This window comes from Equus quagga, chromosome 8 (assembly GCF_021613505.1).
Source record: "Equus quagga isolate Etosha38 chromosome 8, UCLA_HA_Equagga_1.0, whole genome shotgun sequence".
Classification (NCBI taxonomy): domain Eukaryota; kingdom Metazoa; phylum Chordata; class Mammalia; order Perissodactyla; family Equidae; genus Equus; species Equus quagga.
In genome coordinates this window covers 77,906,204-77,978,292 of record NC_060274.1, presented here as the reverse complement: position 1 = coordinate 77,978,292, position 72,089 = coordinate 77,906,204, and positions in this window count along the sequence as shown.

Sequence of the window (72,089 nt, the reverse complement as noted above, 5' to 3'; positions counted from 1 at the left end):
GTGTGGCTCTGACCCTTGTGACAAATCAGAATGAAATGTGCACCTTAAGGAGAATCTGCTAGGCTGGAAACATATAGACCTGTGAGTGCTTGGAGGGGCGGATGAGGGCTGCAGCCTGGAGACTGCTCCCATAGCCACAGATGCTGATGCTTAAGGGTGTATTTCAACATTGTGAACGTCATTCCTATTATGTGACAAGATGACAAATACTATCCGATGAACCACAACACATAAAAGGGAAAAATCACATTTTTTCACCTTGGGAGGGCTTGAAAGGTCCATCTAGCTGCAGACACCAGCTTATATTATTTTGCCAAGAAGATTTCAACCTGGAGATGGGTTCAAAGAGCAGAATTTTAACTAAGAAGGAGGTTGAGATAAAATAAGGGCTTAGCAAGAAACCAGCCTGGGCAACACAAGATGGACTTTGATGAAATATTCTAAATCTAACTTTCTTAAGGGGGCTTCTGGTCTTCCTTATTTACATCTTTATTTGAATAGTTGAAAATGATTTCCACAATCAAAGCAGAATCTCTCAAAATACGAGAAAGTTAAGGTGTGCTCTACCAGACATAGACCTCCTCCTAGCTGGCTTTCAGTCCTAACCCTACCTGGGGGTCACTGACAAGCAGACAATTTTTTTTACTGTTTCTCCAGGCCATGACTAGATAAAAACTTATCATCTATATGAGCAATAGTCATTCTGTAAGTCAGCTCTACTTACGGATCCGGGCTCGCACAGCAAATCTGCTGTCAGTCAAATGAACTGTCCTCTTCGACATGCAGGCTTGACTGAGTGATTTAGTTTTTCACAGCCTGATCAAACAAATATCATCCAGTATGGCTATTTTCTCCCACTTTGGGTTGTTTGTTTAAGTTCAACAAGTGTCAGGGGAATATAATGGACCACGTGGTAGCAAAATCAGCTAAGTGAGTGATTCTTTCTTTGATGTCCCTGTTCTTACAAGGGGATACCACTGAGCATTTGTAGACTTCAGAATGAATTTTGAGGGACAGGGCTGGTCAAATGGTATTCTGGTAAAAACTTGTTACTATTTGTGATTTTAAATTAAACTACTTTGGCTCCTAGGCAACCTCCACTTCTGAAAATAATTCACAGCAGAACGATACTCATATTTGTGGAATGATTAGACCTTGGTTGCTTGGAGGAACAACGGTTGACCCTGAGCTCTGGAGGCCCCATTCTGTGATCCCATAGGTAAAAGGAAGTTCACATAAGAGGTGAGAGCAAAGGCTCACACATCAGAGTATCAAGTTTTGCCTATATAGTTGTAGAAAATTCACCTGTCTTCAGAACTTCCTCTATATATAGGTCATACACTGTTGGCTCTGTATTACCTCTTCATGACAGTTACTAAAACCTAAAAAATAGTTTGGAATTCCAAAGCTAAAAATAAAAGGCACAGAGAATACTAATTAAGTGCCCAGGGTCTGGACCACACTGTCAAGTTTATATCCTGCATCCACCCGTCATCTATTAGCCATTTGACCTTGGATGAGTTACTTAACCCCTCTGAACCTCAGCATTTGCAGCTGTAAAAAGGGGATAATACCAGCGATACCTCAGAGAACTGGCATGAGGATTAATTGAACTAATGCATGCACAGCTCTTAGCACAGTGCCTGTCACATCAAGATCACTCAATAAATGACACCCACCAATTTGAGATGTGAGTAAAGTAATCTTTGGGAACGTATCACTTGCTGAAGAGGTGCTTCATCCATGTGAATAAAGCAAAACAAACTGGATTAAGGGTCTGATTCCCCAGTTTCCACATTTTCCCTTCTTTGCTTTTCCTTTAATTTTCTATCAATTCATAGTTGCATAATTCTCCACACAACCCAGAGCAGGACAGTTCTGCGAGAGAAGAGGCTCAGCAGAGTGGGAAGACAGTGGGCTCCTCATAAAGATTAGTAGGGTGAAGAAATAAACAAAGAGAAACCTGTCATCTGGTTCAGGGTAGAATGCTTAGTAGGGAAATTGGCATAAGTTATCAGTTGAAGTACATTTTTGTATTATGTGATAATCATCAATTATCGTGATTTTCTTGGCCATAATTAGTATGGAGTATCAAGAGGTGAAGACAGGCATATGCGTGCATATGCCTAACCCTCCCAGCATGCACACACACACACATGTATTCGTGCACACACATGCAAAATTTCCTTCTGACATTAATCCCCTCACATTTACAATCAATTGTGCCCTCAATTCTGCATGACATTGCTGGCAAAAGGACACAGTTGTTAGATAAGTGTTTGAGGCACTGACAGCAGCCCCTGGACTCAAACATTCATTTGCTGGTGTTCTGCCATCTTCTATAAAGCAAAGATCATGTCCTCTGCATCAGTGATAGAGAAATCTTCAAAGAAGGTATTGGTTAAAAGTGAGCATTTTACTAAAGAATACTTGCTCTTCCTCTGTCACTGCCCAAGATAGGAAGATGTGAAGTCAATTTAGAGAGCGTCAATTGCAGCTGACGTTGAAGGGAATAATATACTCATGTCTCTTAGGGTGCATATAGAATAGGGAGCTCTCCTGGGGGCTGCGATTTTGCAGATTGCAACCTGATCAGACTTCCAAACAGAGTCTCCTCTTTAAAACAGAAAGAGGTACATCCCTAGATCTTAGAAGACCAGTGATTTAACGGCTTCCTGATTCATTTCTAAAACATATGTGGGAGGTTCTCCATTTTCATAATTTTCTTGTTGAGCTTGAACCAGGAAGAGGCGTGAAAAGGGCCAAGCATCACAGGTAAGCCAGGTGGGCAGCTGCCTTTGCGGTGAGATTTCAGAAGCGGAAGAAAGGCCTCTTGTCCCTTACATTGTAATCGCCACTCCTCGATGCCTAAAATGCCACCACAAACCCGCGTTCTCAAGTCATTTTCTTTGAAGTCACAAGTTTGGTAGGAGGAAGTAAGCAGCTGAGGTGGGGAGTAGCTGGGAAGAGACAGCGCGGACAAATGTCTTCCTCTTCACAGTGTGCGCAGCACTGGCCTCACAGGTAGTAGCAGTGTGTGACCTTCCGGGAATGAGACCGTAATGACCCACTGAGCGGGTCCAATTAAAATGAGCACACAATTGAAAAGGAGCAACATGGCTGAAAGTAAAGTTAGTTGGCTCTATTTTATGGGAGACCTTTGGAGAAACACCCACATGTGACCTGAGACCGTGACACTACCATATAATAATTTGTCCTTCTGAGGGGAAGCATAGACAATAAATAGACCATGAATATCTCAAGCAGGGGATCCTAAGGCCTCTTCCATGAAACGATTTATCTGTTTGCAAGAAGAGAGAATGCATAACATCATTCAACACCCTGGTAAAAGCCCCTCTTCTTCCTGAAATCACACACTCTTGCTTTGTATACATCTGTAAAGGAAAAGGCAGACACTCGTCCATCCGTGTTCTCAGTGAGGCATGAGAACATTGTGTTTGGCTGTCACTATGGTCTTTATTCCTGCCTTGAATTAGAAAAAAAGAGAGGTGGGAAAAATTTCCCCTCCTCTAGAATGATTATCCACCAGTGACAACAGGGGCTTGTCTGTGGGTCTTGAGCAAAATCTTTTGGGACTCAGCAACACGGTCAAGTGTCCTATGCAAGCTTGGATGCCCATGACTGTTCAGATGGTTGAAGAATCCCGCTTCCAGGGACAGGACAGGAGAAGGTGTCAGGAATACTCAGCTTGGCAATTGATAAGGAATGAAGAGCGAACGAAACCCTTGAACTTGTCTCAGTTTCTTGGTCTTGTTATGTCTGTTGAAAAGAAATCAAAACTTACTGTGAAGATTTACTGAGTGGCAGGGCTAATGGGTCTAGAAACCCCGTATACTGGGTGATTCTAGAAAGATACCATCATGGGAAGCTTGGACAGGATATCAGAGAATAGTTGGCAGGTAAAAAATGCATATAACCTAGACATGGGGGATCCACCTTCTTATCGTACATATGCCCCAACTGGAACACTATTGAATAACACAAATTTAAGACATCGTGCACATATACAGAAGAAATGGTTGAAATTTCCTACTGTGAACAGCCCACATGAGAGAGAACAGCTAGTAGTAGACCTCAAAAGAAGGATAGTGCTCGCCATGGTTGACCTCTGGTTTGTGGATGGCCACTGAGCTTCATTGCTTTCAAAGTTCTTCCATCTGTGTCTAGATGAGGGCACAGTCTCATGTCTCCTGGACTTGGAGGGGGAGGTTCTTGACACCTGAGAGCTTCGAAGAATTTTTAAAGTTTGTATTTCCAATTCAGTCATCCATATATTTATTCAATAAGTATTTATTTAGAGTATAACTATGTGCCAGCCACTGTCCAAGTGCAGGGGATTCCGTGATGAGAAAAAAACAAAACAAAAAATGGCTTCATCTCTGCCCTCATAGAACTTACATTCTAGAGGATGCAATAGTCATTAATAAAGTAATCATACTAATAAATGTAATATTCCATCTTTAGTTAGTGCTAGGAAGGAGGGGAATAGTGTGTTGTGAGAGGAGAAGCTGGGGTGGTTGACAGTCTGAAGGGTAAAGGAAGGTGATGCCGAAGAAACAAAGACCCAGATGGAATCTGAAGTCTGACTGGATCATTTAGGTAAAGAGGTGGGGAGGAAGAGAATTCCAGGCAAAGGGAACAGTATATGCAAATACCTTGAGGCAGGAAGGATCAGGCACATTTGAGTGACCGAAGGAGGCCTGGGGTGTGGAGAGTAAGAGAGCACGGGGCGGGGGTGGGGGGAATGTGGCTGGTGAGTAGGTCTGGATCACATAGGGCCTTGCCGCCATTTTAATTTTATTGTTTGCCCTTATATTAATGGGAAGCCTAGAAATATAATTGGCTTTTAAAAACTAGTAGTGCCATAAAAGGGACAGGACATTCTTGTATTTTTGTAATGCTCAAGACTCTACACAATGCTGAGTGTTTTCGGAAAATACGGTTAGTCTCAGGGCTGTCACATGAGGTCCCTGGGGTTGTGTGCTGCGTGTTCACACTGTACTCTCTTGTGACTGAATAGGCTTCCAGGAGCTGTGGGATGGGGCAGCCGTGGTTAGATGTTCTCTGATCAGTAGACAGGGTTGTTTTCTCTAAATAGAGAATCAAAAGACACACTTGAAATTGGAATTTGTGTGCAAAGAATCTAAATTGGTTAAATGTCAGATACATCCATGATTTATGTCTCCTTTACATCTCTCTGCTGACGAAGCTAATGCTCCTCTATTAGTTGGATTTGTGTGTGTGTGTGTGTGTGTGTCTATAGGAAAAAGAAATTCCAAGGCAAGGAGACTCGAGGTCCACTGCCTTATTTTTCTCGGCACAATAATAAAACCTGGGAAACATCTGACCTAGGAAAAATGCAAATTTCATGCCACGCACTGGTCAAACTCCCTATTAATTTCCTTTCTTTCTTTTTTTATTACACAAAAAATTATACTCATTGGAGAAAAAGTAAGAAATTTGTACAATCAAAAAGAAAATTGAAAACTCCCAATTCTGTTAACATTTTGGTATATATTCTGCCAGATACTACTTTTTCCTGTGAGTGTGTAAAATTTCTAATACACCCATGTTATTGAATGAGCCACATGTTCATTTTTAATAGAAAAACCAATTCCCATTCCCAATGGGAACTAATCTAGAAGCATCTGGAGATGGAAAAGTCATAATGTCCATTGTGAGATGAGTGTTTTCCTGTGAAACCTCAAATTCCACAACAAACAGTTCTGGCTTTCAATTTTCAACATAATTATTTCCTTTCAAGCTGTTAGTAGGTTTAGGTAATGATGCAGATAAATAAAAGGAGTATGAGGAAAGGTAACTCAATGTCTTTAGACTTTTGATAATCAAAAAGAATTTTCCAGATACCCACGTCAGGGGCCTGGGAAGTCCTGGCTCATGTTGACTTTTCTTATCCCAGAAAACAATGTGAAGTGTGTTTATTTTACAGATTTCCATATGCTGCATGTGTCCTTTCCTAGAGCTGCTATAACATATTGTCACAAACTGGATGGCTTAAAACGAAAGAAATTTATTTTCCTTTACTTCAGGAGGCCAGGAATCCAGCTTCTTTTTAGGCAGGATGTTCTAAAAGAAAGTGGTTTTTCTGAGACTTTGGGACATAGATTAATTGCTGTGAGCAAAATTCCAAGAAATTACAGTAAGACTTGTCTTAATCCATACTGAATTCCCATATGTTTTTTTCTACAATTTTTATATAAAATGGTTTTAGAAATTAATCCCTTTCTATAAAGTAGAGTTCTGCAAATTGAACATTTGCCCCCAGATTTACACTGTTTGACAGGGCATGTTGTATTATGATAACTGCCATCACGAAGGGGCGGGATGTAAGAGGAGGGGGGACCTGCACACTCTCTGTGGATCTCCTTAATGGCTTTACGTCTGCCGCCTCAATCCTGTGATGTATCACAAACCCTCCACTCTTTCCTTCCTGGCCTGGACCCCATGCCCATCGCAGCAGACTAAATCTGTCTGTTGTACCATTTCTGCAAAAACCTAATCACTTCTTTGAACCCAGACTCGTGGTGTCAAAAAGTGCTGCTAGGGGGAAAAAAAATCACACAAATATACGGCTCAACAAATTCATGGTTCCCACTCTCACCTGGGACTTCCATGTTGACCTAGGATGCCTCTGAACGATCCTGGCCAGGGTTCTCCCTCGTTCTACTCCTGCATCTAGTGGAGGCATCCATTTTCTGAAACAATTAGAATTTCAGAGGGATTCACCCTTGGGTTTAAGGATCCCTTCACTAATTTAGGTGATAGTAAATAGGCTGAAAGGCTTTAGAATCAACATTTAGTGATTTTCATCATGATAAAATACTCCATTTGGGGGGACCTCTAGTAACAATAGCAGAAGAAAATAGCTGGCAAATTCTGTCATCAATATAATACAGTAAAATGACAATTTTTTTCTTATTCTGCTGTTATGAATTGCATGCTAAAATGGACCTCAATAGAAAAACATTGAAATACTGAGCAGTAGCTTTTTTATTTTTTAAATAAAGTTGGAACTTCTCACTTTTATTTTTTTGGCAATGAAGATTGGCCCTGAGCTAACATCTGTTGCCAATCTTCCTCTTTTAGCTTGAGGAAGATGGTCCCTGAGATAACATCCATGCCAGTCTTCCTCTGCTTTGTATATGGGACACTGCCACAGCATGGCTTGATGAGCAGTGTGTAAGTCCACACCCAGGATCCGACACTGTGAACCTCAGGCAGCCAAAGTGGAGTGCATGAGCTTAACCATTACACCACCAGGCCAGCCCCTGAGCTGTAGCTTTAAGTATCTGTTTACTGATGTTTAAAGGTGGTCTATGGTTTAGACGTAAAGTTTGTTTGGGGGCCTTACTGTTGTTTGTCTTTATGAATGGGGCCGTATGTGAAAAGAGTGAATGCAACAGATCTGTTTAAACACGGGCACTTTGGGTTCCTTTCCTTGCACTGATGGACAACTGAGAAAATTACTTCTATTGCCAGCAGTTGAGGTTCCATGGTTACCCCCCCCATAAAGCATTAACAATTTTTTGTTAGATTGCATAATTTATAGGATCAGTTTTGAATGCATAATGTAATACTGTATCCTGAAGGGTGGTTAGTCTCTCTTCAAATAGGTTACCGAAAATGAAATAAATACCTAGATTAAATTTCCATACTAGGGAGAGAGAAATGAAATAATTTGCTGAGTTGCAAAAATATGTAATAGACATTGTGGAGATAATCTAAATTCTAAAAAAATTACCTCATTGTTCTAGGCATCTCAGATGGTTTCAGTCTAAAAGCAATTCCTAAGAAAAATGTTGCTGTAATAGCTGAGCAAAAATAAGTATTTTTTAAATAAAATGAGTTGAAAAATAATCTCTATCTAAATATTAATAAAATGAGACAAAGTTAGTTTAGAAAGTTATAGTGTAATATAAAAAAGTGATCATATTTATTTTAGTGTCTGATTTTGTGAATGAAGGGGTTACTGAACCTTTAAAATACAACATTATAAGCAAGAGCTGGAAAAAATTTGCTTTCTTTACGTTTGACCCTAAGCCTTATTCTAAGAAAAAAATTACTAGAGAATTACTTACACTTTTAGAAATTGTTGGTATTTCTAGAGATTTATTTGTAGATTTTCTGTGGTTGTAAGAAATACAATTCATGTTTCATATTAAGAGGTATCTACTAAAATGACTATAGATATTTTTTTCCAAATGACCATCTGCTGCTTTCCTGTGTCTACTACAAATCAATAATATTGTTTAGTCCTTCTCCTTTTGCTATTATTATTATCATATTTTTTATGGACCCAGACCCCTTATTTTACTAAGCTTTTGTCTTCCTGAGAAAGTATCAGACTTCAACTGTGGGATTGGTACTAGACCCTGTGGGAATCCCAAATAGAATTTTAATTTTCTCTGGGCATTGGGCACCATTTGTTGTTTATTCCTCTGAAATGGTATTATTTTCATCGCAATAATAGGGTTATGTTCATCAGGACATGTGTTATCTTCCTTGGTGTGATCTCACCTTTTCCCCTTTGGAAAGGAAGGAAGGCAGGAGTAAAGGCAAGGCATGGAAACATTAATTCAAGCATAGACAGTGGTGAAATTAAAGGCTAGGTTACTGACTCTTAGATGCTTTTAAAATAAGTATATGTCAGAACCACTAGGGAATCTGATGTTTAAAAGTAACATGTTTTGATGATGTATATAAGCAAATTGTTCCATAAAATTCTACTCTTTAGAGCCACATATGATCTTTTGAGGTTGTTTTCAATACACATAAGTTTTTACTTTTAAAATGTACTTTCCACATAATAAGTGTTTTAATACCTCCATTTAGTTAGTGGAAGCTCTTAAACATACAGAACAATTTTGCCCAGATTCTACATTTAATGTGACTTGTAAAAACTGTAAATCATAAATAATTTGGTAGTTTAACATTTTTCCCTATTCTGAAGTACTCTGTAAATAACACCCTCATCACCATAATAATTAATACCCTTTAAGATGGAACTCTAGGGAAAAAATTAAAGCCTGGATTTATCTAACTTTTTTACTCTCTTCCTAAATGTCAAGTTGATTTACAAAAGCTTAGTAATTTTGCTGATGTTTGTCCATGTCTATAAATTCACTACATTCCTAAATTTAGAAATTCTTTACTAACATGATTAAAATATTTCCTAATTTGTCGCCCTAATCCTGTTTGGTTTGCACACAAAATAAAGGGATTTACACACCTCAAGCTGAAGAAATCGTACATAATCTTGATAAGCTTCGTAATGCTGATGCTGTTTTGATAGAGAAAACCACAAGTAATGCAAATAGCAGTCTCTACTCTCCAGTACAGGTGTGTAATAAGCACATATAATTAAACCAAAGATACATAATGGTTTGTTGTTGGATACGCATTTACAACAGCTGACTACACTCTTAATGTGTGGTTCACGAGTTAGGTAATTTTCTTATGTCTCCACTCCTTGAACAGGATATTCCTCATGGACTAATATACAAAATGATTCTGCGCCTTTTACACAGTAGATTCCCAATGCTGCCTGTAATTTAGTGTCTTTGCCATATCAGCATTACCTAAAGATGATTAAAAAGAGCATGTAAATTCACAAACAAGTCATTTTATTCTTCAACTTAAATAATGTAGAAATGCCCCCCAAAAGGAAAGTTATCAAAATGTAAGCCTTTCGACATGGTTTCCATCTTAGTGAAATATATCAACCATGCATTTAATCACTGTTATGCATAAAATATGGTTTATGGCTCTGCTCTATATATCACATAAACTTCTTTGTATATTATGAATCTGAGTCCTTTAAAGGGCATAAAGCAAATATGAAAAACTAGTAAGAGTTTTTAAAAATCAGTACAGAAACAGGCAGCAGTGCATAAACTATTTTCAGTTATTTTTAATTCTATATTTCTGTTGGGCTTTTTTTAATAATGCAAAACACATACAGTCTTTCAGTTTTGAATTGGGCAAACCAAAGATAAGAATGAGTCTAGATAAAGAGTATGTGAATTTCTTTGTTTTAAACATTTTTAATCATTTTCCCCTTTCCATCATGACACTGTAAGAAATGTCATCATATATGCACAACCAAGATGATGCATAGTACCTCTTACCAGGAATGGTCAAAAGAGTCTGTCTACAAAGGTTGATAATGTAGAGAAAAAAAGATAATGTAAATTTTTTATTTTTAAAAAGGTGATATGTTCACATATATTGAACTATAGTGTGTGGTAAAAATGGTCATGATAATATCCGAGCTCAATAGCATTTCCCATAAATTACTGTGTAGGTACCATTAATCATTGTATTCCAGTGCTTTGCATTGGCTGTTTAATTCAGTTGGTTCTGATTTACACATCATTTCAAAGAATGCAAAGGGAACAAAAGTTAAGTTTTACTTTCCGCATTAGCAATACTCCTCATCCCCTTCTAGCCACCTCTCAGGACAGAAAATAAATAATCAACCTGATTCCTTTGGTTGACTTTTAAAGCCTTGTTTGCCACTAATTTTAGGCAAAAACTTTATTAATTGCATCTTTAGCATGGACTTTCGGAATGAAATTCAGTCCCAGTGTAGTCATAGTTACTCCTGCTGTTTTTGTTGTTATTTTGGTTCCTCATGAAATAAACTAGTCACTTTCCCCTCTTCTTCTTTTTACGACCTTGAGTATGTGTGGTTGCGTGTGCATGTGTTAAGGGGACGGTATGTCCTCAGCCTATGTATTTGGTTAATACAAAGTACTTTTAACTTTTTTTTTCCAAAACAAAAGTCACCAAAAGAGAACTCCCTCCCCTCGCTAACTCCTCTCTCTGTTTCCAGCCTCTCTTCTCCTCCTCCTTTCAAAGACCCTGGAGTTCAGAAGTGCCCTGGTACTCCTCTCTTCTCCTTTTTCAGAGACCTCACACCACTGGTTACCCTCAGAGTCTCATTATCTCTCTCCCCAAACCGTGTTTCAATCTTTCTCTTACTGCAGGACTCTTCCAATCGGCACCCCAATGTGTTCTCCTCCCGGTCAAATTAACTCAGAAGCTCTCTCCAGGTCTCACCTTGTATTTTCATTTTCCTCCTAATGTTTTCCTCACAAAGATATTCTACTTCTTCACGTGCCAATTACTTATTAGCTCACTCTGATCCAACTTCAGCCCCTACCATGCCGCCAAACTGCTCTTATAAAGAAGTTTCTTCTTCGTTCTACCAACTCTACTTGGCATGCAATTTTCCCCATTAATGTGGAAAATTCCAAGAATCTCTGAGCAAGATATATGATACCAGAAGTTTAAACTCTGACTTTATTTAAATCTAGGCTAAGAAAAGACCATGAAAGTTAGAGTGATATATGTCAGTGTCACCAAGAAACAAGAAGTTCACAGACACAGTTTCCTCTTTGGCAGAGGCCCATTCATTTTGTAATTCTTTCAGAAAGGGGGTGGGAGCTTTCTGAAAATTTCTAGCAGATGCCTGGAATATAAATTTTATTTTGGATTAAAATTAATAAACATTACTACTGATGTAAAGTGAAAGTTGATGGCAAAATAAAAATAACCTGTTTCTATTGCATGCTTATTGTATAAAGACCAGAAAATATAGATTAAAAAAAAAGAAAGTTAGGGGCTGGCCCCGTGGCCGAGTGGCTGGGTTCGTGTGCTCCGCTGCAGGCGGCCCAGTGTTTCGTTGGTTCAGATCCTGGGCGCAGACATGGCACTGCTCATCAAGCCACACTGAGGCAGCATCCCACATGCCACAACTAGAAGGACCCACAACGGAGAATATACAACTATGTGCCGGGGGGCTTTGGGGAGAAAAAGGAAAAAAATAAAATCTTTAAAAAAAAAAAAAAAAAAAGAAAGTTAAAGTGATCTGTCTTTCAACCATTCATCAATAACTTTGCTTAACTGTCTTTAACATAGTAAATTATGGTTATAAGCTTTAGTTATGGACAAATGCAAATATTAAAAAACTTTACATGGCATTATATGTTGCAAATGCTTTACAACTTGCTGGTTGAGTGGATAGCTAATATATTTGAAATACTTTTCCATGTTAAACACCCCTTTTTTATAACTTTTATTATAAAATTTTTATTTCGTTTTGTTTGGTGGGGAAGATTGGCCCTGAGCTAAATCTGTGCCAATCTTCCTCTGTTTTGTATGTGGGACGCTGCCACAGCATGGCTTGATGAGCAGTGTGTAGGTCCGTGTCCAGGATCTGAACATGTGAACCCCGGGCTGCTGAAACTGAGTGCAAGAACTTTACCACTATGCCACTGGGCCAGCCCCTATAAAATGTTTTAAATATATTTAAGCATAGAATAATATAGTCAGTAGAAAAATATCCATGACCTAGGTTGCACAATTCGTGACATTTTGTTATATTTCCTTCAGGTTGCTTTTTAAAAATAAGAATGAAATGTTACAGATAAGATTGAAAGCACTCATTTAATTTTCCCTGATTATTTTCACCTCCCTTCATTCCCTGAAGTGTAGATTTTCTATCCATATTCTTATTCTTTTACTATATATATATTTATATATATATATATCTCATAACAATATATAGTTTAGCTTTGTATATTTTTTAAATGTAGACAACTGATTTTAGATGTATATATATGTATACATATCTATACCTCTTGTTTTTCTTGTTAATCATGTTTTTGATATCTGTGTTAATATGTGTGAATCTCATTCATTTTACCCGACTTGTAGTATTTAACTGTATGAATAATATATGTTTCCACAACATCATTTTAATTGGCTTCAGAGGGCAATATATTTTAGTGTACCACACTTACTTAAACCATTCCACTATTGTTAGACATTTAGGTTTTATCCAAACTTGTGTAATACTACACAGCCCTTCTAGGAATACTCTTGAAGTTATACCTTTGGTTACATCTTTCATTGCTTTCCCAAGATGCATTCCTAAAATGGTTAGTAGCTGGGTCAAAGGTATATGTGTTTAAAAATTTTCTCTCTTGGGGCTGGCCTGGTGGTGCAGTGGTTAAGTTCGCACATTCTGCTTCGGTGGCCCAGGGTTCACTAGTTAGAATCCCAGGTGCAGACATGGCACCGCTTGGCAAGTCATATGGTCGGCGTCCCACATACAAAGTAGAGGAAGATGGGCACAGATATTAGCTCAGGGCCAGTCTTCCTCAGCAAAAAGAGGAGGATAGGTGGCAGATGTTAGCTCAGGGCTAATCTTCCTCAAGAAAAAAAAAAATTTCTCTGTGTTTCCAAATATATATAGAAAAATATGCAAATTTATGCTTCCACACTTTCACATCAATGCATAAGAATGTATTTTCTTTTCCAGGTAGATATATGAAAAATGGATTCTTATTACTTTAATTTGCATTTATTTGATTATTAGTAAGATGTGATTTGTAACTTATTAGTCATTTGCATTTCTTTTGTAACTTCTTTCTGTATCCCCTGTGTTTATTTTTCTACTGGTGTATTGATATGTTTTCCCCCATAGATTAAGCTAACACTTATAATCTCACTCTCTGGCTATTTAACTATTTACCATGAACAATTTAGAAATTTTATTCAGTTAAATCTATCAGTTTTTTCTTTATAGTTTCTGTCCTTAAAATCTTATTTTAAAAGCTGTTTCTCACACCTTCAAAACTCAATTTTTATACAAAATGTTCATCTCTTACCATAATGTCAACGTATAATAACCTTCAATTCACTACATCTGAGGCCATTATAACTCTACTGTTTTCTCAGCTTTGTACTTGGTGGGGTAGTACAGATAGAATCCAGGTCAAGGCTAACTATTAAGGAAGGAGGAGTGGCCACATAAGTTTTTCACAACTTACTAATTATTTGCATACACTCCTAAGACATAAAGCTACTATTTAACTTTCTATAAGGGGCGCAACTCTTGAGAGCCAAGGACACTTCAGCTACCAGGGGTCCTTGAGCCCATTTCTTCTTGACCCCTCTACTCTCATTTTGTACATGCTGCTGGGTTGAGAAATTTAAATAATAATCATTTCAATAATGTAATATTTTGACATAAATAGTTTTCCTGTTAGAGTAACAATTTCATGGGCTTTTTTTTCTGTCTCCCTGTCAGAGGGGTCCAGATATAAAGAAACGTTTCTCTTCTCTCTCAGCTCAATTACTGCACTATAATTTTTGTATCGGCCTTTGTGCTTATACACAAACCTGTCCATTGCTGAGGATTTTCCGTGTTCATAAAAATATAAGAAAGTCTTCAGAGGGAAAAGTGCCCTTCTGAACATCAATGGCCTCACTATTTGTTTGAAAAAAACAAAACATCAAAAAGTGATGAGGTTTGGGTTAAGTTAGTTGATCTTAAAAGTTTTATTTGAACTTACATTTCTTTTTTTTTTTTTTTTTATTAATGTTATGATGGATTACAAGCTTGTGAAATTTCAGTTGTACATTTTTGTTAGTCATGTTGTGGGTACACCACTTCCCCCTCCGTACCCTCCCCCCACCCCCCCTTTTCCCTGGTAACCACCGATCAGATCTCCTTCTCAATATACTAATTTCCACCTATGAGTGGAGTCATATAGAGTTCGTCTTTCTCTGACTGACTTATTTCGCTTAACATAATGCCCTCGAGGTCCATCCACATTGTTGTGAATGGGCCAATTTCGTCTTTTTTTATGGCTGAGTAGTATTCCATTGTGTATATATACCACATCTTCTTTATCCAATCATCAGTTTCTGGGCATGTAGGCTGGTTCCACGTCTTGGCTATTGTAAATAATGCTGCGATGAACATAGGGGTGCAACGGACTCTTGAGATATCTGATATCAGGTTCTTAGGATAGATACCCAGTAATGGGATGGCTGGGTCATAGGGTATTTCTATTTTTAACTTTTTGAGAAATCTCCATACTGTTTTCCATAGTGGCTGTACCAGTTTGCATTCCCACCAACAGTGTATGAGGGTTCCTCTTTCTCCACAACCTCTCCAACATTTGTCGTTCTTGGTTTTGGATGTTTTTGCCAATCTAACAGGGGTAAGGTGATATCTTAGTGTAGTTTTGCTTTGCATTTCCCTGATGATTAGCGATGATGAACATCTTTTCATGTGTCTATTGGCCATATTCATATCTTCTTTTGAGAAATGTCTGTTCATGTCCTCTGCCCATTTTTTGATCGGGTTGTTTGTTTTTTTGTTGTTAAGCAGTGTGAGTTCTTTGTATATTATGGAGATTAACCCTTTGTCGGATAAGTGGCTTGTAAATATTTTTTCCCAATTAGTGAGCTGTTTTTTTGTTTCAATTCTGTTTTCCCTTGCCTTGAAGAAGCTCTTTAGTCTGATGAAGTCCCATTTGTTTATTCTTTCTATTGTTTCCCTCAACTGAGGAGTTACAGTGTCCGAAAAGATTCTTTTGAAACTGATGTCAAAGAGGTTTGGGTTAAGTTAGTTGATCTTAAAAGTTTTATTTGAACTTACATTTCTTAAAAAAATACTAGAAAATTGTATGTGAAGGGTTATGCAAAGTGTTTTTCTCTTTTTTTTTTTCTGATATTTCTCTCTGTGTTTAAGTGCCACACGAGAAAGAAAATAGAATGTTACATAAAATACACACACAAAAATATCTACAGTATGTGTTCTGTGGTGATGTAGTTTATAACAATATGTAGATAAAAACTGTATTTTCAAAGAGAGGTAGTGGTTGGCCCTCATGCAAAGTTTAAGGCTTAAACAAAACAAATAAATGGATTTTGGATATCTGATATTACATATTATGTACACACATAAATACATTGAAATATGCAATAGTACTCACAGTTGCCCATGTATATTTTTAATTTATATTTTGTAGATGTGTCACACCTACCAATGGAGATAGTTAAGTGTGGTCACAATGTGACATTTAAGAAGCCTGTGTTTAAGGAACAAAAGTCAGAATGACTTCTACAATCACAACAAAACAAATAAAATATCTAGGAATAAATTTAACCAAGGAGGTGAAAGACTTGTCCAATGAAAATGGTGAGACATTACTGAAAGTAATCAATGATGACTTAAAGAAATGGAAAGATATTCCACACACATGGATTGGAAGAATAAACATAGTTAAAATGTCCATACTACCTAAAGCAATCTACAGATACAATGCAATCCCAATCAGAATCCCAATGACAATCTTTACAGAAATGGAACAAAGAATCCTAAAATTCATATGGGGCAACAAAAGACCCTGAATAGCTAAAGCAATTCTGAGAAAAAAAAACAAAGCTGGAGACATCATAATCCCTGACTTCAAAATGTACTACAAAGCTATAGTAATCAAAACAGCATGGTACTGGTACAAAAACAGGCACACAGATCAATGGAACAGAATTGAAAGCCCAGAAATAAAACCACACATCTATGGACAGCTAATCCTTGACAAAGAGCTAAGAACACACAATGAAGAAAGGAACATCTCTTCAATAAATGGTGATGGGAAAACTGGATGGCCACATGCAACAGAATGAAAGTAGACTATTATCTTTCACCATGCACAAAAATTAACCCAAAATGGACCAAAGACTTGAAGGTAAGACCTCAAACCATAAAACTCTTAGAAGAAAATATAGGTAGTACCTTCTTTGACATGGGTCTTAGAAAGATCTTTTTAAATACCGTGTCTACTTGGACAAGGGAAACAAAAAAAAAATTAAACAAGTGGGACTTCAGACTAAAGAGCTTCTGCAAGGCAAAGGAAACCAGGATCAAAATGAAAAGACAACCCATCAACTGGGAGAAAATATTTTCAAACCATATATCCAACAAGGGTTTAATCTCCATAATATATAAAGAACTCACACAGCTCAACAACAACAAAACAACCAATCAAAAAAAGGGCAGAGGATATAACAGACATCTTTCCAAAGAAGATATACATGGCCAATAGACACATGAAAAGATGTTTAACTCCACTAATCATCAGGGAAATGCAAATCAAAGCTACTCTAAGATATCACCTTACTCCCATTAGAATGGCTATAATCACTAAGACAAAAAATAAATGTTTGAGAGGGCGTGGAGAAAAGTGGACCCTCATACACTGCTGGTGGGAATGCAAACTTGTGCAGCCACTATGGAAAACAGTATGGAGATTTCTCAAAAAGCTAAAAATAGAAATACCATATGACCCAGCTATCCCACTGCTGGGTATTTATCCAAAAACTTGAAATCAACAATTCAAAGAGACTTATGCATCCTATGTTCATTGAAGCATTATTCACAATAGCCAAGATGTGGAAGCAACCCAAATGCCCATCAACTGATGATTGGATAAAGAAGATGTGGTATATATATACAATGGAATACTACTCAACCATAAAAAAGAAAAAAATCATCCCATTCGCAACAACATGGATGGACCTTGAGGGTATTATGTTAAGCGAAATAAGCTAGACAGAGAAAGACAAATACCACATGATTTCACTCATATGTGGAAGATAAACACATGGACAAAGAGAACAGATTAGTGGTTATGAGGCAGAAGGGGCTTAGGGGCTTGGTACAAGGGGTAAAGGGGTGCATTTATATGGTGACTGACAAATAATAAGGTACAACTGAAATTTCACAATGTTGTTAATTATTATGACCTCAGTAAAAAAAAAAAAAGTCAGAATGCCATCAGAGCGAAAGAATCTCAGTGGGTCATCTGGTCTACTTCTCAGTCTCTGGATATGCAAATCCTTGAATCCCTCAGGAGAGTTAATTTTCCTGTTCTTATAGACCTCTAGAGATGGAGATGTATGGACTGCTTTGGTAGACTAATGTGATACCTCTATCTGTTCCCATATGCTGAGGGTGTTCAGGAAGAGAAGCCTTGGAGACAGGACAGTTTTCTTCAAATACAGTTCTCTCCCTTTTTAAGTGAATTTAAAATAGCTCTCCTTATTCTCCAGAGGCAACTCTCTACAATTAAAAATTAATCAAGAATTGTATAAGTTCAAAGCTAGAGGGCTAGTGAATTGTACTTCCCTTATTGCCACATGGAAGCACCACTTGATCCAGTAAACAAGAATAATCACCATCCCTTATCAGAATTAGTCTCAGTTTTCATGAATTTTGAATGTGCAAGGTCCACAGGCATGTATTTCTCACACAAAAAATGGACTTTCCTTGGTCTGAAGTGCTGTCATGTGGAGGAATATTAAATCTCTCCAGCAACCAAGCTATGGGCAATGGAGATAAGTCATGAGAAGGATATTTAGATATATAGTGAAAGACTTACTAACAATTACAGCTATCCAAAACTTAAATGGGCTGTCTAAAAATCTACTGGCTTCTCAGTCTCTGGAATTGTCTAAGCAAAGATACAATGATCATGTACCCAGAGTGTTGTAAGAGTACTCGCTGGTTAAAAGGTTGGATGAGAGAGCAGTTAAGGTATCCTCCGCTTGGAGGTTTTATGACTGAATGACTCAATTGCTTTAATCTTTTCTGATGAAAGCTATCCATCTGGTATTTCTTCAATAATCTTGGTTGTCATTTACAAATTTTTCCAAATTATTTACATATGTAATATGAATTTTAAATATATATATGCCACTGATAAGCAACATTTATCTATCTATCTGTATCTAGGCATGTAATATGTATTTTAAATCAGAAACAAACTATTTGACAAAGGAGCCAAGAATACTCAATAGAGAAAAGATAGTCTCTTCAATAAACGGTGCTAGGAAAATTGGATATTCATATGTAAAAGGATGAAACTAGACTCCTATTTTACACCACTCACAAAAATTAACTCAAAATGGATTAAAGACCAGAAAGCATAAAACTCCTAGAAGAAAACATAAGAAAATCTCCTTGACATGAGTCTTGGTAATGAGTTTTTGGCTATGACACCTAAAGTACAAGCAACAAAATAAAAAATAAGAGGGACTACATCAAACTAAAATGCTTCTGCACAGCGCAGAAATTGATCAACAAAATGAAAAGATTGCCTACAGAATGGGAAAAAATATTTGCAAACCATATGTCTGTTAAGGGGTTAATATTCAAAATACATAAAGAACTCATACAACTCAATAGCAATAAAACAAATAATCTGATTTAAAAATGGGCAAAGGACCTGAATAGATATTTTCCTGAAAAAACGAATGGCCAACAGGTACATGAAAAGGTGCTCAACATCACTAATTATTAGGGAAATGCAAATCAAAACCACAATGAGAGCATCTCATGCCTGTCAGAATGTCTATCATCAAAAAGACAAGAGATTAATGCTGGCGAGGATGTGGAGAAACTGTGCGCTGCTGATGGGATTATGAATTGGTACAGCCACTAGGGGAAGGAGCAAGGAGTTTCCTCAAAAAGTTAAAAATAGAATTACCATATGATCCAGCAATTCCACCTCTGGAAATATATCCTAAGGAAATGAAGACACCCTGTTGAAGAGATAACTACACTCCCACATTCACTGCAACATTTTCTATAATAGCCACAACATGGAAACAACCTAAGTGTTACTGATGGATGAATGGGTAAAGAAGTTGTGCTATATATACATACACATATACACACGCATATATATTTTTATATACACACATAATAGAATTCAGCCATAAACAAGAATGAAATCCTGTTATTTGCGACAACATGGATGAATCTTGAGGGCACTATGCTAAGTGAAGTGAGTCAGACAGAGAAAGACAAATACTGTATGATCTCATACATGGAATCTAAAAACAAACAAAACAAACCCAAACTCCTAGAAAAAGAGATCAGATTTGTGGTTACCAGAGGCAGGGGGCCGGGGTGGGGGAACTGGATGAAGGTGGTGAAAGGTAAAACTTCCCGTTATAAGATACATAAGTAGTAGGGATGTAATGTACAACATGATGACTATAGTTAACGCTGTCCTCTGGTTTATTTGAAAGTTAAGAAAGTAAATCCTAAGAATTCTCATCACAAGAAAAAGAGCCTTTTCTTTTGTTCCTATATGAAATGATAGATGTTAACTAAACTTGTTTTGGTAATCATTTTACAATATACGTAAATCAAGTCTTTATGCTGTACACCTTGAACTTATACGATGCTATATGCCAATTATATCTCAGTAAAATTGGAAAATAAAATAAAATAACTGCAGGCCACTGGGAAAATATATACCGTTAGTGAAAGCAATTTAGGTGTGTCCACACAACCCCCAAAATCTACCTCAAAAATGAAAAGTTTAGACAAACAATTGGTGATTTTTTTCTGCATCGAGCTAAATAATGAATTATTCTTTTTCATTTTTCTTCCAGTTCCCAGGAACCTACATCATAAATCTTGACATCGCTTTTGATTTCTCTTTCTTCCTATTCCACAAGTGTTTGTAAAGTCCAATACATTTCTTCTTTTCCATTTGCATTTCTGCCTAACCTCTAATCCTTCCCTTAATATCGCTCACACAGACTCTGACAATTGTTCCCTCTCTGTTCTGCTCACATTCATTCATTCATTCATTCAACAAAAATGTAACAAGTGCCCACTATGTTCCACTTCAGGCTACGGCAGTGAACGGCAGCAGGACCCTTGTCCCCAAAGAGTCCATTCTGGTAGAGAGACAGACTAAACAATCTCTTCTCTCTCAATCCATCCTGCACACGAACATCATTTTCCTAAAAATGATGATGGTAATTACGTCACCATTGAAAAACCTTTGGTGAGTTTGTACTCTGAAATATAAGATGCTTCATGGACTTCATCTAAAATCCCTTTCTAGGCTAATATTCTCCAACTCCTCCATTTTTTCATGTGTTTGGGAAACTCTGACACATTCCCAGTTCACAAACATCCCTAATGCTTCCTGCCCACTCCCCTTTTACTCAAAAGCTGTTCTTTCTACACTGCAATGCCTAACGGTTCCCAGGGCTCTCACCTCCATGTATACACACCACGTAGGGTCGGCTCCCACCTCACAGAACCCATGAAAATCATGGGATGTCACTCCTGTGGTTAGGTTACTAATCAGTTGACTTTGAGTTAATCAAAAAGGAGATGACTTGGATAGGGCTGACCTAATCAGGTGAGTGCTTAACAGGGTCTGGACCCTTCTTAAAAATCAGAAAGATCAATCCCACTGATCTTGAAGGAGCAAATTCCTGTTGTGGAGGGAGCCACATGGCAGGGAGTGGCAACGAGCCTCTAGCAGCTGAGAATGACCCCCCACCCCCACCCCCGTTGACAGCCAGTGAGAGAGTGGAAAATTATTCCTACAACTGCAAGAAACTGAATTCTGCCAACAACCTGCATGAGCTTAGATGAGAAAACCAAGCCTCAGATGTGACTGCAGCTCTGGCTAACTCCTTGATTTCAGTGAGAGCCTGAGCAAAGGACAGACAACCCAGTTCCTGACCCACAAAAACTGTGAGCTGATAAATTGGTGATGCTGTAAGCAGCTAAATTTATGGTAATTTGTTAGGTAGCTATAGAAAACTAATACAGACGCTCTCCAATTTCACCTGGAAATATCCTACCATCCACCAAGACCCGGCTTAAACGCATTCATGTTTGCCCTGATTTCCCCACCCAAAAGTGATCTCTCTTTCTCTGTTTTTATAGGACTTTGTTTCCTTCTTATGGCACTAGCCACTTTTATTACAGCCTCTTGTGTACGTCTTAGTTCTCCTCCTGAGCTGTAATTTCCTTGAGAACAGAGTTGGCCTCGCAATCGCACGTATGCGTATGTTTTCTAGAATCATTGGGCCAAGTATTTACTTTTGCTGTCAAGTAAACATTTCTTGGGGATCTAAGAATTAAAGCTTCAGTCTTCAGCTTCTCAGTCATTTTCCTTGTGCTAGTGAGCAGCTTCACGTGTGGTAGCACAAGTATAGAATTTTGTGACCCGACCCTCCCTTAAACTATTGTCCAAAAGGCTAATTCTTTTGTCTAAGAGTAAACAATATGCAAGTTCAACATATTTAAAATCTGAAGTTGAAGCTCATTAAACACGGATTCATGAGTTAGGAAATTTTCAGATAAGCAAGGTAGCATTTAGAGCAACCAGGATGCTTGCTGTACAAATGCGAGGTTTTCGGCAGCGGTTGCCATCCATACGTGTCACTTCCATTTTCCTAACACCACAGTTTCCTGCACCTGTGTGTGCTCAGGTGGGTTAAATAAGAAATAATGAGGAACCCAGGCTCGGAAAAGAGCTTCCCCTGGCAGTGGAAGCATTACGGCCAGAGTTGGTTAATTGAAATCATGCATCGAACTAAGTTGCCACTCTGATGTGATCTGACAAAAATGATCATAGGATAAAATTGCCTCTTGCTGATCCCCACCTATCTTGCATTTCAACTTGCAGCAAGATTGAAGCAAACTGCTCCAATTTACTGCTCCCGACCTGCTGATAATGGACACTTTGCCGTGCACTCTCCCTTCATTACTGCTCAGGTCAGGGCTGTTAACAGGGACTCTTGCCACTTTTGACAGATAGTCACTACCAAGATGAATGGCGGTGGCCACATGACCACTTAGGACTAAGCCTTCCCTCTCCAGCACCTTCAAAATGCCTTTTTAAAAAAATAAATAAATAAATAAAAGGAACACTTCACTGTTTAACTCTTTATTAACTGGGAGAATCAATAGAAACTAGGCAACTGTGACCTCGTGATTCCTTTACTGTCGAGCTGCAACTATTTCAAAGAAACCATTTACAGCGTTTTAAAAAGAAACTTTCTAGCGAGGCTGCCTTCGCAGATCCTGTTCTATTGGGGAATGGAAACTGGGCTGTAAATTGAGTTCTTGCGGGAGAGAGGGAGTTATTAGCCCAAAGTCTCAACTGTGCTAAATCTTATGAAAAGTGGCTGCTTTTCTGAGTTAAAATGAGCTTATTTAAGAATGATATAAATTATTTATTAGAGAAAATATGCTATTTTTAATACCACTCAAATGAGTGGAATCTGAGAGCCTGGTACTCTGTCATTTCGATTGTTCATAAACAACTCTTTGTGAAGAACTTTTTAACACCAACCTTTCTAAGTTATTCTACCTGTATTTAGAAAGAAAAAAAAGATGAGAGGAGAGATGAATGCATGTGTTGTTCTGTGCTATTTTCTTTAACAAATACACCATAGTTTAGATAGTAAGTGCTTCATGAATAAGTTTTAAAAGCTAAAGGGGAAGCAAGTACATGTGTTTTGTCTTTCTTAAGGCTTCTAACTTAATTCTGTATATAAACTGTATATGCAGTTTGTATGGAATGCTTTAGTTTATATCTAATTCCTGATATGCTCATTCATTTTCTCATTTGACAAACAATTAAATGAGCTCTCACAACTCTTATTAGATTTACATTGCATTGTCTAATTCGCTTTGCCTCATGAAATGAGATGAACTATTAAATACCATAATCTGTTATCCATCATTAAAATTAATTGATTTTCGTGTCACTTTAGAACTAATGAATTATCTAGAGATAGTATCATAAACTACAAAGCATAGTGGGAGAGCCCATTTACTCCCCATCATTCTAGTAAGGTTGACTAGCCCTATGCCTTTGCTAGTTTTTCTCAGCAGAAATCTCAAAAACCTAGCTGTATTCAATAATTACACTTCATGGATAAGAGCCACATTTATAAAGAAGGTTTGGAACATAGGAGTGATGCTTAACAATGCCCTGGGAGAAGTTTGTCATATGGAAGGTTATTTCCAGATACAGTATGGTGTTGCCATCAGGATAATATAATTGGAATGGACATGCTATTGAACAGAAATAAAACCCTACCGAATAGTAAAGTCATAAAAGTAAATACATGGGTAGCATTTTATTGTGCTGCCTGAAAAAATCTTATTTGATATCTTGGTTCAAAATTACATAGCTCTGTTACAATAATAACAACTCATGGTATGGAAAATTTATTATGTGCCAGGCAATTTCAACACACCTTGTTTCATTTAATCCTCAAATGCTCCCATGACATGGGCTTTATTTTTATCCTCATCTCACAGGTGAGGAAACTGAGGCTTAGAGAGACTAAGTCACTTTTCCAGGTTCACATGATTAATAATGCAGGAGTTGGAATGTGAACCAAAGTACTCTTATTCCAAAGTCAAACTCCAGATTGTTATGTCTGCCGCCTCTTCCTTCCACAACATCACTACGTCACCTGGCATGGAGAGTATGAGGCGCCATTATTGTTCACAATTTTTACCCATTTAATGTTTATTTAAAATAATCCCTTCACTTATAAGTTGGTTCATTCAAGGAAAAAAATTTCTTGCTTTTTAAATCTATCTTCCAGTATTAATAAAATTGCTTCATGTAAATTTTAACAAACTAACAAAGCCCTGTGTTTAATGGCAGTTTTTTCCCCATGGATACATTAAAAGTGGGCAGGAGGTACACTGTATATCTGCGTGTACTGAAGACACCTTGAGAGGCAGGTTAAAAGAAGGACCCAAGACATCCCTGGCCGAGAGAGGGGACCCTGTGTTCTGTTTTGCCTGGGATTGTCCTGGTTTTTGCTAGTGGTCCTGACATATTAATAGCAGAACCCCCTTTTATTCTCAATATTGTCTCAGTTTGGATAATAAATTAGAGGGCTACCTTAATTTTAAGGGAGAAATTATTCTGCTTATTAGTAAGCTCAGCTGTAAACCAGCTCTACCAATCTCACGGAGTTGAAGAGGCTGCTACTTGAGTGAGCTTTAAATATTTCAAATATGCATTGTGGAGCATCAAGAGGAGGAGAAGGATGTGCTACACCTGACTCCTGACTCATCCTTTTCTATGATTTCCTCTTTTCACTTGGTCACTGTGATGGTCTTTTTGATGTGTCAGCTTGGCTAGGCTACAGCCCCCAGTTACTCAGACACTAATCTAGGTGTTGCTGTCAAGGTGTTTTGTAGGTGTGATTAAAGTCCATAATCAGTTGCCTTTCAGTAAGGCAGGTGATCCTAGAAAATCTGGGTGGGCCTGATTCAATCAGCTGAAATGTCTTGAGAGAAGAGCTGAGGCTTCTCTGAAGAAGAAATTCCACCTGTGAGCAGCAGCGTCAGCCTATGCCCAAGAATTCCAGCAGGACCACAAGCCCAGTGGATTTCATATTTGCCTAGCCATCTCCCACAATCGTGTAAGCCAAGTCCTTGCAATAAATCTCTTAATATACATTTCCTGTCGGTTCTGCGTCTCATTGAAACCTGACTGCTACAGTCCCTAATGCCTGTTGAGTCCTGCTTCAAATCCTTCGCATGGTCCTCCAGATCTTAACTTCATGTCTTGATAATGCCAATGGCTCTCTGCCACCTCTCTCTCCTTAGCCTGTTACTGAAACCAGATAAATGCTCCTAGAACGCTACTCTCATAATTTAGCATCTAATTCTCATGAAGGGCTTATTATGCTCCACACACCCTGCTAGATACCGAGGATACAAAAAGGAGCAAAGTAGAGTCTCTGTTTTCTAGGGTGTCACCACCGTGTCACGGCCCCAGCACAACACTTGCAAAGTCCACTCCAATGCCTGAAGAACAAGGGAAACTAGAACCTGCTGATTTTAATCTGCCTCAGAGGACTCAGATCCCACAGAAAGCATGAGCCTGGTTGCTCTCTTCATGGCCTTCAATGTGGCAGACTTATGTCAGTATTTCTTGCATCATCCTTTTAAAGTTAGTGTTTTGTTTCAGGCAGCAAAAAGTGGCAATTTAAAGCAGAATGGGATACAGCGAATTCATTACTTACTTGCTGGAAGGGCTGGAGACATGAACCATCAGCTGGTCCTTCAGGAACAGCTCTCAGAATCACACCTTCAAACTGTCCCATCGTGGAAGCTGCCTGCTCTGCCACAATCAGGAACGAGTCCACTGGATTTGTTGACTGGAACTTTTATCTCAGAGTCAGGAAGCTGTTGCTTGCCACGACTACCACATCTACCTCTCAGCTCCCATAAAGCTTAGTGGCTGGTCATTGAGAAATTGCTACAGAAAACCAAGATCTCCATGATGACACTTGCCATCGGAAAACTGGTGAAGCAGCAGGAAGATGGCCTTCCCTTTAAATCTGCCTTCCAAGTCTGGCATGAGTGCATCTAATTGGCATTCAGAACTCCAGCTGCAAGAGATTCTAGAAAACAAGGCGTTTAGCTTCCTAGCTGCTTGTAGTACAAGAAGGCTCAGTGGAAGGAGTTTAAAATGGATGCCGAGAGCCATCCCACATTTTCCATCACAGTTATTTTTTATCCAACCTGGAAAGTTTTTATGCCTATCTTACTCAGATAAGGATTATTTACATAATAAAAGGTCTTAGGGTCCTTAGCACTTAGGGTAGTTTTGTAGCACATAGAGGTGCTTCATATATATATGTTGAGTGAATGAATGAAACACAATTATAATTTATTCATTTATTGACAATCACAATTATAAATTATAGTTTGATTGTCATAAGTAAAACGTTTCCAACAAATTATATCCCATATAATGCCTAGTACAATACTTGCAAGTGGAAGGCACTCAAAAAACATATCTTGAATGGATGGATGGATGAATTCAGTGCTATCAGAAAATAGAGTTTTCTATGCATACCTCAAGGAGACCTGCATAACCAACATTAATGTTTCGCTAGGCCACTAAGTCATTAGACCGGAAGGTGATATTTAATTTTCCATATGATAGAAGCTGATAATATAAATATTGCCTCCATGTTTATATGTTTTGTCTCCCAGGAATTATTTTTATTGGTTGATTCCTCCTAAAATTGCAGCCTAGTGAGAACAAATTACGTCTATACAAACATGATATAATTTTCTGAACAAATAGTACATTTCATTTTAAAAGAGTAACGGTAAAGGAGATTTATATAATATCACGCTCCTGAACATTTATGTTTGCAGGGAGGAGAAAGGCATAAAACCTAAGTGAGAGAAGTCGGAGCATCATTTGATGTAATCATGTGGTATGGTCTGAATGTTTGTGTGCCCCCAAAATTCATATGTTGAAATCCTAATGCCCAGTGTGATCATATTAGGAGGTGGTGCCTTTGGGAGGTGCTTCAGTCATGAGGGTGGAGCCTCATGAACAGGATTAGTGTTCTTATAAAGGAGACCACACAGAGCTCCCTAGTCCCTTCCACCATGTGAGGACACAGCAAGAAGACTGAGACCCAGAAGAGGCCCTCATGCGACTGTGTTGGCACCCTGATTGCGGACTTCCAGCCTCCAGAGCTTTGAGAAAAAATTTCTGTTGTTTCTAAGCCACCCTGTCTGTGGTATTTTGTTGTAGCAGCCTGAATGGACTAAGATACATGGCAAATATAAAAAACTGCCTGAAAGAATGGAAAGATGGCCTTTGCATTGATGAGATGAAGTTCTACAAGAGAGAATTGTTGTTAGAATGCATTTCGTCCCTCTCAAGTCCATCCTCACACACGTGGAGAGCTTGTCATGCACACTGTGCCTCTTGAGCGACTTTCAATAAACTGAAAGAAGGATGCTGTGCAATTGCATAATTTGACATCTGTATTGTGGGCACTGTAAGAAGTCATGTGATGTGCGGACCACAGGAGAGCAAGTACTGCTTCCTACACACTGTGTGTACTTAAAAAATGCCTCAGATAACTATCTGTGGGCTGGTGAGTTGCTCCTGGAGAGGCTAGTTTACTTTGTTATTCTTCATATTAAATTAGGGATATAACTATGCTTTCAAGAAGTCTTCCAACCATTTCCTTAGAAACCTTCATTAATTAAAATTTAAATTAAATTATTTTAAAATTACATATTTCTTTTCTATTAAGCTGAATCTGCTATAATATTATACACATTTTTCCAAAGCGGTCCTGGTTGAGGAACTTTCCTTGCAATAACTCACTATGTTAACACTTTTTTGACAATGGTCTGGGCTCACTTTTGATGCTCTGTCTCAGGGCTTCTCAACCATGGCACTATCAGCATTCAAGACCAGATAATTCTTTGTTGTGGGGGCTGTTCTGTGCATTGTAGGATGTTTACCAGCATCCCTGACCTCTACTCACTCGTTGCCAGTAGAAAATCCCTTCTCCCTTCTCTGACACCCCCTCGCCCATTTGTGACAATCAGATTTATCCCTAGATATTTGTCCCCTAGTGGGAAAAACTGCCCCCTAGCTAAGAATCACTGCTGTAGCTCCTCAAGGTCAAAGCTTTTGGTGATCAAACAGCTCTTGCTAGAAATCAGAACAACCAAGTCTGGATCTTCATAGGATTAGAGAAAAACATGGTTTCTTGTGTGTGTGTGTGATATAAGACACAGCATGGTTATTAAATCAGTTTAAAGTGACTCAAAACACAAATTTTTCTGTTATTTTAGAAAGATAAATCTGAGAGGCTTGGCACCCATCCCCAAACCCTGTTTTTCTGCACTATACTATACTATATAACTATATAACTATACTATAGTTTACTATATAACTACTATATAGTATATTACTATATAACTATGGAGATCACAATATTTGGAATCTACATTTCAATACTTCTCCAAAGTTTTATTAAACTTTCTTCATTTTGACTCATTTAAAACTGAGCTAACTCAGTGTGGTGTCAGTTGATCTCTCGGGCTTACATGGAAAGAAACCACCACAAAGTCTGCAGGAGGCTGGACCTTATTTCACAATAGGAGAGAGATGTATTTAAGTTGCATTTTCACTGCCTTTGTTTCTCTAGCTCCTGAGATAGATTAAGGACTGGAGTGGGGCTCTGTCATACAGCCGTAACAAATGTCCAGTGGGCCAGACCATCTGACCAACCCTTGAAGGGATGGGACTGTTCAACTGAGGTTTTTCCCTGATGGCAGTGGGCAGACTCCACCTTGTTCATGGCTTTGTGATAATGTTCTTGGTGGCTCCAGCCAAGATCTTCTGGCTTGCCATCCTCTATCTTTAGCCCAATCCCAATCCCTTTGTATTCTAGGTTTCCTGTCACAAAGTAGACCTCACACACTGAATCTCTGTATCTTCCTTTCAGAGCACATGCCTCTCTGTTGTTTCAAGGATGTCCTTAAGCTTTTAAAAAATCCAGTCTTAACTATATGTCACATAAATACAAGGAACCTGTATTATTTTCAATCCTTCCCAAGCCAAACTGGGGCTCAGCAGCACGAACATTCTATAACTGCTATCCAAGAGCACAGTCACTGGGAAGGTACAGCCGAATCAGCCAGAAGTTACTGATGTTTCCTATGCTTGTTCTAGAAAACCATGCCATAACCCACTGACCACCAGGAACACACTTGAATGACCCAACTGCTTCTTTTGCAGCACCTACAGAAGCAAGAAGTCCTTTCTTGCTTATGCCCTGAGCTGGGCTGAAGCAGTCCATGACTTTGTGGATTCCCCAGGGCTTCCAGGTAGTGGTTAACATTCCAGTAAGTCCTTGATCTCCGCAATAATGCCCACATTCTCCAGGGCTGGGCTGGGTGGGGAGTGGCCTGTTCCACTGCGCTGAGCACAATGAACCCACTGCATGCAACTCTGCTCAACGTATACCCCAGGGAGTTCCTGAAGGAATCAGGTAACAGAGAAAGGCCTGAGGTTGGCTAAGTTAATAGGGAAGCACTTCTACCTGGCTCCACTATCAGCAAAGCCACTTGCGCTTCCTTCATGGGCCCCATATTATGGACTGTCCACATGGAAGAATGCTAGGAGGTGAGTTTGTTTTAACTGATCATGTTATCTAAAGGAGCTATGAAGCTAAGCATGGATCCGTAAGAAAATGAAGCTATACATTGATAAAATTATACACACACCTGCCACCTACTGCTCTGTGTCTTCAGGGCCTCAGCTAAAACGGATTCAGAAAAAGTCTCATGTTAACATACTGCTATATTTATACAATAAAGAACAAGTTGGTATAAAAATGTCTTTGGGAACTTCAGCATTCAAAGCCAAGAGATCTGTGATCCCCAATCGTCTTTAGCAACACAACAGTTTTACACTCTGATTGGCTACAGTGCATCGGAAACAAGGGCCCCTGAATCCTTTTCACCCCCTATGGCAAAGGGCTTCAAAGTGAGCCCCACGGCAGAGAAGAGTCCTGAGAGATGACCTTGTGGGTGAATGAGAACTTATCCAGTAGGAGATATATTGGAAGGAGGGAGGAGCTAATTTTTCTGTCCTGTAGTAAGGAAGGCAGAAAAGAGAGGTGGATTTTTGTGAGTTTCGGAATCATCAGTGTTGCTTTCTGGATGATTTTGAGAGTTACTACAGCAGAAGCAATATTGGGAGGTGAAACACCTCCAAATTCTTTTCAACTAAATCCTTTGAGGATGGCGCTCTTAAAAGGAACAGGTAGCCATGGAGACCCAAGGCTTCCTTATACTTGATATTTAGGAGAACTCCTCTCCCTGACTCCTTTACGGGAACAAGTTCTTAGGTTAACCTGATGAGGAATTCCTTCAGCAAATATTTATTGGCAGCTACTAGTTCTAAGTGTTAGAGATACAGTGGTGAACAAAACACACCAAGTCTACCCTCGGGGAGCTTACATTCTAATTAGAGGGCTAAGGAGATACAATGTTGTGAGATCTTACTATGTGCCAGGTATGGTTTTAAGCACATTGTCTCAATCCTTACCACAACCCTGCACTGTAAATACTATTGTTATTCCCTTTTTGCAAGAAACTGTAAAAAAAGAAACTTTTTTACAAAAACGGAGGCTCAGTGAGTTGAAAAACTTGCCCAGATGCCTTGACTCTAGAGCCAGCCATCTCAACCACTCTCTTATCTTTCAGATAAGAGGGTGGACTTAATGGGAGAAATTATGACGGAAAGCCAAGTTGTTCTTTATGAGTTTGAGACTTTGGTGCCCAATGTTGAAATGCCTAAATGCAGTCCTTCAATGTAACAGTAAAGATGGTCAACTTCTCATGCATGCTGCACCTGTATCCATGAGTCCACAATATAGAAAAATCTCTCTTGTTCTCTCTCTCTCTTATTTTTTAAAGGTATGCTTTTCTTTTCTTTTCTTTTTTTTTGGCAAGGAACATTGGCCCTGGGCTAACATCTGTTGCTAATCTTCCTTTTTTTTTTTCTCCTCCCCGAAGCCTCAGTACATAGTTGTATATCCAAGTTGTAAGTCATTCTAGTTCTTCTATGTGGGATGCAGCCACAGCGTGGCTTGATGAGTGGCATGTAGGTCCACACCCAGGATCCAAACCAGTGAGCCCTGTGCCACCAAAGCAGAGTGCACGAACTTAACCACTTGGCCAGGGGGCTGGCCTCTCTTGATCCAGGCCAGACTGCTTATGTAAGTTAGCTCCCGTGAAACTCTTCACCACGGAATCTAATCTGTTCATTCCATGTTCAGGGAGTCAAGCTTTTGTTCCTGAAGCCCAGTTGCTCAAGACTCCCTCCACCAGAGAAGCCGTTTGTCAGGAAGAAGTAGCATGGCAGCACAGAAGGTTTCAGGTCAGGCAGCTCACAGCAGAGAGAGAGCCGGAGCCCACGTTCCCTGGCTAAACAACGAAGAGCTGCAGCGACAAGATGATCAAAAGAGAATCACCTGTGCATAGACAAAGCCACCCAAACATATATACACACACTTACCCATTTCATACCCAATAATAACAACAAAAATTGCCACACACAGCCAGATGTATAAGTTTGCAGTGAGAACAAAGGCAGCTATAAATATTCCAGGGAGCCAATAAAAAGAAGATGAAGAAGAAGAAAACAGGAGTGGTTAGCTCTCCAGTGTAATGGGCTCCATAAAAGCTTTTATTGTTAAGAGAGTTAGCTTTCTTCATATAGCTCTTACTAAGAGCTATATGAAGAAAGCTGAATGAATGTGAAAAATTGCATGTAATAACCTGAGCCGAAAGATGCTTATCAACCTCTGAGTCCTGTATTTTGGAGCGAGTCAGTGCTGCTATTAGAAGATTGCCATTGTAGTTAAAGAAAAGCTTGTTTCGTACTTTTCTCCCCCTTCTGGGTAAACAGAAAGTCAATATAGGCTTCTCCTCTGTGCTCGCCCATTTATTTGACAATTATTTTAAAGATGTAATCCAATCTCACCGTCTCTCTGAAAATATAACTCCTGTGAACTTTTCCAGGAGAGTTCTGCACACACAACTTACTAAACCAAGAATTGAGTTATTTCCAGCCTGTATTCCCTCCCTCCCATCTGCCTTTCCCCGCCTACCCCATTCTCTAGCCTTCTGTTTGTTTTGTCATTGGCTATTGACAGGATAGAGGGTGACATTTAAGGGAGCTGACCCATCTGCATGTCGACCATTCAAAGGCTAGCCAACTAGAATCGTAAAAAAATGGAAAACAGGAACTTTTCTTTTGGACCTTATTCTCTTAGGCTATTAGTGTGGTTTTCCTGTATTCTCAGCCTGAAGGACATCGCTCTGCCCTTTTCTGGGTGGATGGAGGCAGTACAACCTTCTAAAAGGTTAGTGTTAGGGGGAAAAAAGTGGTAATTTGCTTAGGAGATAATATTATTGAGCAGATATTAATGGTTGATGCTTCTGAAATTCTATTTTATGCCATTAAGGTGTTCTGGGATAAAAATTGCTTTATTATTCCTTTGAGTTTACTCTGATGGGGAATTGTCAAAGTTCTAGTTACATTCGTAGGACATGTAACAAAATGGTGTAAACTCTTTGGAAGGTCCAAATAAAATCAGGACAAAACTCATTTGATTAGATATCAGGAAGATGGCTTGAGTATCTTTAAACAACTTTCCTAAATATTTTTAAAATATTTAGATATTTTTTTTCACAGGCCATATAATTAGCAAATTAAATTTCTGTAAGTGGCACCTTGACTTACCCTGGAAATGGCAACCTGGTTTTTCCTCCCCACTTAGAAAATTCTGGGGCTCCCAACCATTCTTAGTACTCACATGAGCCTGAGCAAGTGAAGGACCATGAGGCTTAAGGTTCTTTAGCTCTATGGGAAGTCCACCTTTGACTTGTTGTTTTGTGTTGAGTGAACTAGAATAATGGTCAAAATATAGAATCCATATACACCTTCCATGTGGTTGAAAGTATGTGGGAGGGAGAGACATTGATAAAGATGCCCCGTGCTGCTGATTTTGAAACAAGCACGTAAGAGGATATGTGAATGGGGTTTAAAATAAAGTGAAACATTGGGAGACAGGAGTTCAGTTTTGGCCATGTTTGATCTCCAGAGGGAGATATCAAGTAGGTGGCTGGACACACAAATCTGGAGTTCAGTGGGAGAGGTCAGGAAAAATTGTGGGCTAGTAAATGCTTAACAACTAGCTCTCTGGGAGAAAGAAAAAGAGGACCAACAAGTAGTGTTTGCCAATTTTGTTGGTGTAAATACTTCACCATGGCTGATTCTTGTTACTAATGTGAAGTCATCATCATTGAACACAGAATTGGGAAGAAATGTGCTCTTCTGAGCCCAGGCGGCTGGCTCAGGCCCATCACTGGGAAAAGAGACATACATTTGGGAGTTGTGAGCATGTAAATGGTATTTAAAGGCTGAATCATGGCACATATGGAGTGAGCACACATAAAGAGCAAATATTAAAAAACTGAGCTCAACTCCACTGTTGAGAGTTTGGAAGATGATGAGGAATCAAGAAAGAGGAGACCCAGAAGAAAACTAAGAAAATGTTTCAAGAAGGACGAAGTGGTCATCTGTCAAAAGCTACTGATGGGCCAAGTAAGATGAGGACTTAAAATAGGTCCCTGGGATTGGCTCAGCCACCTCAAGAGCAGCAGCTTCACTGGAGCGGAGGGAACAAAACCTAAGATGCCTGGCCTTCACCTTCTCAAAATAGCAGCACCTGGAGGTGGCGGTGGCTTTGGCAGCTGAACCCTGTACTAAAACCTTTAAAATGCACTTTGAGCCTTCGAATTAGAGTAGATTTCAAAATCACATGATGTCAGAACTGGAAAAAAATCTGATAGATCTCTTGGCTTAAAGTTATTGCCTCTTGTTTCAGGGGAATCTGTGAATAAAAATCAGGGCCTTCTATCCTGGTTCACCGACCACCTCATTTCTTTAACACAGAAGAGATTGTACAAATTGTCTCAGCATCTGAGCAGATATTTCCAGCTTCTGCTTTACTCTCTGTTAGTTTCTCTGTTAGTTCTCATTCTTCCACAATGTTCAGTACAACCGCCATGACGGATATCTGGGATACATATTATTCACAAATATTATCAGTGTTTCTCTATTTCTAGGCAAATCTACTATTTATGCAATCTTGCCTCAGGGGTAGAACTAATTTTCCTTGGCACAGCTCTTTGCTGTCTCTCACTTGATCGTTCATTCCTTCATTCAAAACAAGGTGACGAGGAGAGGAGTGGCTGTGGGGAGGATGGTGGAGAGGAAATGTTTTCCAGAGGGAGGATCAGCAGGTGCAAAGACAAGGAGGCATCAGAGAACGTGCCACATTCTAGAAACTAAATCATTAAGTAAGGCTGGAGCATGCAGGTGTGGGAGCGGTGAGCTGTGAGTAAAAAGGTAGGTAGACTGTGCTAGGTTCTAAGGACCGTATATGTGATGTGGAAAGGTTGGGTTTTTTTAAATAGAGAAATTATTTTTTAAAAATGAGATCCAGGGCCCTTACCAGTGGAATATTGGGGAAGCATTAATTCACCCTATCAGTTCATTGCTATCCACGTTTAACTGCATCCCCAAATTCTTTCATATAGTTTCATTTTAATTTTTCTTTAAAATTTTCTCCTTCCCTGCCCTTCTCTCCCCATCCTTCTTCCCCCAGAGCACCTATGTTGACCTCTGCCCTCAGGAACTATGAGCAATGAAAGTGGGCATGGAAAAATGCCGTATAGTAGAAGCAAAATCTAGTCCTTTCGGTCCCTTCTCTCTGTGCCAGACTCAGGAAGTTGGGTGATAAAAAGTATCTGTCTTTTGGGAGAGAATTTAGGTTACATAATCACATTATTTTAGGATAAGTTCTCCTTTTTCAAGAGAGAGGGATCCCCAGAACAGTGATTTTCAGGTTTAGACAGCTTACAAAGCACTTGGGGAGCTTGTTCTAAAGGCAGATGTCTGGCGCTGTCCCCAGAGGTTTTCGAGTCAGTGGGTCTCACCTCCCTGAAATGATCCTGACACAGGGACGCTTCTCAAACTGACTTTTGAAGCACACTGCCTCAGGGAGGAGCACAGCTCTAAAACCACTTTCTCCTCCATTAGATGAGTATCAACCCCCAGGTTTCGTAAGCAGGCTCAGCCCTTGCTCGGGGCGCATGTGTGCGTGTGCGTGTGCATGTGTTTTCTAGGGGGAAGTGGCAGGGAAGAGAAAGGAAAAGGAAAAAGAGAATCTGAACCTAGACTCAGTCCAAAGAGAGGAGGGGCAAAGGAATGTTGTCAACCGGGACTGCCCTGGCTTGGGAGACCCAGCATCTAACAACAGTTGAGACGGGATTTCACACATAAGCAGCTTCCCTGAGGTTTATGCTGATTGATATGCTTCATTGTGTTCTAAAGATTAAAGAAAGAAGAGAAATACAGCTTGATAATTAGCGAACAGTCAGGAAACCTTGAAAACGTATGACGGGTAAGTAGATTTATTAAAAGCAATCGTGACATGCCCATTTTTCAAAGTTCAGTGTTTCGCCAGCAGAATATAAAATAAAGATAAAAACCCAAGATTTATTTTCACATTTCACATGCTTGGTTTAAATGAGAATACTTCATAACCAAGCAGCTTCTGTGTCTCCTTGGCTGTGGGAAAGCGATCCCTGAAATTGCTATAGACCAGAATCTGTTTCATTTCTCCCCCTCTAAGATTTCCAAGCTCAGAGTCAACACAAATAGCCATGGCAATGTCCTGAAGCAAGAGATTCAAATGAGCAACAATCCCAGGTAAAACACGAGAATAGAAGAAATTTATTTTCTTATCCTCCTTAGTTTTTTCTTTGAACTTTCTCCTCCAACCCACATTAGATATCTAGAACCCTCTGCTTTCTTTTTTTCTTTATGAGAGGAGAAAAATAATGTACCCATTTATACTCAGGTGTAAATGACTGATGATGCTTACTTTATTATATCTCCCACAGGAGTTCACTTTTGGACAGAGGTCATGACAACCTGAATCAAATGGAAAAAGATGCTAAGCATCAAATTAAAAAGTCACTGATCTGGTGGGGGAAATATTTTCTTGGGCCCTAAAATCATTCGCCTCTCTTTCCTAGTCAAGCAGTTTAATTATTTCAGCTCTTCGCTCACTGACTCTCATTGAACTTATTCACAAAATACCACTCCACCCATGCGAGATGCTCTGAACTCTTCCAGCAGACAGGTTTTCTTTCCCATGTCTGTAAGAAAACGAGAGTTACACAAAATGAACAAGGAGACCAGTAAGGAAAGAATTATGACCAAGAAACGAAACTGGAATGGAGTTGTTAAATGATACCAGACAGGAAAACCTTATTCACCCCTGAAGCCGTGACTGGGCAGGAAGTCTGAAGACTTCATCATGTTCGACTCCACAGGGTCAGTGTGGAGCCACGGTAGAATATTTTGTTCATAATGAGACCTTATTGGGTTTGGTTGCTGTAAGCTTTTCAGCTTCTAATTATGGTGTTTAGAGGACAATGGAGACAGCCTAAAATAATAAGAAAGCTGCTAAAACTCGTCAGGTTGCTGCGGCGTTACAAAGAGACATGTGGGCTCTCTGTGTATAGTAGCCATTTAACCTGTCAGCAAACACAGAGCGTTTTCCAGGCAGAACGTAAAGGGATGCGTTTAGGAGCCATCACATGGATGATGAGGTTTTTTTGGTTTGCTTTCAAAACAAGCTGCTTAAGTTAAAATACTAGTTTAATAGAAATTAGAGTTTATCCTTTGGAAACCTCTTGCAATTTGCTTCTGTTAGGCCGCAGGTCATTAAGATGCAAAGTTAAAGGTTCTTGGAACATAATGTGATTCAGGCCTGCATTCTTGTGGCCATGTCCAATTCAGCTGAAAATGAGAATTATAGTGAGAGCACTTCCCGGTCTTTGACCCTTCGTGTGAGCTTTTTAAAAGCAGGGTTTATGCAGAACACTAACCTCTTTCTCAGACACTCAGTTCCCACTAATATCAGCTGTGTTAAAAGTCTTAAGTAAATTGGAAACTGTTTAAAAATACCTCGTTCCAAGTTTAAAAACAGTGCACTTACCTTCCGATTTCCTTCCTTAGATACGAAAAGATTTGCCTGTGAAATGGACGTTTAAATGTTTAAAAGGGTCTCTCTCTTTCCTCTCTCTGCCCCAAATGTAGTCCGGCAACACAAAGGGCATTTGTTTTAAAATCTCAAGCTGTAACTAACCAGGGAAAGATAATAATAATAAGAGGAAAATAACATAACATGGAAGTATGTTTTATATGTCAAGCTCTGTTGCAAAAACTTCAAAATAAACTGATTTACCTTATCTTGAAAATAACTCTACTATTAGGACCCGCATTTTGCACATGAGGAAACTGAGGAACAGAGAGGTTGAGTAATTTGCCCAAGATCACATAGGCCAGTGACTGGCAGAGGGGAGCTCTGAACCCAGGAAACCTGAGTTCTACACTTTTGACCCCTGCCTATCAGAACAGGAGATGACATGAAAGGAGCACATGTGGACTCCTAGGGGTTGGTATGACACACAAAAGACACTTCTAAAACAAGTTCCATGATAGATGGGTTTTGGGAAAACCCCTCAAAATGTAAATGAGAAATTCATGAAGCAATTGAGAAGTCTAAGCCTTTTCTTTTTTCTTTTTTAAAAAGGTCATTTAGAGTCAAGCTCAGAATACATGAGATTTGACCAAATATTGCACACAGGCACCCTGTACACCTGGTCAGAGCAGGACATTTTCCAAGAGCATAGTATTACCCTGGGCCCAGCGTGTGAGCACCTTGTCTGCTGGGCCTTAATGCTGACTGTGAAGAACAATAAGGGCCACATGGCCACTGACACTAGGTTCATCCACTCTTTCCACACTTTTCCAACCGGAGTGCACTTTCTGGAGACACACCCTTTGTAGGAGGTGGTATATTGGTTGACATCATCAGGAGACAGATGGATCTGAACAGACTTAACTCTGTGTTCCAAAGTATTGTGAGAAGGAAAAAAAAAGAAAAATCAAGGATCAAATACACAGTACAGTACCTATGAACCTTTGGGTCCCCGACACTTGTCTGAGGCGATGCAAAGAAGCTGACCGGTGTGGGCTGTGCTTGCCAATCAGACCAGAGGATGTGCAAGGTGAGGAGAAAGCCCCTGAGGCCTTGGAAGCTCTGGAACTGCAAGGCAATGAATAGATCCCCAGAGGCTTTCCATGGAGGAGTATAGAGAAGTAGATTTTCTCCTCTAGCCAGTGCTGGGCTGAACCAAATGACGGAGCTCCCGGGGGTTACCAGAGGGTATTGTAAGTCGGGTCAACAGAGCCAAGAACACTGTAACAGTTGCACAGCATTATTGGGTGTCCCAACTGCCCCTATGCTCATAGAGTTATTAGCTTGAGAAATTCTTGCTGTCTGCAAACAAGAAAATTGGAGCACTGGCTCTGATAAATTCTCCTTCAAAGCAGGTACGTACAGCATTAGAAGAACTAGGTGTCTAGGCCAGAGAGTCAGTGATGCAACACCAGAGGGCCAGCCACATCCCCTTCACCACTTCCTTTCGGGCTGCTCTGCAGAGAAACAAAACTGAAGGCCAGGGGATCTCAAGTGCCAAATATTAATGTCCCAGGGAGCCTATGCATTTCCTTCTGCTTCCCTCTCTGCTGTTGGAAGGAAAGCATTGCAGAAGGGAAGTGGTGCGACTGGGAAAAGCAAGCTCAAGGAGGAAAAACGTAAACAACTAAGGAAATAGAAATAAATGGTGGAAGGTGAAACAAAGAATAGTCTCAGGAGAAACGTTTTTAGGGATGGTTATGTATGATCACCTTTATCACTTTCCCCGAGACTCTCATAAGAGCCTTGGACCAGGAGTCAAGAATTCAGATTCTGTCTCAGGTCCAGCACTTTCTTGATGCGTGAGCCTGAGAAAGTCGCTTCACTTTTCTGAGCCTCAGTTTGTCGTGACATCATAGGATACCATGCAGCAGCATTTGAAAATGATGATATATTTTATGAATATGTGTCTGAGGTCAGGTTCTGGGGAACAGGTTTTGTGAGGGAAGTTTACAAGCAGGATGTTTATTGGAGTCTGTTGGGATCAATACCTTTGGGGATGTGAGAAAACAGGATCCCACGGAGGGAGGAGTTGAACTGCAACACAGGTGCAAGAAAGGCCTCAGCCCCAGTTGAGTTCTGGAACTGGGATGGTCCTGCAGTAGCCCCACATTGAGGCAGGCAGCCAGCGTGGGAGGGATTAGGGAGGGAGTGGATATCTAGGGCAATAAAGGCTGGTGTGATGTTGATGAGCTTAATCCTAATCCTAAACACTTGACCTTTTTTTGTGTGTGTGTGAGGAAGATTGGCCCTGAGCTAACATCTGTTGCTAATCTTCCTCTTTTTGCTTGAGGAAGATTGGCCCTGGGCTAACATCTGTGGCAGTCTTTCTCTATTTTGTATGTGGGATGCTGCCACAGCGTGGCTTGATGAGTGGTGTGTAGATCCGCACCCAGCATCCAAACCCTAGAATCTTGGGCTGCCAAAGAGGAGCCTGGGAACTTAACCACTCCCCTACTGGACCAGCCCTGAACCCCTTGACCTTTATGGGAACAGGCAACCCTAACCCCTCCCCTTTCTATGCATGGAAGTCACCTCCATCTGCCAAAATTCAAATTCAAACTTGGCTCCTCCCCTTCTGCTAAGTCACTTCCCCTCCCTCACCTGCCTTTATCTCCCCAGACACCTGCCCCCTCCCTCACCCTTCCCACTTGCCCAGGGGTGGAGGAAGCACACGCCTTGTCGTTATATAAAGAGCCACCTCCAAGTCAAGTGCATATCAGTTTTTATCCTCCCCAGATCAACCAGACTTTGGCTGCAGGCTGCTTACAGGGAGGGAGCCTAACCTTGACAGAGGTCTTTCTCTTAACCTGAGGACAAAAGTTAGAGAGGGACTCGGCTGAGAGCCATCAGCAGGCCATGCATGCAGTAGCCAGGAGAACGAGTGTCTGGGCCGTGGGAAACGTGGGTGCTCTGGGCAGCGCACTATCCTATCCACCGCAGTGAGGCATTGGTGTCACCACCACCAGGAACACTTCAAACAGGGAAGATAATAGCATTACAACCACTGAGTGCCCATGAAGAGGAACAGGCTTCAATCCCAGATCCTCCCCGTGACCTTACTTTACCCTCCGAGGCCTCAGTTTCCTGGGCTGCACAACCAGCTACTGTGATCCACCCTGTCTGATGCTCTGAGGGCAGTCAAATATTAGTTCTCTTCTTCTCCTGGCACCCAAATCTAACTTAGCAGAGATTGTGTGAGCTGACAGCAGGGGCCACGTTGGTCTACACTTTTCTGAAAGTCTTATAAGTGGTCCACTTTCCACACTACATCTTAGAAAAATATCTACCAAAAAACATCTACTCGGGACAAATAAGACCTTTCTTCTTTTTTTTTTTGTCATTTTAAGTCTAAGTTGCTGCTGCTGTTTGTCCTCGGGAAGTGTGAGAGAAATGACAGTTGATGGACAAAATTTAAGTTTATTTGAAGGGAATTTGATTGCAGGAGTGAGGTAAGAACTTTAGAATTTGGAAATTCTGAAGTTGTCCTTGGCAATCGTTTTGCTTAAGAAAAAATTTTTTAAAAACAACCCAAATTTCCAACAATCTTTAAGAACTAGGGCTTTTTATTTCTAACATTTAAAAAACACTAAAAAAGAATTTTTAGAAACCTACGTCATGACAGACCTCATTTTCATTCCTTCAAATCTGTAGTCAGATTCTCCAAATTCGAGTCTGTGGATCTCCTAACACCCGTGTCCTGGGCTTCCAGGCAAAAAGGCTGCCCCAGAAACTCCTACCATTTTGGGGAAGGAATTTCTGAAGATACTGATCATAGTACTTTAACAATATTGTGCTTATTGTCTTAAAATTGAACGTGGGCCACTGGCCAGAGCATGCGTCTTTCAAGTCCCAAGCAGAAGCTCACTTCACTTGAACCTTATTCAGATAGAAGAGTGAGGGAAATTAAGCAGGAGGGATGAAGCCGAGAACAGCGGTGGGGATTAGGAAACAAGGACCTATGGGAATATCCTGTGTGGGATGGCCCCGCTCAGAAGGAGCGTGGTCCGAGGGGATCGTAAAGCAGAGCCCTGAGAAACACTATTGTCCCATTTTACACAGCTCATCTCCTCTCCTGCAGCTCATCTTAGAATAAGAGAAAGATACTTCCAACACGGGCCAGCCCAGATTCTTCTAGGAACTCCGTGTGTAAGCTGTTGCTGGGACACCAACGATCCCCCTCCCAAGCCAGCACTGCCACTACGGGACTGTGAAAAGAGTAGAATGAGAAATTTGAGATGAAAACTGAGAAAAGTAAAATAAAACTCTTACAGACAGTCAGCCAGATATCTCAGTCTCCTGGTGGCGTCAGTGTGCTCTTTGGGACCGCACTGCAACGTGGCAGAGCATACAGAGAAATGGGACCTCGTCCTATGTGACTAATCAGATCCCCTGGTTGCCACGGCAGGCTCTTTCCACTGACAGCAATGGACGTTTGAAAATTGTCCGACGCCTGCTTTATGACATCTTCATTTCTGATGGGGCCTGGTAATCTGTGAAAAATGAACTTCAATTGCTTTTTCTGCAAGTGCTAAAAAGTTACTTTTACATCACCGGAGGGCCCTGGCAAAGCACATGTCAAGGACCGGTAGGTCAGTGGGACTGAAATAGCGGCTATGAAATGAACACTTGATACTGTATATAAATTGAATGATCAGCTGGGTGATTTTAGAACTACCTGGGTGGAATTTATGTGTCTTCTGGATGAGATGATGGTTCTAGGCCAGTGGGAGTACCTCTGACACACAGTAATCAGTGCAAGGTGGGAGGAGAGCTGGGCGGGAAGAGGTGGGTGAGCGGCTTGACCTTGACCTTGCCTTGTTCTTTTTCACCCCTCTCTTCTGAATTGTCTTTTAGCGTGAATGCTGAAACTGGCAGAGCAGTCGCCTCCTTGCTGTGTGTGAGTTGAGGAGATGGCTCGGCATTTGCTGCCCGGGATGGTCAAGTGCTTCTTGACATCCAGGTCCCTGGTAGACTGGGAGATTCTGAGAATGAGCTTGCCAATTCACAGCTTTTACTTGGAAAAGCAAATCATTACAGACGATGATCAAGAAATAATTCCTAATATTTGCATACTCAGCTTGGTCTTTTAATTTATATCCTGAGTTTTCAAAGAGAGATAGAGACAAAGAGCCAGCAGACATGGAGCAACATGCACAGTGGGAGAGACAGAGAGACTAAGATGGAGACAGACACTCGGGAAGGGAGAGAGATGGGAGAAAGGAGACAGAATGAAAATATCATGGGCAGGAGGAGAGGGAAGAGCAGAGAGGGAAATGGAGACACATAGAGAAAGAGAGACAGAGACAGGGAGAGATAATAGAGAGGGAGGGAAAGCTGAGCTAGAAAGACAGAGGGAGCAGCAGGCAGACCAAGAGGGACTGAACTAAGGTGGAATTCATGGTGTTATTCAAATGGTAACTTTCATGTGAACACATTCATAACTTCCTTTCTTTCCTAGTTATCCCTTCTTATTCTTGTCTAATCAGTGTTAGTTTGTCTCAGTGAGGATAACAATTCTTGTTTTCTAAGTTACTATGACCAACTTATGACAACAACTGGAATTACGTTAAGACTGAAAATTTTTAAAAACAAGATGGTGTTGGATAAAATGGAAAGAGAAAACAAGGAAAGATGGAGGAGAGGAAATCTCACCAGCCACCCAGCACCCAAGGAGCCGGGACCCTAGGCTAGTTTTACAGCTTTGAGATGGCCTGGCGATGACTAATCTGATTTCTTCCAGAATGTTTAGATGTTCATACATAATCTTAGTATTCAAATTTACCCACTGAAAACAGCTTCACTTGCAACATCTTACTGGCTCAGGAGTGGGAATGGGAGAAAAACGCCAATTAGGGAGGGGAGGATGACCTAAATTTAATTCCAACTCTGGAGAGTCAGTTTTCAGAGCACAGGGTGGGAAAGAATTTTTATTGAGCACCTTCTAATGTCAGTCCTATGCGTTTCACATACATTATGTCACTTTAATTCCCACATAACCCACATGAACCTGGTATCTCCTTGTAGCTCATTGAAAAAGGTCAGGATGCATAGACGCATATCCTGACCTTCTGCCATTCTTTGCGCTACCATGCAGCGGGAGCTCCATGCTCCCTTATCAAGTAATTTAACAAATAGAATAGATGAATAAAGCATATACTGTAATCTTTAGTTCAGCCTTGGATAGCTAATTCCATGCATCAGAGAAGAAATTGCTGAAGCATAGGAATAAGTTGCTAATTTCCAAGCACAGGTAAGAGATAAAAAGACAAGTTCAAAAGGGGTCTACTCTGTTTTGGTAGGTGGAGATTCTCAGGCATATCTCAATAGATTAACCAGAAATTGACTCCAAAAGCTAAATTTCAAAAAGCTCCAGACTTGTGGGGAACATTTGTGCTGCCTCCAAGTGGCACATGAAAACTGGCGTTTGCTGGCATAAAGCTGCCATTCATGCTCATAATTACCTGATTTGCATGATCTAAAAATATGTCATTGCACTGTCCTACAAGGCACAGGCAAAAGTTGTGGATCTTGGGGAATCAGACTCCTATACTTTGAGCTCAAAGTTGAGCTTTTGCATTTTACACAAATAACATAAATTCACATCTTCCAGATGACACAGTTAGATCTACTCCTGGGTAGTTTTTTTTTTTTTTTTAAGATTGGCACCTGAGCTAACATCTGTTGCCAATCTTATTTTTTTTTCTTTTCTTCTTTTTCTCCCCAAAGCCTCCCAGTATGTAGTTGTGTATTCTAGTTGTGAGTGCCTCTGGTTGTGCCATTCCCGGGTATTTTTCCGCAAAGGAAGAATACAGATCAAGACACCGGGTTGCATGGGCAGGCTGCTATGATTCACTTAGCTAGAATCTGCATTCGAGAGGAAATTAGTTCATTTGTTAATTATTCATATTCTATTGCATCACATTTCCTTAGGTTTAGCATCAAAAACAGAAACAACAATATTAATTCTTAGGTTGCACTTTTTCCTGTTGGGTATTCATTAAGGTGTCGATTCCAATTCCATAATGGCGGAAAGTAAGACGCTTTTTACAAGGGGCTGTGGCTGTAAGCAAATTCTGAACAGTTGAAAGAGCAAAATTATGAAGAAATTTAAACCTGAAGTGCTGTGTCTCCTGACGTGAATCCGGTAGAACCCAATCCTAAGACAGTTCTTCCAGTTGCCATATGAGTGGAATCGATGTGTATGTAAGAAAACACAGACATGAGTTATAAATATGTCCGATTGGAGCTAACATCTTAAAGTTTTCCTTTCTAGAGAACAAAGCTGCATTTTGGCCTAGGAGAACGATGTCAAATAATCACCTTGTGTCTACTTGATGTCCTGTTTGCCAACTGAAAGGGAACGAAACATGGCATACTTTCACAATTTTTATCTGGCTCTGATTCCAACTGAGAAACCTGCAGTGGTGATGCCACCCTGCTTCTGTGTGCCTTCCCAATACAGTGGCTCCACGGTTGCGAAAAATAAAAAGTAAAAAAAAAAAAAGAGTCACTGACTGTACAAACAAAATCAGATGATTAATTTCCGCAGATGCTGAAACAGAGGCAAGAAGGAAAAAGCTCAGCGCGGCATTTTGCCTTCCCCCAGGAGAGGCCGGCATCTGATGATTTTCTCTGATGAGCTATGCAGAGCCGATCGCGATCAGCCGGGCTTCCCCCCTGTAAGTAATGAACGCACAACGCGGACAGATCCCAGCGCTATACATACCTTTCTCGGAGCAATTTTAACTTTTCCCATGTCCATTAGGCCTTACAGCCTAATCTTGCTCTGCCAATTGCTCCCATGGTGAGATCATTAAGTAAATTATTTTAAGATCAAACACCCTGCAGTGACAATAGCGTCCCATGTAAGGTAAATGCTTCAAAGGCCCCCCTTTCAAATTACAGCTCTCCGGAGTTATTCATCACCTCTCGGTAGGGCTTGCCCCGCCATTACTTGGCTTTTTGCCGCAGGCGAAGGTAGCACTGCTAATTGGCCTCTGTAACAAAACTGACCTGTGGACAGGATAAAACTTGTTTGGAGCTTAGAGACAAAAATTATTCAAGGTTAAAAACACATGAATGCCCCAGTTACGTCACCAAAAAAAAGAAATGAATGAATGTCTTCCCCTGCGGTTCTTAATGTGAAAGAATGCGCTCCTGGCGCGCCCGGGTCACACAAAAGCTCCTTCAGGTAGCAGAGCCGGCGCGGGCCTCAGGGATCCTTTTCTCCTCCGGGTTTCACCCCCCTCTCCGCTCTCCTCTTCGCCGGCCTCCTCTTTTTAAACTCCAAGACAAGGAGCTCCATCCTCTGCTTTGGTTCTGGGGGCCCCCTCCCGGGGAGGGCCTTTGATCTCCCGGAATAATGGCAGATGGAACAATTTAACTGCTCCGTACAGGTGCAGAGTTTACTTGACAGGTTGGGGCTTTTATTTCTAGCACATTAGCCGGGCGCATACAAATGGGTTTTTGACAGACTCAAGCAGGTAAAATAGCACCGAGGCTCCGCAAAAGCACGGTCACACCTGCCGGGATGGCACAATTTGAAAATGCTGCATAAATTAAAGACAGGTAAAACCTCGGAGTTCCCTGCTGAGTGTTTTTTTTTTTTTTCTTTTAACAACTTGCGAAGGTGGGGTGGTGGGGGGAGAATCTCAGATGAGTAAACAACAAATGAACGCCTTGATCTCCTCGTGCTCAAAAGAAGCAAGGATTCGGCGGGGTGATTTCAAGTCGGTTCTCCCGCGGTGGAGACCGGTAGCACTTGATTGATATTCACCGACCGACCGCTGCAGAGAAACGGGAAATAAAGAAAGGCCGTGACAATATTTCCCCTTTTGCTTCCTCTAAGGTTAACTTTCTCCCCTGCCACTTGCCCACCCCCCATTCTTCCTCTCCAGGTGAAAGATTGTGATAAATTGTGCCTACGTCATGAGATCGCCTTTCTGTTGAGGAAACCTTGGTAAATATCACCTTCTAGGGATAGTCAATACGGCTGTTTAAGAAAGTCGCTAGGACTATTTTGAGGATTTTTCCTATGGAAAAAAAACTGTTTTGGTGATTGTAAGCTCTTGTTTAGTTAATCCTGTTTTTCTAAAAAAAAAATGTCACATAGGATTTTTTTTTTGTTTTACTCTTCCGACTTGACTGCATACATAATTTTCTTACAACAAAAGTGTTCCAGGACATTCCTTTTGTGAAATGGCATGTTGAGAAAATTTAAAAGTTGCATCGAATGATGTTATTTGGTGAAAGATTTTCCTTTATTTTCTTATTTTATATATATGTTTGTGATAATATTCTCTATGTTATCAAATTAGATTATAAGCCAATAATTTAAAGCTTTCCTTTTATCATCTCTGTTTTTGTTTAGCAGTTTCAAGGGCTTTGCTGTGCTAACTTTTCTCATTTGAAATCATTGTAGTAGGCAATGCAGTCAAGAATTCCCAAGAAAATTTCAGTTTCTTGAGAAAGGGGGTAGTCCTCTCTTCGCTGTGCTTCTAGTCCAAGTAAGATTAACCTGTCTTTTCTTCACCTGCCTCCTCACTAATGAAATGGGAGTGCCTGTGTTTAGAGAGAGCATTTACAAAATGGGACAGATCTACTCCCGTCTGTAAAAAAAGGTGGGCTCCTAACAAAGGTGCTGTCTTTGAAAGTCACAGCGTTCACTTCACCTACTTGCAGCAGACTTTGTACCTAGAACTTGCCAGTCTCTCTTCCACTGAAATCACCATCTTGGCCCAGTGTTACCTAGAATCACAAGATTTCAGAGAACACTTAAGCCAGTCCCCAGGTTTTATACAGGAACTATAAATAAGGATGAGAAGCTGAGGGCCAGAGATATAAAGTGAGTTATTTTCTACAGGATAGTTTACATTCCGTTGTCCCGTCAATAAATTCCTCCAATGTTGCTGAGCGCCAGTATGTGGAAGGCACTAGGGGGCATGCAAGGATGAAGAAGACAATCAGAATGAGGCCCAAGAAGCCCCCTCTCCAGCAGAGGTGTGTGTGGGGGTGTGCACACACAAGTATGTGCACATGTAGGGATTATGGGTAAATGAGCAATTAGCATATGGTACATCAAGCACTAAAAGTTTGCTGTACGTAGAGTGCTACAGGAGCACAGAGGGATAAGTGGCTCTAACAGGGGAGTTAGTGACAACTTCACAGAGGAAGTAATTTTGAGCAAGCAAGGACTCAAAGACACGAAAGAATTTAAACTGTTTAGAAAACAGTGCAAAAATGCATATGGGCAGATTTATTATGGGATATGTTGGAGGAAGTCGCAAGAATAAGCCTAGGGACTAAGGTCCCCCTGGTATATTGCAGGCATAGCATGTTGTAGGTGAGGATAAAGTTAGCATGCCCATTCTCACAAATGGCCAGGTAACACTATCCTAAAAAATGTATGACATAAGATTATAAGGTAAGGGTCATTCATTGTTTGAGCAAGTATACTAGAGCTTTTTAATTCGCATACGGATCTTTTCTTTAAACATTTTTGGAATTGCTTTTAGAGCTACTTAACACATTTTAAGAAACTCTGCAATAAGGACCCATCTGTATTCTGCAAATGATTCTGACCTTAGAAAATCGTGAAAAGTAATTTGGAACTAAGCCTGATGAATAAGAGAAGTATTGTGACTTTGTTGGGTGGCATTGTTTTTGGAGAAAAACTGAGCTGTAACTATGATGCTATAAGTCAGATAGACATTCTTATGTGTTTCTAAAAGGCAGTGACAAAAGAGAAGATCCAGAACTATTTGGAACAGTAATGATTTTTAAAGAGCAAATACTTCCAAAGGTAACTAGTTTTAAAGTAAGCACATTGGTTTGTAAAAAAATCAACTATATTTCTTTAAAATATATTTGTCTCACTTTGTAGTCACATTTTGGAATGTCCACGGGGCGTAGATTATACCCCTAAGTGGGCTGCACCCTTGTAAGTTATGGCCGAGACTGTGAATGGTTCCTGTATTCTTTCTTCTCTTCTTTGATGTACTAAAATAGCAATTGCAGAATCTTATGGTCTTGTGACTAGGTTCTGGGAAATGGAAAATGAGTGGAAGTGATGTATGTAATCTCTATCTTGAGCCCATATAGGGAAGGGACGTGCCTTCCCCTTCCTTTGTCCCCTTCACACTACCTGGATGGCCCACATGATGGTAATGAGTCATCTTGTACTGTGCAGATGGGGCCAAGAGTCCAGGGATGACAGACACGATGGAGGAACCCTGGGCCTGAAACTGTGGAATTGCCATGACATCATAGAATGCTAATTCCCAGACAGTTCATAAGGGAGAGATAAACTTCTATGTTCTTTATGTCCCTGCATTTTAGGTCTCTGTTGTAGGAACTTGAATCTACATCTTAACTATTAATCAGTGGTAGATTGAACAAGAGTGTGTGAAATGCTCAGAACGATTATTACCAATACCAGAAATGCAATGAAAAACGTTTATTCTAATGAGGGTGGGTTGGTGGCGTCTTTGAAGGAGAGTTAACTGTTGCAACCACCTGTGCTTCTCTTGTCACACAGGGAAGTATGCGAAATTGCCATTAGCCTTTTACTCAAGCTCAACTTTCTTTGTTCTCGCATTTCAAAATATATCTGCAATGCCACCTTCTTTTCACTAAAAGAAGTTGTTATGTGTCTGGGACTGGGACTTTAAAAATTATGAAGAGGGCCAGCCGTGTGGCCAAGTGGTTAAAGTTCCGTTCGCTCTGCTTCGGGCGGCCCAGGTTCTGGGGTTTGGATCCCAGGTGCAGACCTGCCCTACTCATCAGCCATGCTGTGGAGACATCTCACATTCAAAGTAGAGGAGGATTGGCATGAATGTTAGCTCAGAGCTAACCTTCCTCAAGCAAAAAAAAAGAGGAAGATTGGCAACAGATGTTAGCTTGGGGTGAATCTTTCTGACCAAAAAATATATATATATATATGAAGATGTGTTGTGAGAGAGACATCATAGGGAGAGCATCAGCTAGATCTAAACCCAGAAGGTCAGGATAAGCTAAGCCTTCATGTGAGGAAGGAAAGGGAGAGAGACAGTTCAGTAGGCTGTGCTAGCTACTTGGTGAGATTTAACTCATCATCACAGTGGGTGCTCTAGCTCTGCTTTCCATACGAAGAAGCTAAAGCTCACAGGATTGAACAGCTTGAGCAAGCTCAAACATTTGAAACAGTTTATCCAAGATCATATGTCTAGCAAGGTGTCAGGCTGGAATTCAAACCTATTCTGCTATAGACTGATGTTTGCGTGCCCCCAAAATTCATATGTTGAAATCCTAACCCCCAATGTGATGGTATTCAGAGGTGAGGTCTTTCGGAAGCAATCAGGTCATCAAGGCGGAACCCTCACGGGTGGAATTAATGCCCTTATAAAAGAGACTCCGTGTGAGGATGCAACAAGAAGATGGGCATCTATGAATCAGGAAGTGGGTCCTTATAGAACTCAACTTTCTGGCATCTTAATTTCAGACTTCCTGCCTCCAGGACTATGAGAAAGATATTTCTGTTGTTTATAAGCCACTCAGTCTATGATATTCTTGTTATGGCAGCCCAAATGGACTAAGATACACTCTGCAATAGGACTCTGTTACTAAAACAGCATCTTCTCTTAGTAAATGCTTTAATCAAGTAAATGGTCTAATCACACGTTTGTGATCAGACCCAAATCACAACCCAAACCGATGTACCCCTTAGTCATTCACAATGCCATCCCTTGATTGTATTTTTCTCCTAGCTGATGGGTCCTTTGTTTCTTGTTTCTTGTCTCCCCATCACTAGGGTATAATCTCTGCAGCCAATTCCCTGCTGCTGCACCCTCAGTGCCCAGAATATTCTAGCCACTCAACCACTATTTGTTGAATAAATGAATAATCAAATGAACCCAAGAGACTGCAATCACCACAAGAGATGGTTCAGAGCTGCTGTGGTATTCACTGTCTCTTCTTGCCCCTCTGTGTGGTGTCTGTCATAGGGAGGCCATGACATAGGGATGCTGTGTGCAGGCCCATATCTCAGAGTGTGCAATCCATCTTTTTCTACCAATTTGCCTTTAACACCAGTGCTTTTGCAAACTACCCCAAAGCAGCATCATTTTGCAGCATTTTAACAAAAGGCGCTAAACAAGAATCCCCAGGCAATGGCATTAATCCCTAACCTTCAGTGATGTGTCTTGTTGACTTAAAATGAAGAGCCTGGGGCTGGCCTGGTGGCACAGTGGTTAAGTTTGTGCACTCTGCTTCAGCAGCCCAGGGTTCGCAGGTTTGGATCCCGGGCGTGGACCTACACACTATTCATCAAGCCATCCTGTGGCAGCATCTCACATACAAAAATAGAGGAAGATTGGCACAGATGTTAGCTCAGGGCCAATGTTCCTCACCAAAACAAAGACAAAGACAAAGCAAAACAATGAAGAGCCTGCCTGTCTCCAGGTGGCTGATACAGGCGTATTCCCAAATTCTGCCTTGGATGGTGACTCTCAAGAAGCACATCCATCCCCACCCTCTCCCAGGAGAGGACCCTGACAGATGGAGGGCCATTTCACATGGAGAAGAGCCCTCACTTGGTTTAAGGGCCTCTGAGCAGTTAACTCAGCCCCAGAGGGAAGCTTATACATCTAATATAGCAAAAGAGTCTATAGCCATTTGGGGCTGGGAAATTGTGTTCCACCAATGGGAATTAAAGCAGTACGTTGAGAATTTGCAACCAAATTTCTCTTTTCATTAGAATACATTAGAAATACAATAAAATGGTCATGACTTTTAAAGATCATGGGTGGGTAAAGATCACCAAATTAAATTCACTAAGCCTTTACCTCCTTTCCTGTTCATGTTCTCAAGTACCATTAGATATTTAATCAGCACTATTAACTCAACTTTAACCCAACTTGAACGTGACTATTACGTATTGAAATTCCTTAGGATCTAGGCCTTTTAATGCTTATTTTCACTCACTTTTAGGAAATTTTACTCATGCTTATAATTTCAACCACCATCGGTGTGTTGGTGATTCCTAAATTTGTATTCTCTGCTCACACCTCTCTCATGAGTTCCATCCTACATATCAACTCTCTGCTTGATGTTTCTACTTAGATGTCTCACAGGCACTTCAGCCTCCAAACCTCCAAGATGAGAACTTAGGATTTCCCCTCACCCCAGAATCTGCCCTCTTCTGTTTCCTAGCTCGTAGATGGCACCTCTGAGCAACTCATGGCTCAAGCCTCGAATCCTAGAGTCATTTCTGGCTTCTCTATCACCCTCGCATTCCACATCAAATCAATGTCTGCGACCATTTAGTTTTTGTCTCTTATACGCCTCCTTAATCCATCCCTTTGTCTCCACCTGCAGTCACCTCTCTGGTCTCATAATGTCGTCTTTCAGGTAGACCTGGTTGTTATTCTCTGTGCTAACTCTTTTGCTCTCCTTGAATGTGTTCTCCACTCTGCATCCAGGTTATCTTTCTGAAATGTAGATGTGTTTAAGTCACTCCCCTATTTGAATTCTTCATTGCTTTCCGTTGCTCCGAAGATAAAATACAAAAGCTTTCGTGTGCGCCAAACGCCCTGCAGCATTGGCCCCTGCCTGCACGTAAGCCTCATTCAGGGCCACTCTCCTGCCCACTCTGTGGACTGGCGTGCTCAGAGCGCTTCCATGCTGTTCCCTGTACTCCAAATGTTCTTCCTCCTCTTCTTTGTCTGGCTAAGTCCTGAGCAGCCTCCCAGCTTCAGCTTAAATACCGTTTTTCTCAGGGGAGCCTTGCCTAGCTAGGACCCCAGCTAACTTAGACCCTCTGTGTGTTCCTTGTTCATAACTCTTGTTCCCTTTGTTACCGTCATATCCCTAGCCTGTCTCAGTCTGTGGCCTTGGAAGACATTTGGTGAAGAAAAGAATGGATGGTGCAAATCACAGGCTGAACCTGGAGTAAGCTAGACCCTTGCTGTATAATATTTTTAATAAAAATAGGGGAAAGTAACTCAAATTAGAGGGACACATTTTATTCAAGTTATTGGTGTGTGTTGTTATGTGATATAACATGGTAGTATGCTATTAGATGGGGCTGGGAAAAACCAGTAGGATGAAATAACTATTTAGAAAATATAAATGGGCTTGTAAAAAAATCCCCTTCACACACACACACACACAACAAAGCAAACAAAGAAATACTTAGAAATAAATCTAACAAGAAATATGCAGGATCTGTATGTTAAAAAAACCCTGCAAAGTCAGAAAAATATAGGACAAACAAGAATATTTAAATGAGTGGAGGGATACACCAAGTTCCTGGATAGACATCAGTCTTGTAAAGTTGTTAATCCTCCTTCAATTAATCTCTATATAGTATAAAATAAAATCACATTCCCATCAAATCAATATATTTTGGGGGGTATTTGACAATGGGACTCTAAAATTTACCTGGAAGAATTGAACAGGTAAGAGTAACCAATAAAGTATTTTAAAAGAAGAATATGTTGGGAGAACTTGCACACTCAGATACTAAAAATAGACTAACACCAAGTAATTAAATTGGTGAGATAGTATTATGACAACCGACAGAACAAAGACTCACAATAGAAATCTCTGGGACAGATCCGTATATAGATGGGGTCTTATTGCATGCTAAAGATGACATTTCCAATTAGTGGGGGAAATATTTTTTTAAGTAAATCCAATTGAGTAATTCTCTAATTACTTGGAGTCATTAATATAAGATCCTTACCTCCTTCTACACCAGATTTATTAATTATGAATTAAAGATGAATTATGATACCACAGTCAGAAATTATTAAAGAAAAGATGGACAGGTATGACTACACAAAAGCTTTCATCTTGTATAGAGACCCACTATAAACAAATTTCAAAGTCAAATAATAAACTAGAAAAATACTTGAAACATATATGATAGCAAGATGGGCAAAGATGTTAATGGACAACTTATGAAAGAAGAAATACAAATAAGAAAGTTATAAACAGTATGTTGAATTTCACTGGTGATCAAATAAATGCAAATTAGAATAATAAAATACCATGTTTGCTTAACAAATTTATAAAGATTAAATAAAATGATCATATTTGTAGCATCACGCACTTGTAGAACTTTTACAATTCCTGGTAGATTTATGAAATGGAGGCTATGTATTGCTTGCTCCTAACAGTTATTCCCCATGTCTAACGTGAGCTGGCATAGAGTAGTTGTTCAATAAATATTCTTTTAAATGAATAAATGCTTTTCAATGTCTTTCTGGGTTTCAGGAAACAGGTACTTTCAAAAACTCTTGGGGGCCCACCCGGTGGCATAGTGGTTAACTTCACACCCTCTGCTTTAGTGGCCCAAGTTTCACTGGTTTGGATCCTGGGTGCAAACCTACACACAGCTCTCCAAGCCGTGCTGTGGTGGCGTCCCACATAGTAGAACTAGGACTTACAACTAGGATATACAACTATGTACTGGGGCTGTGGGGAAAAAAAACTCTTGATGTGATTAATATGATGTTTTTGGATGACATTTAGGTAATAACTGCCAAATGTCTTAAAAGTTTGTATATGTTTTGAACAGTGCAGTCATATATGACTCAATTTGCTGGGGAAAGGCCTGGGTTACACAATTGTTGTCCTGATATAATGGATAACAGTACCCTCATTCACTCTCAGATGTCCTTGTTGGGATGATGAAATATATGGTCATCATACTCAGCAATAGATAAATAATTATGGACATGTGCACTACCAAAGCCTTTTGAACTTAATCTTTTCAGAGTTACATATAATTATACAAAAACAGGAAATGACTTAACTGTCTAAGAAAAGAGATAATTTAAATCGGTGTTCACCATCACTGACTGAATATTAGACTGACCTGAGAAGTTTTAAAAAACTACTGATGCCGAAGTCCCTCCCCAGACCAATATAGTCAGAGTCTCAGGAGGTAAGCCTTGGTCGTCTGTATTTTATAAGCTTTCCAAGTGATTATAATGTGCTGTCAGAGTGAGAATTGCTGATTTAAATCAACTAAAGCACACATCCACAAAGTAGAATATTTTATGGCCATTAAAAATGATGCTCTTGGGGCCGGCCCTGTTGCGGAGTGGTTAAGGTTCTGCGTGTTGCACTTTGGCAGCCGGGTTCACTGGTTCAGATCCCAGTGAGGGTCTACTCCACTCATCAAGCCATGCTGTGGAGGCATCCTACATACAAAAAAATAGAGGAAGATTGGCACAGATGTTAGCTTAGGGCTAATCTTCCTCAAGCAAAAAAAAAAAAAAAAAAGAGAAAGACTGGCAACTAATGTTAGCTCAGGGAGAATCTTCCTCGCCTAAAAAAAAAAAAAGATGCTCTTGATTTGTATTGATTAACATGGAGAGACAGCTGTAGTATACTAGGTTAAAAAACAGGTAACAAAGTATCATGTTCTTTAGAATCTCATTTAATTTTAAAAATATGTATTTTTTTATTGTGGTAAAATATACATAAAATTACCATTCTAATCATTTTTAAGTGTACTGCTCAGTGGCATTTAATATATTCATATTGTGCATCAGCACTATCTAAAAAAATATTTTGTAATTAAATTCAAGGACATTTCATTATGCTCAATACATATTATATATAATTATTTATAATCAAATTTTATACAGAAGTATAGATCTCAAAAGACACCAAACGTTAAATGTGACTATGTTTACATTTCTTCCTTTTGTTTATTTGAATGTTCTACTTTTTCATAGGTGATATATTATTTTCCTATTAAAAACAGCTTATTTTTAAAATTCACTGGGATAGAATCTGTGTTTTCCTCAATATACGTTAACATATATATATTTCAGCCTTGCTTACACAGAATTTAGCTTAATATAGGACATCTTTGGGCTCAATCCACCAATTTCATTTCTGAGAAGAAGAAGAAATTCCAGGTCTTACCTTTAACGTGGTCCCCATGGAGGAGCCCTGGGACAGCTTTACCAAAGCCTTGGTCAGAGTGGGGCCCACCATCTGCAAGGTCATTTTGGAGAAAATAAATAGTGAACTGCGTTGGTAAAATTACCACATTTGGTGAAATGCAAGCTATGTGAGTTGGTGAAATATGGAGGTATGTGTATTTGGCTCATTCTCTTTTAAATCCAAATGATTGGGCTATTATTTGGGCAGCAAACTTCTTTCTAACAACTGTACTTTGTCTATCACCCTAGTCCTGATCCTGTAAATCATAACCAGATACTAGGTTATCTCCCCCAGATGTTAAAGGTAGAGTGTGAACTGCATGTCTGTTAAAATACTTCCCCAAGTTTGAACGCAGAGGCTGTTTAAGGAGGTGTTAAAGTTTCTATTCGTTAGGCTTGCATGCTGAGGAATAAAATATGCCTCATCCGGCCATATTTCTGTTAAAGCTACTACAGGTTTATGGGAGTGCTAAAATGGTGCAGCAAACATGGAAATTAGTGTCACCGTCTTATAAAATTCTTTATATATCGCTCTTATTTTCGGGAAACATATGATGGTTATTTGGCACTTTCGGATAAGTAGGTTTGTTTTTCAAAACTTGAATTCCTGTCAAATCCACAGCCAATCCATCAGTCCGCTTTTCCACAGCCCCTTTCATAGACAAACACGGTTAAGCACTTCAGAAATATCAGATTAACATTAATACCCAATGGATTAAAAACCAGACAAAAGTGGGCTTAGGAAAACACTGCAAGTGGAGTTTGAAGGTAGGTGTACGTCGTATCAGTTTCCTGCAGGGCTCAGCTCTCAGAAATTTGAGGGGCAAGAGGACCACTTAAAAATATTTGCCATTTTGATGAGCCTTGAGGCGCTGAAAGCATCTGAGGAGAAATAAATAGCTTGCCCAGGACAGCCTAAGAGGCTCTTTACTGAGAGTGGCTCAGGTCCAGCATTCCAATTGGAAAATTTCCTCTTTTCTTTCCTTTGTCCTTCTCAACTCAACTTCCTTTCTTTCTCCCCTCCCCCATGCATTAATCTGATTATGGATAGGTCTGCTGCTCTGTAATGCAATGGAACAATCCTGTGGCTGGCACACCAAAAATACTAAAATCATTATACACTGACAGGACAATGACTTTGGCTTATCGGTGTGAGGAAAAAAGAGCCCATCATATCAGCTGTTTAACACACAAATGAATACAAGGTGAAAAGGCAGCGAATACCGCGCTTGTCTCAAGTGTCGTTTGGTGTGTGAGTTTATGACTTCCAACAGTCCTGAGACATATGTAGATAATACAATTGTAACCACGAAGATGGCTGAATACTATTTACTCGTGTATAAAAATTCCTCTAAGGAGGGTTCATCTGCTTCTTTGAAAGTTTCTCTGCTCAGCCTCCTCTGAGGCACAGGGACTCAATGCTTAGCATCCATGATAGCCTCATTGCTGCAGAATCTAAATTCGCCCAAAGCACATCTCATTTTCTCAGGCAATTTTATATATTGGGTTATGTTCTTCTTTTTTTCAAAAACTCTCAAGGACTCTTACCGGGGTTTAGATAATTAAAAATCCCTTAGATCATTATTCCTATATTCTAAAAGGGTGCTCAAATCAATGGCACATTATTTTCATTTCCAGGAGTTAAGAGTCTATGGGCTTTTAGAGATAGAAAGTGTAATTACTCACGATTCTAAGGTAGAAATTAATGATGTGGTTGTTTATTGCCCTAAACACTGATAGGTGATCTATTGTTATATTTTAGATAATGGAAATCTCTAACCCATCGCTATTGGAGTATCGTATTGCCTATTCGGGAGCTAGGAAAATGTTCACAAGAAAGGTCGTGTAACTGGTCACTCCTTTTTGTTTTTTCTTGCTATAAAGGAATGAAAAAATACTTTGTTAATTTCTTAGCAATATTATGTCATTAGTCCTTGCAAAATGTGGTTTTATGGTTTTCTTACCTTGTTTTCCTCTGTTATTTTAGTGACCTCACCTGTGATTTATTATGAGAAGATGACATGACACGCTTTGATGGCAAAATCAAGAGAGGAGAAGTCAGGATGCTGAATTGCAACTTGATTTCACTGCAGAATACAGCAAATCCCTTCATTGCTCTGGCCATCAATTCCCTTCGAAAGGCTGTAGGTCTGGTTGTACCATTCATCGCCTGCTCAGCTATTCAACCAGCTGTTCTCTGGAGCACAGCTGAGAGTGGGGTGTCCACTTGCTCACTCTGAATCCAAGAGTTTGCAAAATCCATGCACTGGAGTGTGGCTGTTTTACTAATAAATGATTCCTCATTCAAATGTATTTTCTCTTTTTTTTAAACACTACTCTAACAAGCTGGCATGTCAGCTTTTCAGGCCTATAGCAGATCCAAAGCCACATAATAGGTGCTCAATAAATGTTGATTAAATAAACTGAACTGATGAGAGAGGAAAGGAGAAGGCTGCTAGAAGACTAATAGCACCAGTAAAAGTAACAGGTAAGAGAAGAGAGAAGAGCTGTTAAAGAAAGTATAAGGAAAAAAAGCACAGCTGCCTGTTGCAAACTCAGTAAAGGAAAAGAATCCTAAACGCCCTCCCAACCCTTGGAGGGTCAATGTTTTATAGAATATATAATGATCTGGACATAATAATGAACTCCCTCCACCTTTTATCATAAAGACTTCCTTCAATAAGATATTAACACAAGAGGATTTGTGGCCCTTAGTTACTTGGAAAATTAATTACAAAAATTATTTTTAATAGCCTCCTGTGAGACATAAAAATACCCATGTTCAATATGTGTCAAACTCTGAAATTTAAGCACAAATGAAGGGAGCAGTTGGGTGGAATCAATTATGCTCTGACTGACTCCTCAGACCCTGTCCTCTTCATTTATTCAATTCATTCATTTGTTTAAGCACACTGATTCAATTCATCCTGGTTGAAATCCAACTATGGGCAATATCGTGTGGTATGTATTGTGCCCCGTGGAAAGATTCAGAAGAAACTTCTTCTCCCTCAGAAAAATTACAGTTCAGTAGAGACGATGCGCATATGCACAATGCTTATATTGCAAAACCCTCTGTGAGATGGGCAGTAAGAGTAGTTCAAACCCAAGGCTATAGATATTCTGAACAAGAAGAGATCATCCTCCGAGGCTGAGGCAATCAGAGAAGGCTGCCTGACAGAGGCAGCATTTAATTGGGTCCTCAAAGGATATGTAGGATTTTCATAACTGAGACTGAAGGGGAGGCTCTTAACATATTTACATCAACATACATTGAAGGCCAAAAACACAAACACACTTTGGGGGATATGTAGATTAAAAAGACATGACCCCTGACCTTGCAGGTTGATAATAGATTTAGAAATGGAACCAACTAACTGAAGAGGAAGGCAGAACAACATAGGGGCTACGGCAAAGGAACAGCAAATGGAAGAAGGAGCAGCGTCAGTCAAAGTCTGCAGGTGAGAACTCCAAAGTCAGTTGGAGCCAGGAGTGGACCAATGGTGCCCAGCTGCTAAATCCACTGACTGGTAGAAACCAGACTGCTCAGAGACCCCAGTCTCAGGGCCAGGTAGACTCTGTCACCTGACAGAATTAAGAGTAGAGGGAAGCAGGGCCTGGAGCAAGTGGGGACCCACAGAGCAGGAGAAAGGCAGAAGGGGGACTAGAATGAGCAGGACATTGACCTACAGCTCCTCTGGAGAGTCTCAGTGCTGGAGCTCTGAGCCAGTGGGAGATAATCACCTAATGACATGTCTGCCTTCTTTAACAGGCTGGTCATGACCTTGAGGACAAGGTCCTTGCCTGGCCTATTTATCCTTTATCTCTAGGACATAATTCTGTGCCCAGCACGTGGTATAAGGTGATCAAACATTTTCTGAATGAATGAAGAATGAATGAATGAAGTGGAGGCAGCCCTACTCCTTAGCATTAGGAGTATTAGATTAGACTCCCATGGAATTTAGAGGATCCAGGAAAATCCCTGTTTCCCCCATATCTCCTGATAAGCTGTGCAGTACAATTTACTTTACTGAGACTGCTTAAAAGCGGATTTGGGTTCACGTGTTCTTTTTTTATTGAGATGTAATTGACATATAACACTATATTAAGTGTTCTCTTTTAAGATGCGAATCCTTCTAGAAAGCACTCTGATTTGTAACCTCCCCCCTTTTCTTTTTGTTGTGGAAGATTGTCCCTGAGCTAACATCTGTGCCCACCTTCCTCTACATTATATGTGGGACGCCGCCAAAGCATGGCTTTATGAGTGGTGTATAAGTCTGCGCCCAGGATCCAAAACCATGAACCCCAGGCAGCCAAAGTGAAGTGTGCAAACTTAACCACTATGCCACCAGGCTGGCACCTGTAACCCATTTTTCAGTTAGATAACATCTCTCCTATCCTTTTGGGGAGATCAGTTGCCACTGATAGAAAGAGTTTTCAATGAGCTTTTTTTCCCATTTAAATGGGAAATGAAAGATGATTTTGGATCTCAGGGGTCCCAACAGGAGAGCAAATGCTCAGGATAGGACCCAAGACCAAGGGAGCTCCTGGTGCTGAAAGAGCTGGGCTTTGGACTGGCTATTTGGGGCAAATGGACTTCTTTTCTGGGTTATAGAATCTCAAAGAGCTCATATATTTAAAGGCTGTGAGCTGGAAGCCTGTTTGTAAAGCACTGTGTCTCACTGACGTATTTTGTTTGGCCAGTACAATATCTAAAACATGGTTAACTAGTTGCCATAATTTAAAAATTGAGAGAGTCATATAAGAATCAGAATTTCTAGATTTTCTTGAACAATTGGAAGATCTGACTTGACTGGGGCCTCATTGCCATATAGCTTGAGATAAGTGAGTGGATGGGTGCCCCCCTCAGAAGGACATGTCCTGTGAAGTTCACCACAGGCTCCACCTGTCCCTGCTGCCTTATACTCTCCCTGGTGTAGTCAGTTACTTTAACTTTCTGGTTCCTATAGGAAGCTGAGTTTGTGGCTCATGGACTATACCATTGTGTTTTACCAGTCTCCAGTTAACTGTGTTAATCCTGTTGGTATTATTGTCATTATTACTGCCTCCCTATGGCATCCAGGAATGAAACTAGATATTGTGGGGCTGAAGCTTATACAATAGGGAGCCATCTTTAAGTCAGGAACTTGTGGCACGAAGAGTCTGTGTTCTTAATATGATACACTGCCTAACACTGAATTTAGTTCATACATTCCAAATTACAACTTTAATCGATACCAGGAAAATCAATTCATTCTCCTATTCTTTCTTTGTTTTCAGGGATAACACATGTCAAACATAGAACCTATAGGCTCAAGAGCAGCTGGGCACAGAGTCTCTTGGGAGTCCTTGTTCAGGTAAATGAATTATACAGTTTTGGTACAGGGAACTCCCTGAGAGTTATATAGGATGACAATCTGGTCCCCGCATTTTTCGATTCTTCTTCTACAGTGAAGAAATGAATCAGTGAAAACTCCTCCCCTGACTTATTTTCGGACATAAATTGAAATCCTGATTTATAATGTTTTGTAGCCTCTGGAAAGGACCACACAAAATAAAAGACGGCTGCTATGACCACTGAGCATGCATGAAATACCCAAATAGCATTTGCTAATCCTGACCAGGGTGGTAAGAGAATTCATGGCTTAATGCTGTGAGCAGGACCTCGACTTCCCATGTAAGTCACTAGAAAAACGAGGCCATGACGTCCCAGACTTGATGGAAGAAAAGTACGTGCCCGTCCCAACCCCAGGGGCCAACTGAGATCGGAAGTTCTTGGATGAGTGAATCTCCCATAAAGTCATCCCAGAAAATATTGACCTTTGAAGCTAATTCTTTTTACTGTCTTTTGCATCTAAACCTGGTGGAGATGTACTGGGGAAGAAGAAATTAACGTAAGCCTCTTTCTTTGAAGTTAATTATGGCACACTTGGTGACTCAAGGATGGGTGGGCCATGTTTGCAATTTGGACCTCACGATGTGGTGTCCACAATTTATCTCACTTCACTTTCCATTTTCTCTTTCCAAGAGCCTTTGATCCCTCTCTGTTATCAAAATTACAATCTACCCATATATTTTTTTAAAAATCAACTTTCCTTGAATCTGCAGCTTTTCTCTTGCCAGTATCTTATTTTTCTCTTTCCACTTCTTGCCACATTTCCATATTTTTGCCTTTACTTTACCCTGCCAATTGGCTCTTCATCTTAATCAGCTGCTACCACTCTGATGCTTTCTGCTCAAAGAGCACTAATGTTGTCAGTCAAGCCTTTGTCTTGGCTTTGGAGCTCCTCTTTCTTGTGTGACTTTCTGTGCTTCAGAACTACCCATCTTTTGAAAACTGGCTCCTTTTTGGCTTGCAGAATGCCACACTGTTCTGGTTTCTCTCACGCTCTTTCTATATTTGTTTCTTTTCTTGGTCTTTCCTGCTTCTTCTGCCCCCTTCAACCATAGGCATCATACTCCAAAATTCGATTTTTGCTCTTCTTGTTTGGCATTCTCTCTAGCAACTTATTGATCATTTCAAGGAAGAAGTCTCCTAAATCTATAGTTCCGCATCATTCTTTTTCTCTAAGGGCAACCTTGTGTTTTCATCTGTCCCAAAAGCATTTAACATCAGTATCTAGCAATCAGCCCAAACTCAAGATTTTCAGAACCAAACAAGCTCTTCTTTCTAATGTACGTATTTCGCCAAAAGGCTTCCTTTTTTACTTGAAGTTCAAAATCCCCAGGTCACATTTCTGACTCTATTCACTATGTATTTTTCAAATCCTGTCAAATTCTCCTTTGAAATGTCTTCTGTGTCTCTTTATCCCTTGCGTTCTTGCTCCCTTCGTCCCTGCCAAGGCCCTTATCAGCTCATTCCCGGATCACAGAAGCAGCCACTACCTGGCCTCCCTGACCCCAAGCTTTCTCCTTTCCAATCTTACCTTCGTGCCACTGCCAGACTAATCTTCCTTAAATGCCGCTTTCATCTTGTCACTGTCTGCTCAGAAGCCTTCCATGGCCCTTTAATCACACAGTGTGAGCTGAAGGAGACCTTGGAGTTCATCTCATCCAACCCCTCACTTTATAGACGAGGAAACTGAGGCTCCATGAGAATAAGTGGTTTACTCAAGGTCACCATTAATAAACCACAGAAGTAGGATTTAAAGCCAGGCTTTCACCTTGAGGGCTGTGCTCTTTCTATTCTGACAGTTTTCCCCAAACTTCCATTCACATATCGCCTTCAGGATTTCCGTCACATCTACATATATCATTTCTTATTTCATCCACTGTTAATTGTTCTGCTCTTTAAAAAATATATATATTTTATATTAATGTTTACTTTAAAATATATGTATATTTTTAAAAAAATGTTATATCTTAGTTGTAAAAAGAAAACCATGATCACTTAATGGAATTAGAAGACATTCTTAAAACTAATACAATGGAGACATATTATTAATTTACAGGTGGATAATTTTGCCAGCCAAAGGTTCTGTTCCACAGATCTGTTTTCTCTTTTTCTACAAAGGGAAATTAACAAGTGAGAGATGATTAAGTCTTACCAGCATAACTAAAAGAATTGAAAGAGGAATTACTTTCTCATAAGATGATTGAATGTTCCTTAATGCCCTGTCTATGTATGCCAAAAATTATCTTCTGTATCATATGTCATAAGCTTCTCATGGTTAGAGAAGCACAGCAATTCATAATGTTTCTTTTTTGCTACCATATGACACCTAAACGATTTGATTTTCTGGTGCTCATATATCTGACGTCACCTAGCCCAAGTGCATCCCCATGAGTTGCTAGCATATGTCTCCTTGCCTATAATGCAGTTCCCCATTCTGCAAGTTCATTCTCATGTTGATTCTCTTGCTTAGAAAACCCTGGTGCTCTCTTCTCATCTGGCCGAACTTCAGTTTTCAAGCGTAGTTCACTTCCAATCACGAACTCCAAAATCACCTCTGAATAATCCAATCCTCATTGATTTTAGTCTTCTCGAAATTCTATGGCATGTTCTTCAAACTAGATTTTGGAGTCGATTATCAACTCTCATGTGTGATTTGGTAATTATTTTACATGTTAATTTCATTTCCCTGACAATGATGTATGTTACTTGAGGGCAGACATCTTTTCTTATATGACTTCCATGTCCCAGGAGACCTGGTTTTGTACCAGGCACACACAAAATGCAATACCAGTCAACTTATGACCAGATCCTCAAGATGCTTTAAGATGCTCACCGTGGGTGAGTGCTCAGTGTGGAGCTCACCAACATTTTGCATATTTAAACACGAGGCTTTGGGTCTTTTGAATGGGAAAGAGCCTACCTGTTATATTTTCTGCAATAGACAAGAACTTTTTATTAAAACAATCATTGCTTGCTTCAGTAAAGCTTACTAAAGGAGAATATTTATACTGAGATAATCAATAGTTAAGAAGTAAGTATAAGGAGTAAAAGAAAGATAACATTAAAATCACTCTCCAATCATTTGGTTCAGAGTCAGATTTTTACAGTTGGAAGAAATCTTTGAGATTACAGATCATCTCATTTTGCAGGTGAAGAAGAGACCCCAAACTAGCAGGTGAGTTGCTTGGGGTTTCAAAGCAATTTAGTGGCAGAGTTTGTAGTCACTCTCCCTAACTCCACAATGATCCCATGTCCCAGTTTGCCTGGGACAGTCCTGGCTTACACCCATTGCCCCAGCATGTTATTGTAGTGCCTCTCTTCACTCTTGCAAGTGTTCCCGTGTGAATGACCCTACTTACATAAATACATTCACCTACTTAACTCCTCAATCCAATGTTCTTTCTCTTGCATTGAAACAAAGAACACGTTTATTTCTTTTTGCACATTTTTATATACATATAAATGTTCCTTTTAAAGATTTTTTACTTTGCTTCTAAACTCTAAATGATCAGTCAATGTCAGGGAAACAAACTATTTTTAAGTGGTTTGAGACAAAACCTGCAGTTTCTCCGTTTATAGAGAGATTTTCTACATGCACAGGTCTTCTTAGCAGCTAAATTTACATGAGCAACAAATGAATTTTTGACAACCCCATTTGGTTACTTTAATAGAAATAGAGGTCTAGTGTGTTATTACTGTTACTATAGAAGGTGAATGACCTCTTACAATTAACAAGAGAACTGTTCACCAGAATTTATGGATTTTGTTCTTTTTAACCTAATGAGCACTGCAGCATATTATCACTTATATCACTCTAGATTGCCCAATCAGCCCACATAATATTTCTTCAATCCATTTTGAAATAGGCCCAAATTGTCATTTTTTTTGTGGGAGTAATGATCAAGTATTGATGTTTCTTGAGTTCATACAAATGGCTACAACCTCCTTGCACGCAGCCTGGTCAATAGAGTCTGATGTTCACATTAGGGATTTGGAAATCAATGTAGTTTTCCTGTTATTCTTTTATGATTAAATCAATTGAAGTTATTTACTCATAGCAGAAAATATGGGTGATTGCCAACTCTATGGCTTAGTGAATTGCTTTCTCACCACTGCTGCCCTGTAATGAGAAGGTACATATTCGCTTCAGGGGTTGACTAAAACCTGTTCATGTATAGCAGCAATTTGAGATGCAGAAAGTGTTTATTATTAAAGGCTAAGAGTGTTGAATGCCAAAGGGCATCTTTATCACTTGGCATTGCATTAACATTGACAAAGGAGGGAAACACGCTCAGAAAAACCCTCGTCATTGGTCAAATGGCGCTCCATTACAGATGCGAAGCCAGGCAGCAGCCAATGGGTGTTCTTGCCACATCCTTCCGGTGTACACGCTTAAGCAGAGACCCTAGTTAAAGACAATGACGGGGCTGGCCCGGTGGCCGAGTGGTTTAGTTCGCGCGCTCTGCTGCAGGCGGCCCAGCGTTTCGTTGGTTCGAATCCTGGGCGCGGACATGGCACTGCTCATCAGACCACGCTGAGGCAGCGTCCCACATGCCACAACTAGAAGGACCCACAACAAAGAATATACAGCTATGTACCGGGGGGGCTTTGGGGAGAAAAAGGGGAAAAAATAAAATCTTAAAAAAAAAAAAAAAAGACAATGGAAATGTTAATTAAGCTGAATGGACAGGGCCTATTTGTTGGTGGGTTTTCTCTCTTTAGCATGTGGTGGGTGACCTACAGTGTTTCAAAGTGAGAATAAATAATGGCTTGTATAACATGGGTTGCATTTAATGTGCTTAAATGCAAAATTGTATGAGGGTAAAGACAAATGGAGACAGCAGTGGGAATGACTGTGGAGGCGGGAAGAGGCTATACAGGGAAGCTACGTGGAAGTAAAATCACTGACGGGCTGAGAAGAATGCCATTTGCTCTTGTATTCTCTCTCCAAAGTGAGCAATAAGCACACAATAGAAGAGTCATTTCATTTTTAGACCAGTTCTGTGCTACCAGCTGCACTGGACCGTGGTGATGCCAAGTCCCTTACAGTTACTCCATCTTTTCCTCCTGTTTGATGAGAAGAGTGCAAAAGTGGGAAATACAGGCTGGTTTGGCCAACTTCTAAATGTTCTGGATTTCTCTTGATTTCTTTAACTTCCTTCCTTAATAAAACTTGCTCATTAAAGAAGAAAAAGAATCACTCTGACAAAGCCTTATCATAGATTTGACTTTAATGATTCGTTGTCTACTCTTGAGGAATAGTAATAAAATAATCCATATATTTATGAGGGAGGTACTGGTTGGCTGGGGTGGAGACTCAGGTACACTCGGCTGAGGAGGCAGACATTTTCCTCCCCCAACCTATAAGCATCCACTAATATACTGAGAGAACAAGGGGCTTCTCTGCAAAGTCCTCAAGCCATGTCTCTGTTTGAGGTTCCAGAATACAAGCATGTCTTATGACATGCAGTAGGGTGGAGGGTGAGGAGGAGAAACATAAGCCAAACTGCAAAGGAGGACTCTGAGGCACTTAAGAAAGAAAACGAAGAAGAAAGGGGGCAGGCATGATGACTGGGACCCAACCTCCCTTTGCATTCCTCAGATGAAAACATGTTTCTGGAAGGGAGCATGATGGTTCTCACTGAAACTTTCTATGACCCAACCAGTTGACACTTGCACATTGGGGCAGAATATCATGACTGTTAAGGACACACGTTCTACAGCCAGACTGCCTGGGTTCCAAGCCCAGCTTTCCTCCTTGCTAATCTCCAGCTGTTCTTCACTAGTCTGTGCTTCAGTTTCCTCATCTGTAAAATGGGGATGGTAGTAATAGAAGCTACCTCACAGAGTCTTTGTGAAGATGAAATGAGTGAATGCTCGTAAAGTAGTTAGAACAGAGTGTAGTAAGCTCTCAATAAAATCTTAGCGATTATTATTATTACTCTGGAGTTATCACTATTGCAGGTTATAGGTCAATGGGAAGAAGCCCACTCATACCCCCTAGCATTTCAGGGTGCTGAGCTGCTCTGCCGTGGGCCCCCCAGAGCAAAGCATAACACACAAAGGGAAACAGCTAGTCGCCCTCTTACGGTGCCATTGAGGCAAGGCTGTCTTCAGCAACCTACACTTGGGATTGAAGTAATAACAGCAGTGGCCATGGTGATGGAGTGCTGTCTCGAATTCACAAGTCGAGGGGTGTCCTGAGTGGGCTTCTGGCAGCAGTGTTAGTGGCAATGGTGAGCTATGGCCCATCTGTGGCTGAGTTATGGCTCCAGCAGGGATGGCTCAGAATAGGCTAAGGGGTACTGGTGATGATGAGAGAGGGCAGTGGGGTCCCAAATGCAAAATTCTCTTTTGAATATCCAAAAAAACTTGCAGGGTGGAGGAGGAAACTCAGAGAGGGGTTGGATCAAGGTTTTAAAGGAACCTAGATGTAAGTTAAAGATCTAGTGAAATCTGTGATTCAGTCACAATGAAACCACACTGGAAGCAGCCACCGTGCGGCCCTGGGTGGTTTGAGCTACATGTTGTGGGTTTCCTCTGGGGTTTTTTGAATCCCAGATCATGCATTTCTGCACCAGGGATTAACTACTGCCCAAGGGATTAGAGCTAATTGATTTGTTTGTTAAAACTCCTCCTCAGGCATAGAGAGTGCTTGTCAGAATGTTCAGGAGAGAAGAAAATATGAAAGTAGTCTTCTAGAGCTTGCTGAGAATGTCAGTTTTCCTTCTATCCCTAGGAAGATATAAGGAAAGGTGAGAGGTCTCTAGAAAGTGATCCTTAGTTCCTCTACATTGTTAGAGAATTTACAAAAGAATGAACTTTTTCCTAGAGAAAGATGAAGTGACTGGTGGCAGGTATGGCTAGAATCCTCATCTGTAATGACAGCCCCCTCTACCCTAAGCTTGAGCGTGTCCCCGACTCCAAGCATTCCCACTCATGGGGTGAGACAGTGAAGAAGAATGTTCAGCACACTGAGGAAGAAGAAAGCACTGGTAACACTGGCTGGCACTTGTCAGAGGGGCAAGGAGGAGGGAAGCCTGGTGCCTGTGCATGTGTACCAGGCAGACAGGTGTAAGCAAGGACAGGTTACTCAGGTGTACAGAAGTGTGGCCAGCCTTGCAGGTGTTGTCCTAACACTTAGCAGTAGGCAGCGGGGTAAGTCTCCCCAGGCATGGTGGTTAGAAACCTTGTTTCAGAAAGGGCCCTGCAACAAGATGTAGTACAGATCGGGCCAGCCTTGAATAGGTCTGGCGGCTATCCTTAGTAGACTTCTTTGGGCAGCTTCCAGTTTCTTAGAGGAGCGGGAGGCCACCTTCTGTGGCTTAAGAGACAACTGCAAGCTGTCTGAAAGAGTCTCAAAAGTTCCTGCCAGTTCTTCAGTGATTAGAACAGCCAGCCACTCTGTCCCTCAGAGCATGGCCCAGTGCAATGAGAGGCCACTGTAATTAGAGAAAGCACTCCCAGCCCCAAAACACAAAATGCTGAGACTCAGTGAAACAGACCTGCCACCATTTTGTTCTCGTTGTGTGAGAGAGTAGTTTCCTGGTAGACTGTAGCATTGGCAAGAAGCAGCCTTGGGGCTTTCTGGGAAGGGTGAGAGATACAAATGGTAATTTCTCCCTCCCGAATGGCTCGGGTAAATCTGGAAAAAGTTTCTGAAGGAGAAACCGAAAAATCCAGGATGGCCATCAAACAAAAGGAGGAGGGAAGAGTGTGGGAGCAGTTATGCCTTTGCCAGGCAACCCCTGCAACTCATCACCCAAGATGAAACTTGTATTAAATTTTGCATAATGCGGCCGGCTCCGTGGCCGAGTGGTTACGTTCTCGTGTTCCGCTGCGGCGGCCCAGGGTTTGGATTCTGGGCGTGGACACGGCACTGCTCGTCAGGCCACGTTGAGGTGGCGTCCCACATCCCACAACAAGAAGGACCTGCAACTAGCTATACAACTATGTACAGGGGCGGTTGGGGAGATAAAGCAGAAAAGAAAAAAAAGAAGATTGGCAACGGTTGTTAGCTCAGGTGCCAATCTTTAAAAATAAATAAATAAATAAATTTTGCATCAACACTCTGCCTTCCACAACAAAGAATGGGAAGGGGGGTGCTCTAAACAAGGCCAGGGGCCACCACCTCTTGCTATGTGGAATCCAGAGACTAAGCGATGAAGTCCATTGAAAGATGAAGAAGGTAAAACTAGAGATAACGGCTGTGGAATCAGCTTGCCCTCTTCCCAAGCCTCAATCTCTGATTTTCTGCCTTGGTAAGACCAGCTGCCAACCTCAGGTTACCCAGGGGCATAAAGGAAGTCCCTGAAATCAGGAGAAACTTTGTCTAGGACATTGGCCACCTCAGAGCATGAAACTGTGACCAAAGGGGAGCTGAAGGCAGAGGCAGCCCTCCAGAGGAGATCAAATTCCTGAGGAGGGGGAGCCTTGGCTCAAAGGAGCATTGGTTCAATCTGATTCACAAGCACATGCAAGGCAGACCCAGAGATTCTTGAGAAGGGACAGTTCCCTGACTTCTACCAGACTGGGGCTCAAGTCCTGTAGTTACCAGGTGGGAGGTAACAAGCTTGAAATTCAGGCTTTCAGGTAAATTACATTAAATAACAACTACTCATAGGAGAAGGTGTGCAGCGGGCAATGGAAGTATGAAAGCAGGCAAACTGGCCTCATGGTCTCTACTAGCTTCATCCAGTGGGGCAAACCTCCACGGAGAAACGCTTCTGAACCGGTGGAGATGGGGAGCCCACAACACATCCATCAGGATGATTAGTGAAACCACAAAGTCAGCACCGTTCAGGCTGCTCCTCCTCATTTAGCCTCATCTGGCACTTCTGGTGTCAACATCCTCATAGCCCGTGAAGCCAGAGTGCTGGGCCCTGCACCAAATTTCAGGTGTATTTTCTATTTCATCTCATGTTCACTGTGGAAATATATGAGGCAAATGGAAGGGGCTAACCTCCCTCCTCCCTCCCCTTTCTCTCTTTCTTTTCCAAAACATGCTTATTGTGCAATGACTAGGTACCTAGCTGTACCCAGACTCTGGATGCTTACGGTCCAGGAGTAGAGATTAGACACATACATAAATAACGCTATTACAAGGCCCAAAGGGATAAGAGCGGTACATAATGTGCAAATGGTGCCAACGGTTTTCAAAAACAGGGCCCCCATGTGCATTCAGGTCAATTTTCAGCTCTTTTTCAGCTACCTAGGGCTCCATTTAGTATAAAACCAGGTAAAAATAATCTAATGGCCCCATTATGGTTTGAAAGAGTTGTTGAGTCCCATTTGGTCACTTATAGAATTTAAAAACACACAATAAATCCGTAAAAGTGGCAGTTCTCCTTCTTTCTGAGTGTGTTGTATTTGGGTTTTTTTGGGGGGGGCCTCCTTGCATGGTTATTGGTTTGGCTGCACACATTCTATTACCTGGATCTCTATCACCATGGAGGTTCAGGATGCAGGCTGCAGGATGGACATGCAGGGTATTTGTCCCAGCCCTCCAGAGGCTCTGGCACCCTTCAGGGGAGCATCAGTGCTGGCGTGAATGCCTTCCTGCTGCAGCTGGGGTGCAAGGGCTCAGGCTGTACAGGGATATAATTTACTGCTACCTACTTGGTGTTATTGCCAGTGCAATATGCAAAGTTGGGGAAGCAGTTTGTGAGGCCTAAGACAAGTTGGGGTAATTTGGAGACTCGTTGCTTTTACAGTCTGCTCATCTAGGTAGCTGAACACCTAGTCCATTATTTGTTAACATAATTCGATAAAGGAAGTGCATACACAAGATCTTCTATCCAGGACAGCCTGTGTGCTAGGGTTCTGTGAGGAGCTGGTGTGTCCATTCCTGTCGCTCTTCCTCTCACACAGATGAGAAGAGGACTGGCAATTTTCTCTTGGCTGAAAGAGTTAGTTACAGAGACTGGGCTCCTAGCTCTAATATGCACCTGTTAGGAAGGTAGAGTTGAATAAAATGCTCTTAGCCATACACGAATTACCAGAAGCAGCTTACTTAAAAGGTGGGTGAGGGTTAAGGGTCGTGGTTTCATGAGTATAAAGCTCAAAACTTCCTACTGGTTACTTGAGAAAAAAATGCTTCCAATATCCTCCCAACCAATAAAGGAGTCTGCCCTTAGCAATAAGTCAACCTGAACAGCCAGCAACATGCTGTGCAAATCCGCATCCATTACTTTGGGGGCAGATCGCAGGTGTTTAACAAAACTGTCTCACCAATTCCTGAAGCAGAACAGTTAAATGAGGTTTACTGGAGTGACGGTGGAACATCTGAAATATAAATGACTGAGAAATAAAAAGAGTTCAAAACCTTTTAATAAATAGCTTTTCCAATGCTTTTCCTTTTATGTCTCTGAAAGACACTACCAGCTCATAAAAGTTTAAAAATAAGGGACTTCATCAGTGCTCTTCTTCCCTGCATTTTTGATTTCCTGAAGTATTTGTATTAGTTTCCTATTGCTGCTGGAACAAAGTACCACAAACTCAGTGGTGTGAAGCGACACAATGTTTTCTCTCACAGTTCTAGAGGTCAGAAGCCTTCAGATCAAGGTGTCAGCAGCGCTGCCTTCCTTGTGGAGTCTCTAAGGGAGAATACATTTGCTTGACTTTTCTAGCTTCTAGAAGTTGTCTACATCCTTCGGCTCGTGACCCCACATCACCCAAACCTCTGCTTCAGTCTCATCTCCTTTTCTGACTCTGATCTTCCTGCCTCACTCTCTAAGTACCCTTGTAATTACATTGAGTCCGTCAGATAAGCCAGGATTCCCGTCTCAAGATCCTTAACTTCATCACCTCTGCAAAGTCCCTTTAGCCATGTAAGGTGACACATTCAGAAGTTCCAGGGATGAGTTGACGGACATCATCGGGAGGCTAGTATTCAGTCTGCCACAGCATTTTATCCTGAGGAATATTCCTCATTGTATATGGGGTTCTTGGTGGCTTTTCTTCACATTCAGATTTTATGATGATATATTTGCCCACCTAGAAATTCAACCCCAAAAGTGGTATGTACATACACTCTCCTTCTCTCTCTCCTTCTCTCTCTCTCCACCCACTCCCCACTCAAAGCAAAACTGGAAAAAGCCATATATGTGAGAGGTCACTGGACATTATTGCCTCAAATATCTTGTATTGTATAATTCTTTAGGCTATTTACATACAATTACGTGAGTATGTAATTTATAGCATTTAATGTAATTCTCACTGCTAGTTCTTGAAAATATAGCATCAGGTTTATAAATCAGTCACATTGTAGAATTTCTTATGCCCTATAGCATATTTTTGTTCCAATTTATCATACTTATATTTTTAATTTAAAAAACAGTTGATGACTGCATTGAGGGGGCAAGGTAGCATCTTTGTTCTTCTGAACATAAAAGTATTATGAGTAAACTAGTATTTGGGAAACATAATGATTTTTGTGACAAGTGTGATTGGACATTGAAATTCAAGTATGCCAAGTTTCAGTCAAAAGTAAATTTTATGGCTGTGTGTTAGGTCCTTTAAAACAGGAGTGTGTAATAGAAATCATGACAGGCAGATAATTATAATGATGCTACTCAGTGCAGATATAA